This window comes from Gasterosteus aculeatus, chromosome 10, assembly GCF_964276395.1.
Source record: "Gasterosteus aculeatus chromosome 10, fGasAcu3.hap1.1, whole genome shotgun sequence".
NCBI lineage: Eukaryota > Metazoa > Chordata > Actinopteri > Perciformes > Gasterosteidae > Gasterosteus > Gasterosteus aculeatus.
This window is the reverse complement of record NC_135697.1, coordinates 15,288,343-15,344,260: the sequence shown is the minus strand read 5'-3', so window position 1 is coordinate 15,344,260 and position 55,918 is coordinate 15,288,343. Positions and strand designations below refer to the sequence as shown.

General features: G+C 49.1%; 3 protein-coding genes across 9 annotated transcripts in view; 2 read left to right on the top strand and 1 right to left on the bottom strand.

The window, feature by feature from the left end:
• The first annotated feature begins 11,974 nt into the window (after positions 1 to 11,974).
• Positions 11,975 to 18,040, top strand: myclb (MYCL proto-oncogene, bHLH transcription factor b). The gene is made up of 3 exons (XM_040189163.2): positions 11,975 to 12,322; positions 12,898 to 13,580; positions 14,920 to 18,040. The coding sequence occupies exons 2-3, from the start codon at positions 12,959 to 12,961 to the stop codon at positions 15,705 to 15,707; spliced, it is 1,410 nt and encodes a 469-aa protein (XP_040045097.2). The 5' UTR covers positions 11,975 to 12,322; positions 12,898 to 12,958; the 3' UTR covers positions 15,708 to 18,040.
• A 178-nt stretch (positions 18,041 to 18,218) lies between these two features.
• Positions 18,219 to 39,427, top strand: trit1 (tRNA isopentenyltransferase 1). 5 transcript variants are annotated; one of them, XM_078080943.1, is made up of 12 exons: positions 18,516 to 18,715; positions 25,677 to 25,844; positions 26,800 to 26,942; positions 28,607 to 28,703; positions 28,913 to 29,067; positions 29,669 to 29,811; positions 29,951 to 30,062; positions 32,201 to 32,313; positions 32,413 to 32,490; positions 36,592 to 36,701; positions 37,817 to 37,934; positions 38,707 to 39,427. In XM_078080943.1, exons 3-12 carry the CDS (start codon positions 26,869 to 26,871, stop codon positions 38,904 to 38,906), a joined length of 1,200 nt encoding a protein of 399 aa, XP_077937069.1. In that variant the 5' UTR covers positions 18,516 to 18,715; positions 25,677 to 25,844; positions 26,800 to 26,868; the 3' UTR covers positions 38,907 to 39,427. The 5 variants fall into 5 exon arrangements, with proteins under 5 accessions (XP_077937068.1, XP_077937067.1, XP_077937071.1 ...); XM_078080942.1 differs by lacking the exon at positions 25,677 to 25,844 and having other exon boundaries at positions 18,219 to 18,715; positions 28,916 to 29,067; XM_078080941.1 differs by lacking the exon at positions 25,677 to 25,844 and having other exon boundaries at positions 18,219 to 18,715.
• A 7,031-nt stretch (positions 39,428 to 46,458) lies between these two features.
• fam49al (family with sequence similarity 49 member A, like) overlaps positions 46,459 to 55,918 on the bottom strand; it is a 23,518-nt gene continuing 14,058 nt past the window's right edge. For 2 of the 3 annotated variants that reach the window (XM_040189562.2, XM_078080947.1), the window contains exons 4-12: positions 53,344 to 53,465; positions 52,256 to 52,361; positions 50,446 to 50,582; positions 50,291 to 50,368; positions 49,994 to 50,110; positions 49,640 to 49,719; positions 49,281 to 49,407; positions 48,438 to 48,508; positions 46,459 to 48,344 (exon numbers count right to left, since the gene is read on the bottom strand). In XM_040189562.2, the coding sequence (XP_040045496.1) occupies positions 48,281 to 48,344; positions 48,438 to 48,508; positions 49,281 to 49,407; positions 49,640 to 49,719; positions 49,994 to 50,110; positions 50,291 to 50,368; positions 50,446 to 50,582; positions 52,256 to 52,361; positions 53,344 to 53,465 (902 nt within the window). In that variant the 3' untranslated portion in view covers positions 46,459 to 48,280. Of the gene's footprint in view, positions 48,345 to 48,437; positions 48,509 to 49,280; positions 49,408 to 49,639; positions 49,720 to 49,993; positions 50,111 to 50,290; positions 50,369 to 50,445; positions 50,583 to 52,255; positions 52,362 to 53,343; positions 53,466 to 55,815; positions 55,899 to 55,918 lie in introns of those variants that run through there. The other variant, XM_078080948.1, reaches the window with a different exon arrangement.

The following is a 55,918-nucleotide window of genomic DNA, read 5'->3' as shown; positions in this document are numbered from 1 at the left end:
TAATAACCTTTGTAATCAATCACTCCTTTGAATATTTCTTGAATATTTTCGTGATTATTTTTTCATTATTTTTTGAATATTTCTTGAATATCTTCATGAATATTTTTTGTGAATCTTTTTGTGAATATTTTTTGTGAATATTTTCGTGAATATTTTCGTGAATATTTCTTCATTATTTTTTTGAATATTTTTTTTTGACCAACCATCATCCCACTGGTTCCCTATGAAGATTACTCATGTTGTTTTCCTCGCTTTATCTTAGAAAGCAAGATATGTGGCAAACACAGGTTTCCAGGAATCGGGAAACATTTATTGCCAAAATTTGTCAGACATACAAGGAATTTGTCTTGGCAGTTGGTGCGTGACAGTAGACAGTGTAACAATAGACAACAAGACAGCAGTGCACAAGTAATAAATTAAAGTAAAATGAAATGCTAATGCAATGAGTAAGTAGAATAAGGTTATGGGTTAGTATAAAACAAGAAAATAAAGTTAGAGTTAAAAATTTAAAATATTAACAAATTTAAAAAATATTAAGCGAACAAGTAACAAACAAGTAACAAACAAACAAGTAACAAAGTGACGAGTGACGGCAAAGTGACGAGTCTACTGTCACGCACCAACCACCAAGACAAATTCCTTGTATGTCTGACATATTTTGGCAATAAATGTTTCCTGATTCCTGATTCACGTAGTTGTGTACATTTCCCTCCATTTGGATTAAAAAAAACGGCCAAATGAACTGAAACCATCACCTTTCATCGGTATCCCTTATCTTTATGACCTGCTGTTCTCGTTAATGTTTCCTGCGCCCTCTGACCTCTGGAGAGCGCATCATGTGGCACATCAGTCACGGGTCGGTGTAATGGAGTCAACAAAGCCGATAAAACTGTCAGCAGTGGTCAACCTTCAACAGGGTTGTATGCCCTGTACGTCGGTGCCGCGGCCTGCATGCGGATTGATAAGAACAATGTGAAGGGCGGGAAGGGCCACTTCATAACTGTTTGTTTCACAGCTCCACCTCTCAGAGACTCTGAAAGTGAGAGCTCGCAGCGCCGGCCTGAAGCCGCAAGCTATGGTTCGAGATTGGACAAATATGTCCAGCAACAAGAATGTTGTGCAACACGTGGAAATTCTTTTCCTGGTAATCTGTGAGAATTTTTCACAATAGCACCTATAGGCGCCTGCGAGCATTTCAATCCTTAAACCTCTGCAGATAATTTTGCCTCACCGACTATGTCCATTGTTGGGGGACTGTGAAGTTTCCCTTTGGTCCCTGACACTTTATCTTTGTAGCTTTGCTGCCACCTGCTGGATCATTTGTAGAGATACAGACAACCGCTCTGCATCAAGATGCATTTCTAGAAATATCACATTCTGTTTCTACTCCATTTGTGTTTTTGAATCCAAAACAACAATGTGTACATTAAAGCTTTAATGCATTTTGCATTATTTACGCACAGTCAATGCTATTATGAGGTATCACACACAAGTTTATTTTCTGTTGGAGTTGACCCTGAGAGGTGTTTTGTATAGCTGCAGCTATTAGCTCATGTGGACATTTCCTGACTTTATCTTTACAAAGCAGGTCCAATGTATCACTTCTAGGTGAGTTGCATGTCGGTAGTCAGGCGTGTGTGTTTTCTTTTTAAAAGAAGTCATAAAAATGTGCTGCACCAAAAAATATTATCATATTTAAAAGGGACATATTGTCCTACATTTCAGGAACGAACATGTATTTGGGTTTTGCAGCCTGTCCAGCAGGGAGCAGCACAAGTCAATGTTCCCGCTGTGGTGGGAGGAGTCGCTCAAGTGTGCTGCAGATATTCTGGGAAACGTTCCTCCTTCAGCTGTAAATCCTCTTTTCGGACGGTTTGTCTCAAGTGGGATGACCCTCGACCCCCGACCTAAGGAGGAGTGTACTCTGCACATGAAGCAGTTAACAACACAGTTGGGCGCGGTGGGAATGAACCGGTAATCCCCACTCCTCTCTTCGGGGGACCCCTAGTCGTGCACGCAGTGTTCAGGGTCACGTTGGTCTTCTCCTTGAGCCCGTGCTGTGCCGAGGTAGAGCTTTAGTGAGAATATCAAGTATGCAAATTGGCTCATTTCTTTTCATGAGCCATGGAGTCGTCTCCACTCCACCTTCTTTATTGTCACCAAGTGAATGCAAGTCAATAGGATTACTTTGGGGGGGGGGGGGGGGGGGGCATTCTTTCTCTTTCATTTTCCTTTCCTGTTGTCCTCACTTAGCTGATCGCAGATCCTCAGTGTGCTTCTTTAAGGCGGAGTGTTGGATGACGGTGATGTCACACCTACCTGTCCGACTGAAGGAGTGATTGATCACCGGCGGGCCCTCGGACGGGGGAGTGTTGGAGGAGGGGAGGGGGGCAGGAATCAGATTGGAATGAGGAGGGGAGGGGGCAGGAGGCTGATCAATCACTGTGATTTACAGGCCCGATCTGAGGATGAACGACCCCTGGAGGATACCACGTCGCCGCAGGCAGACACTGGCGAGGGCGGGCGAACAAAACACCACGTAGCATCATCGCAAACACGTGCACGGAAAAAAAAATACAGCGGCCGCATTGCCGTGGCTGAAGAACGCGTCGCGTGGGTGAGAAACAGATCCAGACACCGGTCGGATAACAACCGCCTCGGCCGATGGACACACAAACAAACACACACACACACACACACACACACACACACAGGAGGGAATGTGATCGTCAGCATGTATTCGTGCTCATCACGGTCACCGTGTCTTGGAAGGAGGAGAGAGGAGTGAATGAAAACAGCGCAATATGTTGCCACGTCAAGATACAGACATCTCATATCTACAGGGAAAGTAAGCCCCCCATCCCCTCCTTGCTCTTTGCCCTTACATCATCCTTACACCCCCCCCCCCCCCCCCCCCCCCTGCTGCTGCAGTATCATCTGCTGATTAGCGGTGAATTGTTTCTGTTTCTTCACAGAGGGAGAGAGAGAGACATCTGTCAGTATCCGGGGGCCGACACATGGAGACCCCCGAGGCAAGAGTCCTCCACCTGAGGCCCCACGGCCCCCCCCCCCACCCCATCAGAGGCTTTCCCCTCAGGTCTGATCACTTCACCCCCCCCCCCCCCCCCCCACTTCCCCCCACATCTCTTTACATCACCATCACCGCCGCATTTAACCCCCATTACGGTGGCCTGTCTGCTCGTTCCTCAGATCTCCCTCATCTCCTTTGTCTTCTCCTCGACTGCTGCCTTTTGTTTTCCTGGATGCACAAAGGGTATTGAGATTGTAGAAACATTAGCATTTCACTGTCTTCATCCCACCCCCCGACCCCTTCTAACCCCCTCCAGCCTCGCCCTCCCCTGACCCCCCCCCCATCCCTTCCCCCAACGTGGTAGCATCACAATGGGGGTAGTGTGCCTTCCTCCCCACGGTTAAGATGTAACAAGATACTCCTCATTGATATCTGCTCCTGATTGGATCTGGCCAGTCTGAATGTCTGTGTGTGTGTGTGTGTGTGTGTGCGTGTGTGTGTGTGTGTCTGTGTGTGTGTGTGCAAAAGTCACGGTTCCACCCATAGAGAAATCCACGAGTTTTCTTTTGCACGGTGCAGAAGACACTCCACTTCTTTTGAAACCGCGCTTAAGAAATGTCAAACTTCTCGTCAAGGAGACGGGAAACGAAAGCGGCAAACAGCGAACTGTCCTGGTTTTGAAGAGCGATGAGGATGTGAGGAGAGACGTCGTCATCTTCTCTCGGAATAGGAAGCATAACGCTGCTCTTTAAGGATCTCAATGACGAAGCTGTTTATCTGCTTCTCCGGGATGTGGAGGGTAAAATTCTTCACTCACTACTGAAGAAAACTGAAATATAACGATGTTTACAAAAAAAAGAAGAGGGTTGCGACGCTTTCGGTAATCTCGATTCCATAAGTAAGAGAGCAAAAGCAAAAAAAGGAAAGCAGTACCAGCAATAGAAGTCAAAGTAAAGACAAATACACATGAAGAATACAATATTTCATCTGCACGCTGCGAGTGAATGTCTGCATATGACTGCATGGGGATTATCAGGTTCACAGAGTCTATTGTGGATTTATTGAAATGCATTCCAGCAAATGTGCGCTGTTTCTTTAGGTTTGCGCGCATGTGTGTGTGTGTGTGTGTGTGTGTGTGTGTGTGTGCTTTCAAGCGTGAGTGCCTCTCAGCTACGTTTCTTAGAAGAAGAACGGCGGCAGAAAGATGCCCAGAGTGACATGAATTCCTTTAGACTGTGACCTTCTGCCTGCAATGTCAGAAGGCCATATGCTCCTCAGAACACACACACTCACACGCACACACACACTCACACACACTCACACACACACACACACACACGCACTCACACAGTGGCTGCTTCAGTTTGGCAACATTTGAGGAGGAGCTGCAGGAGTTATTGTCAGAGTTCACCATTGTCTCCTCCTCAGCGGGAAGGAGGGAGACAATCGCTGAGTGTTTTTTTTGTGGTCGTGTTGGGAGGGGGCGGGGGGGGGCGAGGACCGTTTGGAGGACACAAAATGTGGACGACGAGGAGCTCCCGCGACTCATCGGGTCCTCCCTGGTCAGTCGCGGCACCACGTGACCTCGTTGCAGTCGCTCCAGCGTCCCCGTGGCTTTTAAGCACCGGCTTCTTGTTCCTGCTGGTAACTTTTCGTCGACTACTTTTTATTGGAAAAAATCTGTCACGCTGCGATCGAAATCACAAAAAGAAATAGAATCATTAAAACAGCACTTGCATTCCTCAGTTAACGCCAACGGCTTCTGTAATGTTTTGCTTTGTTTATTGACTCCAGGGTTTCGTGCTCATTCTCAGCGACGTATAAACATTAATGTAACGCATCACAATAGAAAACGGCCTCTCCCCTTTCTGGTAATTGTCTCCCTCACACTTCTAGTATTTAGTTTCTCAGTTGAGATGAATGTCCCCTTCTGTTTGAATAAAGCAGGCACTGTACTCTGAGATCCCGACGCTGACAGCCTGGTTTTGATTTGAATCATCCCCGTGTGGGAGATCCCACCCACGGGGCCCAGAGGAATCACCCCGGCTCTTCAAAAAGCAATTACTCTTAATCAGGAATAATCAGCAGGCGAGATGTTCTCTCCTGGTTCCTTTCATCTGCACTCATCCTCCTCGGCTGTAGGTCTGCAACAGGAGGGGTCGCAGATGCACCGCAAAACATGGATTCATCCTCTCATTTGCATTACGGGATTTTAAAAAGCTCTCAACGTGGAAAGTGGAGTTCGGAAGAGTCACAGCAGCAGTTATTTCACAGCAGTCCTGCTAAAGGATTCAGCCCTCACCAACTTTCTGGAATGCAGTCAAAAATGTTGCCTTGATGATAACGAATGGATCATCAATCGTGATTTTATTTAGTCACAGATCACAGAGACTCTCTCAGTTCTCGCTAGTTATCACTCTCATTATTTCTAAGCTTACGTAAATTCAGCTCGGACACGTGAAGAAAGGATTTATTCCAGAGAAACTCTGTATGTTGTCTGCACCCACATTTTATAGTCAGCCAAATCCACAAACACACTTTTATTCACAACAACGACCACAATGACTTGTTTATTTGAAGTAAAATCCACTTATTACGATTTAAAGTTCTCCTGCTTTTTCCTCTCTCCATCCGACACAGATGCCGCCGTCCATCAGTCTTCTCTGCTGACAGGCCAAAGCCACGCCCCCTCCTCTCATCTTCTTTTGTGTGTGTGTGTGTGTGTGTGCGCGCCCATCTGTGTCCGGGTAGTCCATCTGCAGGTTACCACACATCTCCCCCCCCGCCTCCCCTCCTGCCTCCAGGCAAGAAGACCAGTCAAGGACCAGCATTCATCAGTGGACGTTCTTCCCCTTCACAGTCATTATGTGTCGTTGTCATGTAGAAATGAGGCCTGACACATGTGGGCATGTACGACTCCGATGGGCTCAAAGGTCAGGTTGCTTCAGAAACAGCCACCTGAAGCGGGCCGCTTTGGAGGAACAGCCGACAGCGGAGAAAACAACGAACATGGCGTTAAAGTGAAGTTGCGAGCGCAGAGCCCAGATGCGTCTGTCGTGCGTCCCCCGGGAGACGCATCTGGCTCTTCCGAATGCTCCTCCGCGTTCCCCCTCGGCTGGTCCGCTGTTTGTTGCCGCGCAGGTGTGAACGCCAACAATGAGTTTCGCCGCAGCCCACAAAGAATAAACCTCTAAAGCGACGGGACAAACACAAACAGGGAAGCTCTGGGCTGTAAAAGGCAAAGAATGCGTTTGAAGCTAATATGCTACCTGGAGCTGCGGCACTGAATTCTTCAAACAACCCAATCACGTGTTGACATTTCCCCGTTTTGGAGTTTGGTTTTAAATGCTCACCTGCACAACTTTGGGTCCCGTGCAGACCATTGAGGCACCTGTGGATCGTGGCATTTAAAGTGCATTTTAAAGTGCTCATACTTTTAACTGTTGCAAGCTGTTGTTTTGACATCTGCTCTGCATTAAAGTGCTGTCTGCACACACACACACACACACACACACACAGACACACACACACACACACACACACACAGACACCGTTCGGTATCAGCCCGTCAAGGTTACAGCTTCACTGTGTTCAACAGCGCCAAGTGAAGTCTTCGTTCTCGTCCCCGGCAGAGAGCAGATTCAAGGACGGAAGGAAGAAGATCTTTGGACGTATTTGTGTGTAAATTCTTGGCAATGATAGAATTTATATTTGGCTGCTTTGAAAACCATTTGCCCCGTTGCGATCGGCTCCGTGCACGTCGCGAACATCAGGTGTAAAAACCCTTTGAGAATTTGAGTGCGTGACAATAAAAGAAAAAGGTTTAAACAGAGAATGGGCCTGCACGTCTCAGGGAATGTTCCCCGGCGCCGGATGTCTCTGCTAGACGTCTCCTCTCTGCTGCAGGATGAAGTCTGTGTCTGTGCTTCTGTTCAGGCGATGTATCCAGAAGCTGCGTTTTAATGTTACTTCGAGATGATGTAGTGGGTACGCAATTGTTTTCATCACTCTCCTCTTTCATTCGGGGATTTAAAACGGCACCGTGTCTGCAGGGTGTGTAGCTGTGCAATCTTTTTTGTTGTTTTTCATTAAATCTTTATTTAATCAGCCGGTGTCATTGAGATTAAGACCTGAGACGAGTCGCCAGAAAGCAATCTGCAAAAGCAGAAACAACACAACTACTCAAAGACAAATAAAGGAAAAACAATTACAAGAATCGCAACAAACAATTCTAACCAGGAGGCATCAGAGGCAGCGTGGGGGTGTGGTGGGCAGCGCTGACGCCTCGCAGCGAGATGGTCCCGGGTTCAAACCAGGACCAACGGTTTCGCGTGTAGATCACTGACTTTCAGACACACAGAATAAAGACGGGGACGAGAAAGGATGTGTGGCTCAGTTATTTTAGATATCGCCATGAATTACTCAGAGCATGAAAAAGAGAATGTGCAAAGTTATGTGAAGTGGTTTAAGCCTCCAGAGGAGCTTTAGATGAATAACATTGACCTCCATCAAACCGTGTGATCTGAGGAGCATTGATGAGAATGATACGCGTGGTGACGCGGAGGGGGTTAACGTGTTGATGGGTGCAGTGCAGAAGGTTTGGCTGAGGACGGACAATGAAGGTCGACAGAAATCCCTTCGTTCCGTTAAAAGTCCGGTTTGATTTTCAACTGTTTTGGGTCGAATGTTGAATCTTGAACGTCGAGTCTGATTCCTAAAAGAGAGCAAGAACAATGTGAGTGTCTTTTAAAGTTTTAACGGCAGGAAAGAGTCACCGGCGTCTTTAGAATGCCACCAAATGGGTCCAGGACAATCGACGCACGACAGCTTTATGAGGGGACAACGTGTCAATGTTGTGTTTACTGCCTGTTTTTACTGCTCCCAGTTGGTCAAATCACAAGTTCGGGCAGCTTGAGACGTTGTTCCTTCAGCATATAATCTGGGGACTGGAGTCTCCATCCACCAACACGAGGGAATGCGTTTGACCATCACCATCTGGACGCCGCGTGTGACCCACCCACCCACCAACGTCACGGGGAGGGGGTCCCGACGTCCGATGCTCAACGGGGAAACACCGGCGTCCCGGTGGAGCGCCTCTTCTTCAGAAAGGATTAAATGGCGAACTTCAACGTGACCGGAGACTCGGCCGGTCAACCTCCTTCCTGGTTTCCCTCTGCGGACGCGCTCCAAACAATCCCCTCAGCCAGTCACCGCACGAAGACACACACCGGTAACACTGGGAACACTGGGAACACTGGTTTGCATTTACGTTACATGGCCTAAATGCAAAACAGGCTAAATGTTATCGGGCTATTTGCTTGTATTTATTTAGGATGGTGTGTATTCATATATGTGGGATTATCTGTAGCCTGTGTAGACTGAAAGCGCGTGCGTGTGCGTGTGTGTGTGTGTGTGTGTGTGTGTGTGATGCTCAATAACGCTGCCCTGCCAAATATCAGTTATGTAATTGCGGCGTTTTCCTCACGTCTGTTCCTGCGAGCTGCTTCCTCTTCACCTCCCTAAATCTCCTTCATGCTGATGCTTTTTTGTTCTTCTCACCCGCTCCTGTCACCCCCCCCCCCCCCCCCCCCCACTCCCTATATAATACCCCCCTCCCCAGTTGTCTCTACATTCTTCACACCCCCCTCTTTCTTTCGTTCATTACGCTCTCCTCCTCCTGCACACACTGGTTATTCGCTTGCTTTTTGACACACACATGTACCCCGCTCTTTTTCACACTCACCCTCTCTCTCTCTGTCTCTCCCTTTCTCTCTCTCTCTGCAGGGAACAGTCTGTGCCGACAGCCTGTTCCTCCTGAATTGATTTCTGCACAGAATGCAGTAAAAGTCACTGAGGAAAGAAGAGAAGCAACTGAGTAACATCAGCTTGTCAATCACTGCCATTTGCATGCGTGTAATTTGGGTTTTCTATGCGCTCCACGCGCACACACACTCTCACATGCTCACACATGCACACGCGTGTACGCGGAGAGTTGATTTACCTGTCTAAACATAACAGAGACGGTGTGTTCTTCACATGCGAAAGGCTTTGAGGAATGCTCTCTCGCGGCCTTCAGCCTCCAACACGTGCCACAGATTTCCTGCCACTTTGATGTCTCTCCTATAACCTCTAATCATTAGCCGTGTTTCTGTCTGATTAAAATCCATTCCTCACTTGCTTACACAAACCTGTTGGCCCGTGGTTGGTGTGCAGAGCCGAGACGGAGCCATGCGTGCACATGATACCCCACGTTTGCAAAAAGGAAAGGGAAGTTCACAAAAAAAAAGCAAGTGTTGTGTGTGTGTGTGTGTGCGTGTGTGTGTGCCTGTGTGCAATGGCTCCACGCAATGAGCATCTGGCCTGGAAGACGATGCTCTCACTTTCTGTGTGTAGGGCTGTGTGTGTTGTGTGTGTGTGTGTGTGTGTGTGTGTGTGTGTGCGTGCGTGTCAGCACGAGGTCAGCCCCATCCAGGTGGTAGCAGCTGTCCCCTTTCCTCTCCTGTCGCCCAAATTACATGACCTGAAGCCGCGGCCGGGTGGGCGGCGCCCAGACGAGGCGTTCATTGATCCGTCTGGAAGGTCAGAGTCGGGCGGAGACGAGGCCGTTGGAGGAGTGGCGCGAAGGGTGACCCGGGAGGGGAGACCAGGGTGAGCTTCTGCACATGTTTCTATTTCTATGTGTTCAATCTGAGTGGCATGATGAGAGTAAGTGAATCTGATTAAAACACACACACACACACACACACACGCACACACACACAGGTTTATTCAAGCGAACCCGTCGACGTCGCTACTTCACTACTGTTCTATCTCTTTAAATAACAACAGCGACGTATTTATTATCATCTGCAAAACTCCGTATGATGGAGGCGTTCATCATAAACTGCACTTTGCTGCTGCTGCGACGGCCTCTGGGGATCGTTACGGCCTCGTCTAATCTCATCTAATGTAATGATTAGAAGCTCCATAATGAAACAATTCTATGCTCAGTAGGGAAGTGTGGGAGGAAAACAGCAACTATTGTATGTGAGCGGCTGAAACCTCTTTATTTAAGGATTATTTATTCAATACCTGTGCGCAGTGATTTATTTAAAAGGTCTTCAACTTATTACTCAGCTCAGTTTTAATGTGGGTAAAATAAATTGCTTTACTTGTTGATAGTAATATATAAATATAAATATATATTTTTTTGTTACTTGAACGCAGCCTAAATAGCTGTTTCCCCCTTTTTTCAGTCGTTGTGCTATGATAAGCTAACTGGCTGCTGGCTAGCTTCACATTTACAGCTTAACCTCAGCTGGAAAGAAAGTTAGTCCCTGGTCATGGTTTCAGTTATAGCGAAAAACACACTTAACTTTGAAGCCATTTATTAATAGCTTCTCCTTGGAGCAGATGTCACTTCATTGAGACATCGTGAATGGAAAGGTGTCACTAATAAGAGACTCTGCATGTCTGTTGTATTGAAAAACAGGGGAATGGATCAAAGGTTGATCGCGCCTCACAAGCCGGGCCCTCATCATTTGCATTTGAACGAGGATCCCTAATCTGTAGACTGCAGCTACACACATCCACGTAAGGATCTGCAACGGCGAGATCTCCAAAATCATATATTGGCATTTACAAAGGGGTGAGTGCATTCTTTTGTCAATTTTAATCATTTAAAAGCGCGAGGACGGTCCATGGGGGGCGGATCTCATTTGATCTGTGTATTTCAGATCCAAAAAGAACTTTTCTTTTCATTTGAAAGATCTGGTCCGAGCACCTTTGATGATTAATTCAAAGCGAGGAGGCAGATTAAGCATTTCAAAGTGTGTAACAAGGCCCAAGAGTTAGAGGGAGGAGATGAAAGCGGCGAGAAAAGAGGATCAGGAGCAGAAGGAGCTAAAGAGAGAGAAGCGATACAGATTGGGGAAAGATGCAGTCGGTTAGCTCTGTGTCTTCGCGGTGATCTCTCCCGGGACACGTCCCTCTGCTCTGCCTGTTTCATGTCGGGTCAAGATCTTTGTGATTAGGGTGAATGAGAATGGCAGCTCACAAGAGGGGGGCTGGGAGAGCGAGGAGGGAAGTAGGCCAAAAAACCGAGGAGAAGAAGAATAGAAGATGATTGACAGAAGATGGGTTTTGTTGGAGAGATGAAGGCGAGGAGGAGGCGTCTGAGTTTTGACGGGACGATGAGGTGGACAAACGAGATTTCCTGCTGTCTGCTTCTGAATCGAGCCGGAAGGTGGAGGGTGTGTCTGTGTGTGTCTGTGTGTGTGTGTGAAGGGGGGGGGGGGGTCCTTAGGGGAGCAGTTGTAAAAAAAGGATGTTTCTCAATCACCATCCTCAAGAGCAAGTGTGCGAAAGTTTAGTGAAGATCCAAAAGGAAAGAAGAAGAAGAAGAAGAAGAAGAAGAAAAAAATGGCAAGACCGAGAGGCAGTTTCGTTTGGTAAGAAAAACAAGAGTCAGCAGTCGTGTGTTTGTGTGTGTGCGTGTTGAGGGTTGCTTCCATAATAACTCCCTGAGGGGGGGTGGGGGGGGGGGGGGGTGGGGGGGGGGGGGGGGCAGGGAACATCACAAGCAAACATATTGATTACAGACTGTGATGATGCATGGGCGGCATCGGACACTGCAGCTGGATGAGACCAACTGTAACCGGACAGGATGCGCCCCCCCCCCCTCCCCTCCCTCTCCCCCGCTGCAGAAGATGCCCTCCTCTTTTTTTTTCTCTTTTGTGTGTGTGTGCATTACAACACGCATACACGTGTTAAATAGTTCGCGCTGATTAGCACAGAAGCATTGTGATCCCATTAAAAACCCAGCGCCTTGAAATCACCTCTGCAGAGCACCAGAAGCGCGGCTTTTTTTTTTTTCTTCTTTTTGAGCGTGCTGCGCCTTTAAGCCGCAGGGCGTGGCTCTCCCTACTACGCCCCGCCCTTTATGCATAACAGCCAGCGCTCCTTCCCGCGGACCGATTAGTGCGGTAGTCGGCAAAAGAAAGTGACCGCAGCCGAAGCCCATCCGGCCCCTCTGCGCGGCGGGACTGCGACCAAACCGACTCGTTTACCTCCCTCACTCCCTCCCCCCCCCCGCCCGCCCCTCCTCCCCTCGCAACACCCCGCCCTCCGCCCCCACAACACCGTTTACAACCTGAAGAAGACGCCCCGGTGGAAGCGCTCTCATTTAAGGGAGATCACACTTAAGGATTCATTGTGGCCGCTGCGCCCGGTATTTTTTTTTTTTTTTGGACACCGATATTGCGCACGGCGGATCTATGAGGACGCAGGCGGCTTTTTCACTCGCGACACCAGGTACAACTCGCTTCTATTCCACGCCGCCCTCTCTGGGGAAAGGGTGTTTTAACAGCACTACGTGGGGTTAAATGGTCCAAGGGAAGTTTGCGTCCTTCCTCGCGCGCCTGCTGCGCAATTAACTGATCAGCGCGGATGAATTTTTGATCCTGAGGAAGGAGTTGAACCGAGGAGGCGCGAAGTAAACCACCTTTGCATCCGACTACGCTGTCGCTGCAGGACCGGTACCTGTCTATCCAATTAATCTAGTTCTATCTAATTTAAGTGCGCAGAAAATAGACCCGCCGCCTCCTCTCTGTCCAGAATACTACTGAAGCCGCGTTATGTAACGAGACCCTGTTGCGAAACTTCTCCGAGTTGCTTAACTTTCTCGGTGACCTTAGAAGAACCCAGTAATTGGCACACCTTGGTTGATTGGCCGGAGGTGCCGCGTTTAACTGTTTGCCATCGGGGCTGATCCCCAGGACGGTGTTTAGCTGTAACAAACAGTATTTAATTAACCATTGTGCGCATGGGTGAATGTTTTTGGTGTATAAGCTGAATTCTGACAAAGCTGTTTGTCCATCTCTCCGCAGACAGAGGGAGCAGGGAGTGATCCACCCAACACCCCAGCACCCCACCCTGCCTGCAGCCCCCATGCCGGGCATTAGCACCACCGCGCCTCGTTATGAAAACTGGGACATGGAACAAATCGACCACTACCAACATTATTTCTACGACGACCACCACGACCCGGACGAGGATTTCTTCAAGTCCACGGCGCCCAGCGAGGACATATGGAAGAAATTCGAGCTGGTACCGACCCCGCCCATGAGCCCCATCCGGGCAGTGGAGGGGCCGGGCAGGGTCGGGCTGCTGTGCCCGTCGCTCGGGGACAAGCTGGAGTGGGTGTCTCAGTTCCTGGGGCAGGAGGACGAACAGCAGCAGGAGCTTCCCTGCAAGCTGAGCGCGTCCAGCGACTCCTTCGGCAACCTGAGCTCGATCATCATCCAGGACTGCATGTGGAGCGGCTTCTCCGCCGGACAGCAGCTGGAGAGGGTGGTGGGGGAGCGCTGCGCCGCCTGTCCCGGGACGGCGGGCGCCGCCAAAGCCGCGGCCGCCTCCCCGGGCAGGGCGCAGTGTCCCCCCGCAGACGCGTCGGTCGCCAGCGGACTGGCGGCGGACTGCGTGGACCCGGCCGCGGTGCTCACCTTCCCGTTGACCGGGGGCTGCAAGAAGCCCGTGTCCTCCGGTTCCGAGTCTCACACCGACTCATCAGGTCGGTAACGGTCCGAATGTGTAATGCGGTAAACGCCTTGTGTGTGTGTGTGTGAGAGATACTTTATTGGTGGTTTAAACACCACGACACGGTTTTTATATGGAAGCTTCCTCCTGGTGTTTTTAATAATTTTCCAAAAGCAAGATCTACTTTATTGTTTGAATGGAGCTTTGTGCGAGTTCCTCTGTTCTCCTAACAGAGTAAATATTTCGCTGTGATTGATCGTTGTCCCGCACATGACTGCATTGCGTTACCTGGGTGCATGCAACACATGCTTGAAGCTCCAAGCCGACACGCCCATTGAAACATCTGCTTGGCCGGCCTCCAGCAGACCAGCTGCTCCCTGTCTGTCTCCCAGTCTTATGATAACAATATCCTCTCTTCCACCCCCCCCTCACATTTGGGATGGATTCATGTTTGAACCTGATGTTGCATGGAAGGGAAGAATAATCAAGCCTGTTTTTAGTATAGTTAGTTGCCACATGACGACTCCAGAGCTTTTACTTTTGCCATTCCCGCTCCGTAAAGTGTGTGTGTGTGTGTGTGTGTGTGGAATGCCACAATGGGGAACTTGTTGCTGCATTCCGCCGCTCAACAGGCTGCAGCGCCAATTGTGCCAGTGGGTGGATCCGGGCCGGCCCGGGCTGTGAATGGAGCGGGATTAGCTGTTTAGGGAGGTCGGCTAGGCGTGCAGAATTCCTTGACGCAGGGTGTGAGGCGGCATTGTGCCCCATTACGGGGGGGATAATGCGCGCTCAAAGAAGAGGCGCTCGAGCAGTCATTGGAAACGCATGTGCGCCCTCGGCTCTAATATACGGCCACTTGAGGGAATCAATTCTGTGTGCCTTGTGATATGAGATTACATCTAGCTGTCTTATAATTGCTGTTGCACATAATAGGCGGGTGCCCCCCCCCCCCCCCCCCCCCCCCACACTTTGCTGTGTTATTCATACAGAGATGACTTCTTCTTCTGGAGCATTCAAGGCCTCAGGGGGGCAATTACTTTAAAAGTGGGTTTCCGTTGAGAGTACTGAAAAGTCAATAAGACCTTTCCTCATATTTAATACCTTGTTTCTGCTCCAGCGACTCGGGCAGCTAAATGGCTTCAGACGTGCGCAGAGTTAAACATCCGTGGTCTTATTGTGACATGTCGATTTGCACCCGGGGGCTTTACAGCCGATCACCTTTTGAAGGTGTGTGAGGCTTTGAGGATGTCAACAGTTCATCGGTTTAAGGGCGACTGGGTGTGTTTTTGGCTCCTCCCATTGAGCTTTATTTTTCCGCTTTCAGCCAAATTTTAAAAACGCGTCGTTTGATTGCTCCCCTCCTGTTCCTTCAGATGACGAGGATGACAAAGACGAGGACGAAGAAGAGATCGACGTGGTGACGGTGGAGCACAAGCGGCAGCGCAAACCGCGCCGACTGGTCAACGCTCGCACACCGGTGACCATAACGGTGCGGGCGGACCCGCTGGACCTCGGCATGAAGCGTTTCCACATCTCCATACACCAGCAGCAGCACAACTACGCCGCCCCCTCCCCGGACACGCTGCCGCCGCCACCGCCGGTCGAGCCGCCCCGGAAGAGGGTCCGGCAGGAGGCCTCCTCCCAGCCGCACCAGCACTCCCACCAGCCCCGGCCCGGCCACGCCCCTCTGAACTTAGACGGCCGGAAGTCCGCCGGGGTCCGGTCGGAGTCGCCAGACCTCGGCGCCTGCTCCCCTACCTCCTCCTCTGCGCCTTCGTCCCCTCCCTCCTCCTCCTCCTCCTCCTCATCTTCCTCCTCCTCAACCCTCTACTCCCACAGCTCCCCGTCGAAGCCCCACTCCTTCTCCCACCTCTCCAGCCCGCAGTCCTCGGACTGCGAGGACACGGACAAGCGCAAGGCGCACAACTTCCTGGAGCGCAAGCGGAGGAACGACCTGCGCTCGCGGTTCCTGTCGCTGCGGGACGAGATCCCGGGCCTGGCCAACTGCCCCAAGACGCCGAAGGTGGCGATCCTGACGCGAGCCACGGAGTACCTGCGGCAGCTGCACGCCGGCGAGAGGCAGAAGGCTCAGGAGAGGAAGCAGCTGAAGTCCAGGCAGCTGCAGCTGCTGCAGAGGCTGGCTCTGCTCAAGCGCTCCTGAGCGGCGGCGCCGCGGCACGCATGTGAACGCTGGACTGGACTACATGAAGGAGGAGAGACACTACTGTTCACTTTTGGTCACGTTGGAATAGTGCGGGTGGATTTATTGTGTTTGTTTGTTTGTTGTTTTTTTTGTTGGTTTGCACATTAGCTTCTGAGTGATTGACAAGGCCGCAAGCCGGGCCGGACAGGACAGTGAGCTCAGGACCGATTGTCCCGGGGCATCTTACGGGCAGATTAATATGTCCATGGCTATTCAGTGTAGATTTAGTCTAGAACTGTTCTATTTCCCCCCCCCCCCTTGCTGAAAACTGTCGCTTGTTGCGGGGAGGCTCGCTGGCAATGCGGCATCTTGGCGTCCAGCTGTCTGACCGCTGCATGTTCTGGTCAGATGTCTCCTGGCTGGAGGTGCGGTCGCACAGCGGAGACGTCTCCTCTTTCCGTCTGTCTTCAGGACACCGACGTTTCCCCTCGATGGTCTCCTTCGCTTTCCGTTTTTCTTCTGCAGTCTCTCGCTCCTTGGCGCTTGGCACACAGACAGCTTGCACATTTAGTTATGGAGTTGTGCCTAGTTTATCCTTTTTTTACTTTTTCATTTTCTAATTTTGTTTTCTCGACTCGCTTTTTCTGTTCTTCACTCTCTTCCTTTTTGAGGCTGCAGCTCCCCGGTCGTCACTTGGGGACAAAGAGGATTGAGCCATGCGTCAATGATGTTACAACAATACGTTCTGCGCCTCTGGAAAAGCTGCGGCCGGGTCCTAACTTCTGTGCCTGCTCAAGCGTTTCCTTCTTGCGTCGCACGCGTTTTAAACGGCAGCCCCGTGGCCACAGAGACGACGACGAGTTTTGTTGGATTATTTGGAAAAAATTTGGAAATGCACAAAGGCATTGTTTTGAGATTTGTCCTGTTTTCAATCAACATCTGCAAAAACACTGAAATTTTGTAATTGTTATTATTTTTGTGCCATGGAGACCAGCCAAAAGATGAATGTTGGATTTGAATGATCAACCAAAAGAAACTTCGCAAATGGCTTTGATTTAAATCTGTTTGTTTAAGCAACATCCAAAAATGCCAACTTTTGCTTTTGAGATGAAGCCCAATGAGGTCTGATTTGTAAATTGTTTTGCATTTGATGTAATGCCTTTAAAAGCCTTTCAACGTACGTAGACTAACCCTTACTGTACAGTCCCAACCAAAACCAGAGCTGTCTACTATACTCATCCTAGTTTTTGTTCGGCCCTAAACCTTACTGGCTTTTCAAAGAGAACTCGAAGCTTCTATTTTTGTTAATAAAATGATTATGAAAAAAGTCAAAATAAAACCTTTACGAAACATTGATCACACTAGACACTTTGTTTTTGGATTTGCTTTTGTTGCAATGCCTACTTGTCGTCTTTACCGTTCAGTACATTTTTTTTTTTTGTCACTGGGGTTTATTTTATTTGTACAAGTCAAGAGTTGACAAAAGTTTTATACTATATTTTCCTACAGAGTTGTGTTTCAGTGTGAGCTAATGACTGTTTTGGTTATTGCGCCTGGCAGGGCTCTATTGGTGGTTATGTGCTGAACATTGGCGTGTGCGGTCCGCTTTCGGGAAACACCTGAAATTCCTCAATCCAATCACTATAGCTGGTGGTGGGGGAGGGGGGACTTAAGAGGATCTACCGATTAAACTTCTGGCTGTGTGTAGCCTTTAGTGACGTTACTGCTTTTTTTGGTTGTTGCTGTCGCTGCTCCCTATTGTTCCCATAAGCCATGCGACTGAACACTGTAGCCCTTGAACTAGTACTGTAAATGACTCCGTCACAAGTAACATGCTCTGATCTTACCAGCACTCAGGAAACTCCCACGTAGCCTGTAGCTCTTGTGATTGGGCCATAAACTGTGCTTGAGAAAAACAGCCACCCACCCCCTCCACGCCGCTTTAATCTGCTGTATATGTAACACAAGCTGAGACCCACACACAGAAACACACCGTTGGATCAGGGGACTCAGGATATTGTCCTTAATGTCCCCTTAAATCTATAGTTTTCGCTAATTAATTCAGCACAGACCACCATTGGCCTACCCCCCCCCCCCCCCCCCCCCCCCCTCTTTAATAGTGTGCAACCACAGCATTGGTTTGCACAATTTTCAATTTTGTCTGACTTGTATCAGTCACTGGTCTCTGCTTGTTGTCACGGTAGCAGTGGATGTTTTCTTACTTTGAGAGATTAAAAATGGTGATTTTGGAGCCTTGTTTCAGCACTTTGTTTTTTTTCTGTACCTCCATAAGCCTCTATGTAAGAAGAGTAAGTCAGAAAAATAATAAATACATGGTTCGACATCAGAAATAACATGTGTGCCTTATATTTGTCTCTTTCCCGCCACAAGAATAATCTCCGTGTATGAGTGAACGCGCATCTCCCCATATGCAGTTTTCGCTGAGCGGTCTCCAAGGCAACTGATCCTGGCATCTTTGCCATGGCAACGGGCATCTACGCTCTCTGCTGCAGAGCCCCGGCAGTTTCCATAGAAACAAATATAAATATACTGCGATTCCTCCATGTAGAGGCATTTCATAAATGCAACCCAACAGGCTGCAGCAATAAAGCGAGATGCTTAATCTCCTAGAAGTTATTGACTGGAGGTTGTTAATCTCGTATTAATCAATTTCATTAGCATGCAAATAGCCCAGATTTACCAACGACTTTCAAATACGTTTATTAAGTCTCACGAGATGAAAACCCCATCAGTCGCCGTTGCCACAGTAACGGCTGCCTGTTGCCTAGTAACGCAGCCCACCTCGCATCTCTGCGCCCTCTGCGCGTGCGCGGTGCCGTCAGCTGGGCGCCGTGGATAGCGGCATCATGGCGGCGTCCGCTGGTAGCGTGCGGCGTGCCTTTCGGCCAGCGATGGTCCCGTCCTTGGTGGTGATTTTGGGAGCCACCGGCACCGGGAAGTCCAAGCTGGCGATCGAGATCGGCAGGCGGCTTCAGGGAGAAATAATCAGCGCCGACTCCATGCAGGTAGGAGGAAAGGAGGCGAGGAAACGAGGAGCCCTCGACACGGCGGCCACAATGCTTCGGATGACGCTAGAATAAGTCGAGTAAACCCGAATAAAGTCGCCTGCTGCCGAGTTTTAACCCGCCGGAGACCCGCGTACAATTGATCAGACGGTGGACTAACTGTGTGTTTCTGAATGAGGAGGTTTTATTCAGCGAAACGGTCTCCGAGCAAGACCGCAGCCTGTTAGCAACTTAGCTTTAGCAATTAGCAATTTAGCTAACAGGCTGTGTCACTATTATGCGACTATCGCTCTACGACGGAAAGGTCTGCAGCCACTCAACCTCACCTCAGACATGTATACATCATTTCTACAAATGAATCATGTCATTTAAAGCAAAGACAAACACATTTCGGTCGTTCAGACTGGAAAGAAAATAGAGACATGAAATACTCCATCCGATGGCGCTTTGCAGCTCAATATGTTTTGGCATTAAGTGAAACCTCTTAATAAGTAACTTCTTTATCATGCTTTATCAGCTATAATGTTCTATACTGCAAAAGCCAGACAGCATTGGTAATTACAAAGTGTATTGATGTGATCGGTCTTGGAAACATGAAATACAAAGACATATGTGAAGGTTATTGAATAGTGAGTATAAACAAAAATAATCCCCTTCTGAAAAAATGCCCTCTCAGATTTTCGTTGTCGGTAAAATGTAACTATTAATTATTTGTTTAGATACTGCAATATAAAAGGTTCTGGGCTATTTAAATCAAAGTATCAATGAACCATGAATAAAAGAAGCAAACATGACAGGAAGTAATTTAAGCATTTATATGACAATGAGGGAGATCTTAGAGATGTTGGCCAACGGGAAGCTTTATTGAAAATGTACAGTTTAAATTCCACTAGTGTGTGGGATTGTGTGTGTTTGTGCGTATGTGTGTTGTCAAAGCAGTGACATTTAAGAAATACTCAGGGATGCTCCTCTTTCCTCCCTTTAAGCTCCGCTCGCTCTCTTTTTTGGTTCTCAGGCTGCGTTGCCACAGCAACCCCAGGGCACGTGCACTAAAGAAAAGGTTGTGCACAGGTTTGACTTTGGGTCACACCCCTCTAGGGACACACACACACACACACACACACACCAAGTTCAAATCGGCCAGCGCTTATTCCTTTTGACGGTAGAATTCATCACATGGAGTTCGGGTCTTTCATCACCTTGCTCCTGTTTCCCCCCCATCTTTCTTCCCCCTCCTGCTTGTCGTCGTCGTCATGTGTGTGCGTGTGCGTGTGCGAGGGTCCCTGAGGGTGCGTCCGGCAGCGGAGCTGCTCTTCCAGCTGCCAACTGGGTAAACTGGGTTACACTAATAACATTTCAGCCCAGAATATCTCGCCGACTGGCAGCAGCGGCGCTGGCGGAGGGAACCGGTGGCCTACTTGTGGCACGGCAGCCCCGGTCCAATCCCCACAAATCCCCGCCGTTGTTGCCGCCCTCCCGCTGGTGTGTGTGACAGCGAGAGAGCGATGCAGACACATCGACTGCCCGTGTGAGAATGGGACTGTGTGTAGGCTAGGGCTGGCCTGTGTTGTCTTTGGGAGAGGAAACAGTCTGGTCTTGTTTGGGAGAAAGCAGCATTGTGCTGAGCTGGTGCATATTATTCAGCGCCGCGCTACGCCGGCCCTGCAGCTGATAGTGAATGGGCCCGTTGTGGCCACTGGGAAGTGGCCTATTGTCCCAGGGAGAATCGGTTCCCACACTCCCCAACACTCCTATTGTGTTATACCCCCCCCCCCCCCCCCCCCCCACACACACACACCCCTCCCCTTTGCCCCCCGCCCTGCCCCTGGCCAATGCCCTCAACCCCCAGTGCATTGGACATGGAGGGGGATATTATTATCCACTCATTAAATGAACATGCTATCTATGGCACACACACAAGAGCTCTGCTGTACTGTCAGTGAATGAGGCACTGCCAAGTAGTGTAAACCCGAGGTTCCCAAAGAAGGGGTCCAGGAACCAGCGGGGGGGGGGTTCCCCTTCAGAGGCTTCCAGAACAAAAACGTCACCATTTTCTCACACCCTAGAATTTGGAATTATGGGAAAATGTGTGCATGTATAGGAGAGCTGGGCAAACCTATCACGTTTTAAGTAATTGATATAATCTCTGTCACTGTGGGACAGAGCTCAGGACACGCGGGTGACGTGTGCAGGGTTCTACTACGAAAGGCTACGCAACTGTTTCAGCCAGAGCGGGCAACGTGACAAATGTATGTAAATAAATGCAATAATCCTGCAGACCAACGTTTACCCGCTTCATTTGGAGCAGCAGCCTTTTTAAATATTGACATTAACGGCAGTGAAGTTTCAGATAGTTTAGTTTTTTCAGGTTGGTTTTTAAGTTAATTTCATTGAGTAGATAAATTAATTGAAAGCAGCTGAAATTAGGAAATTAATTTAGTCATTAGCAGTGCAAAGTCTACTCAGATTATGAATAAATTGGCTAAAATCCCAAAACACCAGCAGCTTGAATTTGTTCACACTTGAGGAAACATTTGAATTATTCAACACGTTCATCCCTCCAAACAAGACGGTGCATGTTTCTTTGTCGTGCCCGAGCACATTTTCTCATCCTCACTCACTGTCACTGCCCAGCGCATTAACCAAACACATTGCCCTCCCCCCTCCCCCCACTGAATAGTTTCACAGCGGGGTGTAAAAAGGGGCGTGTCTGAGTTATGTGGAGGCGCGGCTGTGTGGTGTCACGCCGAAAGGACCATCCGAGGGTTAGGGTTAGGGTCACGCACACGTATGCACCGCCTCTACAGCCGGTGGGACTGCTGCGCCCATCGGTGCACGCCGACCCCCGTCCCCTTTTCTGCTCTTTTCGCCTCCGTGAAAGAAGGTGAAGAAAGGCGGACAATTTGTGTGGCGTGTGGTTTTGTGTTGAATGTGAGAAATTGGCCGACGCAGCAGGAAACCGGCCATGTGTCATCTCGACCCTCGACGGCGCCATAAAAGAGGAGGTCTTGTTGTAAAAGCACAAAAGGGGCCGATTTGCCTTTTAAGTCGTAAATTTGGAAATGGTGCAGCCGACTGATTTCACCGCTGCGGGGGAGGGAGGGGAGAGGGGAGGGGGGGAGTGTTCTTTTTCAAAGGTACTCTCATTGTCGGCCAGAGGTTGTTCCGCACCGACACCGACTGCTTATCTGCGTATTAAACACATCACATACTCTGCAGCTACGTGTTATATCCCGGTCACCCCCCCTCCCCCTCCCTCTCCCTCCCCCTCCTCCCCCCTCCCGGTGTCTCTGTGCGTGTCTGGTGTGGCTGTGACCTGTCTGGGCTTTGACGTATCTGTTAGTGCCGTTGCTCAGGCGTTGCCGTCTCCCACATCCGATCTGCGAGGCATCTTTTGAAGTAACGTAAGCCCGTGTGGGAGCGAGCCGGAGAGGCTCATTAACTCTTTATTTTCTCTCTGTGTGTGTGTAAATAGTCGTGGGTGCGGGTGTGGTGATGCGGTCACCACGGCTACAGTAGAGCAGCGAGGGAGAGGAGGATGGAAGAAGAGGAGGAGGAGGAGGAGGGGTGGAACAACGCCATGAATGATTTATTAGTCTGGCATTACTGGGCCGTTCCCCACAGGGAGAGCAGAGGGAGATGGAGGGATACATTGTTGAAGGATGGTGCCTTGAGGGCAAAGGATAGAAGGGGGTGAAATAAAAAGCAAACTAGCGGATAGGTGCTCTGTGCCGGGTGTAATCGAGAAAGCGATTCAGAGGGAAGGGTAAAAACAAAGCGTCGCAGCCTACAGCGTGTTGGTTGGATGTGTCCTCGGGTCAGAACAAGGACGAAGCAATTGTTTTTGATCCGACCTTTTCTCCAGCGGGTCCAATATCCTGTCGCCTCACGCAACCACCCGTGTCTCCGCAATGTTGTTTTTGGTGAGAACGGTATCGTACAGTAAATGGTACCATCATCGAGAATAAACACCATTGGAATGGAGTCTTCGTGAGTCCCAAACAATGAATGAAATGCTTCAGCACCTTCTGGGCCTCTTTATTGTGTGATGATTAAAGGGATGCCCTGATTCACCCTTCTCCATCCCGATGCTGAGCTCACTTGCTCTGGTAGTAGTCTGGAGGTTCCCGTCAAACGGGGTGATGACTCTGTGGCATGAGACGAGATCTCCTGCAAGGTTTCAGATATGGCAGCTGGACATGCTTTCTGATTTCAGTTACAAAGCAACTTATCTGACTTGGACCTTTCATGCATAAGCCCATCTTTGTGCTACAAACCATTAGCTTGAGGTAGCTTCATAAATAACGGCAAGTAAGTTTACTAGAATGTCTTTTGAGTAAACCGAGTGGATGTGAACACCGTATTTGTGTCAATACCAGGGTTGCAAAATTCCGGGAATATTCAAAGTTGGAAACTTTCCATGGGAATTAACGGGAAATTTCGGGGTAATTTAACTGTATTTATCTTTTCATAAGCAGACATGCATGCAAACATTTATAATACAACTTTTAAAAATGACATTTTGTGAGTAGAACTTTATTCTTTCATCGAACAACAAAAACATGAACGTTGAATTAAAAAATCACCACCCCCAACCCCAATTTTTTTTTGTGTTTTTCCCTGAATCCTTTCAGGTCTAAATGCTTTCTTCCTGGACCTTATCAATGTACTCCTCACTGTCCACATCCTCAACATCTGACTCGTCGTCATCTTCTGTTTTTGTGACGGTGACATGACGTCATACAAAATTGCCCCACCAGAAATTTCAGCCTAAAATCGCCACTGGTTTACGTGGATGTTTCTGGCAGACAATGTTCCCAACCAGCTTCATTCAGGGTCCAGCTAAGCCAGGCGTGCGTAGTCTTGTTCTCAACTACATTTAAGTTCCCTGTTATAGGCTTTTGCAAAAAAACGTTTTTTTCAAAATTCCCCAAATTCCCGAGCCAAAATTCCCGTGGAAACTTTCCGCCCCTTTGCAACCCTAGTCAATACGGATCATACAGCCGGATCATCGGCATTTGCATGCCTAAATAATTATCAGGGAAAACCAGCTCTTTTAGCCCGTTGGTGGTGTGGTCGGTTTTGGGCGTCTTGAGTGAGAAATCTCTGCATGTGAAATTCCAACGCTGGCGAAAGGACGCACTGAAAGATCTGCAGTGTCTCTTTGGCTTTCTCTGACCCTTATTTCTTGTCCCCACGAGTTTCTCTCTCTCGCTCACTCTCTCTTGCCCTCGTTCTTTCACCCCCCCTCCCTCCACACATCTCCTTATTTATGTGGCAGAGGAACAGCTGTCTCGTGCAGGGCAGAAGGTTGGCTGGCTGCAGGCGCCGCAGAGCTCCAACACTGAGCTCATTGTGTCTCTCTCTCACGCACACGCACACATGCACGCACCCCCTTACACAAGCCACATGGTCACATCCAGTCACGTCCATTTAAAGCGAGACAGGAAGGAGAAGGCAGCTGAAGCCACGCTTGATGGCCGTGAATTTTGACGGGTGAATTTGGGAAAAGCCGACCGGGGCGACGCGCTTCTCAGAAAAAAAAAAACGCCCCGGGAGTCGTCTTCATCGGCGATGAGATGAAACGGCACGATGAGATCGGAATCTTCTTCGATTCTGATGACTTGTTCCGTCCCTTTCCCAGTTAAAACACCTGACCGCCTCCTAGAAGGGAAGCGCTTTCTAGCTCAGAGGGCGTGAAATATGAGCGGCGTCAGAGAACGACGCGGCAGTAATCAATTCTCCCTTTGCTTTTGCTCCCAAGCCTTTGATGTGGGTAAGGCGTTCATCCTCTTTTACTGTGACATTTCCTTTTTAAGTTCCCTCCACGGGGCGCGTGTAAACGTGATTAGCTGGGTAGATTAGTTTATTCCTTCACGACTTCATCACTGCTGCATCGCTGAAAATCGCTGCGATCTGTAGCTCATTTCTGTTACAATTTCCACTCCGACAAGAGACGTCTCCCTTATTTCCTCTCAATTACAGCTCCACCTCAAAGCATATATCTTCCACCAAAGTGGCTCTTTTCATTCTTCTGATTTACCCTGCACGCTCTTGGTCGCGAGCGTTGGAGAAAGGGTGGAGAAAGGATGGAGAAAGGGTTTTAACAGCCATAAGTTCCTGTCGATTTTTGTCCCGGGTTTACTTCTCAAAGAACTGTAATTTCTACTGATGCAGATGGGACAACGTATGAAATGCAGAAGACGAGAAGGAAACTCCTCCTGCATCATTTAATGATCTTTTGCGTGTTTGGATGGTTATTTATTTGTGTTTTTAGCACGTAAAACGCCCCGGTTTACTTCAAATGATTTTTTCAAATGATTTTTCAAAAAGACCTCCCCTCGTCCTAAACCGATCACGAGTGGAGGTCTTGTTTTATGAATAAAGTCGAGGCAGCGGCGCCGTGGGTATTCGACCAATCAGCAGCGAGCGGCGTTCCCTGCAAACGGGGCCTTCGGTCGCTGTTCTGTAGCTTCCAGCCACATCACACGCTTCTGCACAGAAGAGTTCTGAGGCAAGACGGAAGAGAACGAAAAATAACTTGTGCTTTTTAAATAGAGCTTTTTGTCCCGTCGTCATGTGAGTGTCCTCAAAATGAGACACACACACACACGCAGATTAATCAGATACCAACCTCTTTCTCTCTGAGCGTCTCCATTTGTCTTGTTCTCGCCATCCTCCCGCTTCCCGTCCGTGAGGAGGGAGGGAGCGTAGTGATTGGAGGAGAAGGGGTTTTTGGGGGGATAAAATGTGCAAATTTGGCGGGGAGCATCCTGTCCTCTTGAACAAGCACCCGCCCCCCCTCTAGTCCTCTCGTCCTCTCCGGTGCTTTTTACAGAAATAATACAAAAAAGGTTCTCCAAAAAAAGACTCTTTCCAGGGATTCATTTCATCTCTTCTCCATCCAACCATACCCCCCCCCCCCCACCGTCTCCTCCCCCACCTCCCCTACCTTCCCTAGGCTGACAGTAGTGTCGTGCAGAGATGTCGTGAATAATTTATCCGGCTCGGTTCCCCCCGCCGTGCCCCCCTCCCCACCGCTGGCGAAGCACACGCAACCCACACGCCAACGCCTTCACCAGCGATGTGATCAATAACCCTCACGGCTGTATCGATCACCGCGGCGCACGTACGTTGGGTTAAACATTCTTTACTTTTTATTTCTTTAAAGGATGACAGGAAGCTGCTGTTACTCAGTTGTTGGGGGGTGGGGTGGGGGGGGGGGGGGGGGGGGGGGTCCAAGAGGATGTGGGCAGAACAGAAACGCTTCCACTCCTCATGCTGTGAACACTGACCACTTCCTTTTAGTCTGTTTTTTGTCTTCCCCTCTGCCCCGAAAATATGAAATAAATACAGGTTAGCTGGTCCAGAAGTGCTCAGGCAACACTTGCATTAAAACTGAAGCTGGCGATGAACATAAAAACCCCCCTAAAACATGCAGTTTACAGTGAATGAGTTTGAATTCCCATTGATTTTACAGTCTTTCAACTTTAGCTAAAACCATTTTATTTTATTTCCTGGCAAAAAATGGCAGCTGCTTGCAGGGTTGGTTGAAAACACTGCTGCCTTGTCCCAACATTAACGCTGCAGAGAGGACCTTTCATTTTGTGTTGATCTGGGAATGTGGAAAAAAGCAGCTCATTTTGCACAGACCTGTTTGTCCCGTTACACCCCCCCTCCCCCCCCTCTCCCCCATGGGCCCAGCATCACGTTATATACACGTTATAAAAGGACAGAAGAAGACCTCTACAAACCAGAGGTAGAACGTGTGTGTATGTGTGTGTGTGTGTGAGAGTGAATCTTGACAGACTCCTGTATGCGACACCCCGCTGTCAAATTCCACCCGGGAGCCGATGATAGAAACGGGCGTAGAACCGGCGCTCCTCGTCCTCCACAACAACCAGCTTCTTGCATGAATAAACGCACACATAAATCACCGCTTCCACACATTTTAATCTCCTGCCCAAGTTGCTTTCTGGCCGGTGGGATTCTCGCACCGACAATGAGAATCCGACACGAAATGCGTGTCCTTTTTTCTGGCGTGATTTCATTAAGCTGTCATTAACCCCCCCCCCTCCCTCCAGGTGTACCAGGGCCTCGACGTCATCACCAACAAGGTGCCGGCTGAGGAGCGCGCCCGCTGCAGACACCACATGATCGGCTTCGTGGACCCGCTGGTCAGCAGCTACTCGGTGGTGGACTTCAGGAACAAAGCGCTGGCTCTCATATCCTTCCCCTGGAAAGTTGGACTATCCCACGCCCCCCCCGACCCCCCCCGTCCCCCTTCCTCCCCCAGATTATTAAATGGAATTGAGTCACTAATTGACTTTCTCTCACACACACGGACTGATCTGCCATGTCCTCTTTTCGTCAGCGTGTCTCACTGCAGATGTTGCAGTAAAAATGAGAAGAGTGGCTGAGATATTTATAGAGGTTCTCTCTCTCTCTCTCTCTCTCTCTGCGGGCAGTCACACCATCCCGCTGACACCAGCCGTCATACAGATGTGGAGAGAGGAGGCGATGAGTAGAGACTGTATTAATAGATCTAGGAGGACACACACACACACACACCAGTGCGGCGAGGGGCTGCGGTAGCTCCAGGAATAGGCTCAGTGCGCCGCGAACTCGCCGGTGGGTCGAGGGAGGAATGGAAAGCGAGGAATCCAGATTAGTAGGAGGAGACGCGACGTGGAGGAGTGCGGACCAGGAAGGAGAGGAGGGGTGTGGGGGGGGGGGGGGGAGGAAAGAGGGAGAAGAATGCCGACAAGCTCGAGAAGTTCAGAGTCGCAGGACCTAATGACGCGTCCTCGGCTATCAATGCTTCACTCAACGTGCTATAAACTCCCTCCTCTCTTCCTCCTCCATTGCTCGCAGTCCTGCAGCCCGCTTTCGGTTTTCCCTCCCTCGAATTCTCCCCCATCTCCTCCGTGCCTCTCTGCAAACACAGTGATGCACCCCTCTCTGTTGTGTGTGTGTGTGTGTGTGTGTGTGTAAAGAGGGAGGGGGGTGAGGGATGATGCGGGCTGATGAGCCTCCACCTTGTTTGAGTGGTTATTTGATTATGTCTGAGCGGAGGAGGAGGGCGAGGAGGCAGGAAGGGAAGGTGCAGGGCGAGAGACGATGTGATTGAAGAGGGGAGATTAAGAGCACTAAGGTGGGACAGACGGGCAGGCAGACAGACAGACAGACAGGCAGACAGACAGGCTGTGTGAGCAGGGAGGTCGGGTTTCAATTCTATTTGTAGTTTTGATTTGTAACCAAACTGTTTGGTGTTAAAGAGTTGGTTTGTTTGTTTATGAACAAATCATCAATTATTAAAGCTTTTAGGTTGTAAAGAAGAACCATTAAACCTTTAAAATAATGTATTCAGCTCGCGTTCATCTCGTTCCCATGTTGCAATACGGCAATTTGAGCCTGAATTTATTAAAACTTTTAAATATTGATTTAAAATAGTGATGTATTTATAAGCAACCAGTTGCAGCCTTTAAAAGCTATAACAGAATAGTGGATAAAACACTGTGGGTCTTAATTTAAAGCATATCACTCTTCACTAACTTTCCTGAAATAATACAATGACATTTTTACATAAATGTTTTCCTCAATGAACAATTAAATATTAGAGCGACAGATCACATTTACCAATAACTAATCGATGACGGTGTACTTGACTTTTTGATTTTAATAATAAATCACCACCTCCAGCGTATCTTCATATCAGCCCCCTGATCCGTGTTCTTCATCCAGCGCTTTATGAGCTCATGGTTCGTCTTGAACGTCAACGCTTGTTTTAAACGCGTGTCCGGCGCGTTCCTGTAAATACTCGCTGGCGGGATCCGTGACGCGCGAAGCGTTCCCCCTCGCACCCGTCTGCTCCTTAACGGCCTCCCACATCGACGACATGCACGGCAGGAACAAGCTGCCGTTGGTCGTGGGCGGGACGAACTATTACATCGAGTCTCTGCTGTGGAGAGTCCTGCTGGACGCGGCGGTGAGTCCACCTGAAATAAACCCGTTTATGGCTTCATGTCTTTATTTTTCTTCACCGGAGCTGCTTTGTGGTATTTTAAAGTGTCACTTAAATGTGTCTTCTAAGTTCCAGCTTTAAAAGCAGAGCTCTTAACGCTTCAGCACCTTGAGAGTAGACAAACCGCGCCGGCCCTTAAAGAGGCTCTATGGAAATGCGCTTTGCTGCGGCAGGAGGTGGAGGAGCCAGGGGACGCCGGAGACGAGGCCCCGGACAGGAAGTTGGAGCTGGAGAAACTGGGAGGAGCCGAGTTACACGATCGTCTGGCCGAGGTCGACCCCGAGATGGCGGCCATGTTGCACCCCAATGACAAACGCAAGATAGCCAGGTGATTGACGGGTCGCCGCCACGGCAACGCCACCCTGAATGTTTGATCCTACAATTAATCATACAAATGCAGAATAACGCATTAAGGAATATTCTATGGAAACTGTGGAAACGCGATTGTGTAAATTGTTTGTTTCATTTGAGCGCGCGGCCTCCACACCGACATGCGCGCACACGCACGCACACGCTTGATGAGTAGCAGCCTGCTGTTCCGTGCGAGCGGGTCAGGTTACTCTGTCCTCCTGGATGACAGCAGACGACAGGAATCATCTTTTCCTCATCACCTCGAGGCGCCGCTGAAGGATTTGAATCTCGCCGAATGTCAACTGTGTGATTTTATTTACCGCTTGTTGTCTCGTCTTTGGTATTTACTGCTGCCGCCGTGTTAATCATTGAGACCACTGTCAAACTAGACGTTTAATTTACACTGGGTTTAATAGATGAGTGGATGCGTATCTCATCTCAGTTTACCCGTCAAAGCCCGGCGGGGGGGCGGGGGGGCGGGGGGGGGACTCGTAGTGTGCTGCAGATCAGAGAGGCCTTTGTGTTTGTCTGCTGGTTTCCGACATAATGTTTGATTTACCCGTCTCTGTTGTCCACAGGAGTCTTCAAATCCACGAGGAGACGGGCGTCTCCCACAGCCGCTGGCTGGAGGAGCAGAGGGGCCAGGAGGGAGGCGGCGGGCTGGGGGGGCCGCTGAGGTACCCGGACCCCTGCATCTTCTGGCTGCACGCCGACATGGACGGTGATTTTTTTCCCGACGTTGCCAGAGCGACACCAACCGTTGCCACGCAACCAAGCGTCTCACGTTCGTCCTTTTTCATTTTTGTTGATGTTTCCATCTCCCCCTGTCCCCTCACCCCCTCACCCACCCACCCCTGCAGCTCTAGACAAGCGCCTGGATGCCCGCGTCGATGAGATGTTGTCCGCTGGACTCGTAGAGGAGCTCAGAGACTTCCACGTCCGCTTCAACCTGCAGAGGGTCCAGGACAACAGGTGAGAAGTGAGAGAAAAAGAGACGTCCTACTCGTAGCTGAGCTAACGGCTAACGCTAACGAAGGTTACACTGACTGAACCCCCCCAGGATTGAGCTTCGGTTGAAATGTAACGTTATCCTGATGTGTTCAAATCTAATCGTATGTGTTCTTGGTGAGAATCTTTTTCAACAATATAAAATTCATCTCCTGTTTAGCGTCCTAATCTTAACTCTAAGCAGGTTATAATACGTAATGCTGAAGGTTTATTTAAATGGAAGCTGTGATGGAGGTTAACCACGTTAACTGCCTCTAAAATCGGGTGCTGGAAGCATCACCAACGCCAAACTGCTGGAACAATCTATGCAAATCTACTTCTGGTTATTAAAATGCGAGAACAACGGCAATGTATTCCCATTTGAATTGTGTGTTTTTATGCAAATAGCCACTACAGAGGACGATCACCATTTAGAATTTGTAACTTGGAGGGTTGAAGTAAAGAGCCTCGCTGTAGCCGACGGGTCCCCGAGAGAAAACGCGTCTCCGTTCACGCTCCCATCGTCCCTTTCCTAAACAGATCCGGCCTTTCGGTCCGTAACCACGGCGATTTCCCGGGTATTTATTCCTCCTCCGCCGGCTGGCTCTGTTCCAATGGCCGTCGCTTTTCCCCCCCCCGGCGGCCCGCGGACCGATTTTTAGAAGCCGCGCACACCGGAGCGAGTTCAGCTCGGGACTGGTACTTCTTCAGGACGTCCTGTGACTATTAATAACTGCAGAGATGAGAGCCCTCCGCAGGACCTCAAGCACCGGCGGGGGGAGTCTGGTGATCGGCGCTAACGACCTCGGAGCCTCTCGCATTGATGCATTGTTGGAACAGGTCCAAGGAAGCGGCCTCTAGTGTTCTCTAGTTTCGTCCCTCCTTCCTTTCCTCACCCCGTCCCACCTCTTGCACCATCCCCCCTCCTCTCTGTCTTCCTCCACTATTGCCCTCTCAGCAATCTGATCACCCAAGCACTTTACCCCCCCCCCGTCCCGCCTCCCCCCGTCCCGCCCTCCGTCTCCCTGTCTGACTCCTTTTACCCTCTCGTCTCCGTCCTGCAGCTGGCTGCTGCGGCCGGACGTCAAGGTCAAGCCTCTCCCTCCGTCGCTCCATCCTTCTCTCTCCTCCCTCCATCGACTCCACACTTCCTGTCCTCTGTTGCTCTTCTCACATTTCCAGACAGACATGGTTTCCAGTTCACTCGTTCAGTGGGATCTGTTAATATTATCCCAATAGGATTAATCTGCTGGAATGTGCGTCCAAATGATCCCTTTAAACGATGCCATTTTCTTTTGATTGAGGCCTACTGGATTATGGCTCTGAAATTGCAGTTTAATTGTGTTTTTAGCTTTTATTTATATTTAGTGCTGTTCAAACAGGGATATGAGCACATTTATTTCCCTGGTGTGTGATCTCCATTCATTAATCAATAATATATTCAGCCTTTCTCTTTTTGTTGTTGAAGTAATCCAGTAATGGTGCAGCAAACAGGACCTGCAAGTAGCCCCAACAGACCCAAAAGGCCTCGTTCTGCACAGTCTAAATATTCAGACCCTGTGGGGGTTCAGTTCGCTGTTGGTTAGTTTGGTAATCGGTTAAACAGGTGCAGGCTCGATCTGTCGTTCCTCAAGTCAAATGTTGGAAAGAAAACCTTTTCTTGTTGCAGTAGAAATAAAAATTGCTATTACTATAACCCATCGAGAACAAGCAGCGGGGATCAAATTAAAGCGATAGTCTTGACGAGGATTGAAATATTACGTTTTTATTGTCTGATGTCCGGCTGCTGCAGCCAAAGAGACTTGATTTTAGACTCCGTTAATGTTGCAAATTGAAAACTGCAAAACTACTTTGTCATGTTTCACACGTAGTGGAAAATGCACATTAGTTGTAGTGAACGTTTTGCAGACTGAGTCCGGACACCCGGGGGCTCCGCTGCAGTTTTTTGAATGTCATTGTGTCACTTTTTGTCGGCCTCACGTCTGCTCGGACTGATCCTTGTTCACCGATAGAGGAGGAAAAGGTGAAACGAGTCCCCGCCGCGTGTCTGGAAATATCCCGCTGGAGACGGAGACCTTTTTGGTTTTATTGATGGATAAAGTTTCATCCTCTCTCGTCTCCAGTCAGAACTACCAACACGGGATTTTCCAGTCGATCGGTTTCAAGGAGTTTCACGACTACCTGACTGCTCCTGAAAGCAGCACCCAGCAGGAGAAAGACGCTCTCCGAGACAAAGGTCAGCGGGACACTCAATCTACGTCCCGGGGACGGATTTAGATTCAGTTCAAGCAGAAGAATTCATTTAATAATCTACAACAGCCTCCTTTAACTGCAGGTATAGAAGCTTTGAAGATCGCCACGAGACGTTACGCCCGCAAACAGAACAAATGGGTCCGTAACCGCTTCCTTAAACGTGAGTACCCTTCAACCACGTGCCCGTGTGTGTGTGCGAGCATTTGGTATCGCTCTATATGTTTGAATGTGAGCTGCTGTGACATCACGGGTAATGTTTGTTGCACACAAGCCGCTCGAAATCTTTGCCGCCGTCCCTTCTCAGCCCCGCAGAGCGCAAAGCTGCCAAACAAACGCCAGGAGCCCAGACAATGTTTTAACATGCATGTGAAGGCTGAGCGTGTTTCTGCCCCGTATTAACCCGGCCTGCTAATCCCGTTAGGCCCAAGTGGCTTATGGGCCGCGCCGGCCCTAAACCCCCAATACCCCTCTTTTCTGACCGCACGCACCATCTGATCTTCCTCGCGTGCCTTGTGGCGGTGACCTGCGCTCCCACCCGGACGGAAACTATTTAGTTATGGTGGTTTTGTTTTCGCATTTCAAGCGAGTTCTCGAAGTTGTCGTGCGCGTGCTCTCAAGCCGCCGCTCATCCCGCCCTCCTGTCTGCGTCGTCCGTGTTCACCTCGCTCCCTCGCGGTGACCGCTGACCTCGTTTCTGTTTCGTCTGAGCCCTGTGCACACACACACACACACACACACACACACACACACACACACACACACACACACACACAGCCTCAGCTGAGCCGGCTAATCTCCTGAAGCATTACAGAGCTGCCGGGAATCCACCCCGACCACACAGACTCGGGACAAGGGGGTCACCGGGGTCACTGGGGGGGTCTACGAGGACCAACCCGAGCAGACGCAGGCCGGCGGGCCGGAAGGGGAGGAGGAGTCGGACGTGGCGGAGCGCCTCAGGTCTGGGTGGGAAAAAGATCCCCCGGAGCTGCTCGTAGATGTGCAGGAGGCCGACTCCCTGGAAAGCTCGCGCCTCACCTGGATTCGGGTTGCGGGGGTCGGGGGTGGGGGGGGTTCAGGCGGGCGTTTCGCTGTCTTAAATACTTTCCGGCAGGATGCCCGCGTTCTCCAACGGGCTCGACTGTGGCGGCTGCGGGGATTTAAGCAGCCAGAGCGAATTAAATCAAGCTTAATTGGTCTCGCCTCTGAGTGCATCTGTATGTGGGTCCAGGCTGAACAGACGCGCGTGTTTTTAAAGGGGAATGGTCAATTAGCAGATTTAATTACCCATTAAGAAAACGGTAATTTGAGGTTAAATTAATGTTAATAAGCACCACGTTGTAATGGCGAAAGGTGCCTGCGCCCTAAACGTCTTTCTTTAATTCCCCCAAAGGCCGGCACACACACACACACACACACATATGAACACCCTCCCTGTAACCAGGATGCCCAGGTGAGTGTGATGTATGTTTAGAGAGAGAGGGTGAAGGACGGAGGCAGACAGAAAACAACACATGGGGAGCTGTGAGGGGAATCTGACACGGCCGCCGGCAACAGGTGTGAGGCCAGTTTACACACCCGTGTGCCCTCTGCGGTGTCATACACACAAATGCAGCCTCCTCGCCGGGGATGGGGGGGGGCACAAAGACCTTTCTGTCACCTACACGGGTCGGAGGGCTGTAACAGAGAGGAATGACGCAGAGGGTTCGAGGAGATGCGGCGCCGGGTTCTTTGCCTTCATGCGTCGGAGTGGAAACAGGCAGCGAGTCCATGAGAAACCCCCCCAAAATTAATATTACTAAGAAAAGCAGCCACTTTTCATGTTGGGTTTTTATGATTAATTACTATAAAACTACAGAAGCCTTGTCGTCCCCCCCCTCTCTCTCAAACACACACACAAGCAACCCGCTCCTTCATCTCTCTAATTATCTTTGTCCAGAAGTCAATCATTATTGGCAAAAAGATTTACAAAATGAACGTCTTTTTGTTGGGGGATAAAACGAATCATCAAAACCTGGCGAAACGTCCTTCACATGTTTTTGACCCGCTGCCGAAATGTCAAACGCAAACAACACGGAACGAAGGAGACGACAAAAAGTGGAAGAGGAACTCCGCGGAAAAAGAGGAAGGAGGCCGTTCAAAGCGAGCGAAGGCAGCTGCTGAGCTGCAGCCGTGGGCGGCAGCCAGAGGAGCACAGCTGGGCGGCGCTCGGCCTTTTATAGCGGCGGCAAAAAAACGCCAGGAAGACACGACAAATGGCTGCCGGCCGCTTTGTTTCCGTTGCAACAGGTGGACGCCTGTTTCCGACACACACGCACACGCACACGCACACGCACACGCACGCACACACGCACGCACGCACGCACGCGCGCCGCTCTGGCCAGCAGCTGCCAGGCGACAGGAGATGCTCTCTCTGGTTGGCAAAGCGATCTCCCTCGTGTGCTTGAAAGGCGAGGCGATGTGTGCGTGTGTGCGTGTGTGTGTGTGTGTGTGTGCGTGTGCGTGTGTGTGCGCGTGTGTGTGTGTGTGTGTGTGTGTGCGCGCGTGCGTGTCACCCTGCTCTTTGTCCATTCTGTGTTGTTTTTATTTTATCGACCCTCGTTCACCACAGAGTGGATTAAAGGGGATCAATTTCACCAGATCCCCGTGCGGGAGAGGGAGGGGGTCCGTCCAGCATCTGGCAACCTACCACACAAGATCTCCCTTCTATTCACCGGCCGGTGGGGGGGCGGGAGGGGAGGGGGGGGCGCGCAATACGAAAGCGAGATCTCTCCATTTGTACGTCTGGTGAAGGTATGCCAGGTGAGGCTTGCCGCCGCCTGCCTGCTGTTGTGTCACAAACACAAAAGACACACACACACACACACAGACCGTGAACACACACGATAAACCCGAGGCTGTGATTAACAGTCAGTGATGTTTTTTAACAAAACACGCGGTCAACAAATTGACTGCGTGAACACAAATGCCGGACAGGTGTTTTCTGCGGATGAGTGGTTTCCACGGCGACGGCAGGGATGCAAAGCGGGGCAGGTGCTGGCGTGTGCGCAGGACGCGGCAGTAAGTAGCGCTCCGTGGCGCCCGGAGTCGGTCCCTCGCGGTTCAGCCTCTGTGTGGGGAGGATTAAGGCATAAAAGCCTGCCGGGTTAATGGGGTTCATTCACTCGGTACGTGTTCTCCACACCTTTTTATCGGAGGGGAAAAAAAAAACGCGTTCAGCTTTGTGCCTTTTTTAAAATGAGTTCCAGCAACGTCGGCGGCTCTTTCCGCCGCTGCGGATTTAAAGGTCACAGCAAATATTTGAAGGATTTACTAGATGTTTTTGGACGGGCATTCGGGGTCCCCACAGGATAAACCCTTCTCACTTTGGTCACAACCCGACTTTTCCTCAGGGCCATTTAATCAGTATTTCGCCAATTCTGGTACCACGAAATCCCTGCTTTAATGTTTAATGCCAAACAGCAAATGTTAGCATCCTGGCACGCTGCTCCTTTTTGTTGTGAATCTTGTGCTTTAATACACAGTTTTACATTTAAAAAGCACCCGCTTTATACAAAAACATCTCGCCTTCCAGATCATGTTTTCTTTAAATAATTTAGTCGAACCCTTGCAGGTACTCAAGGATAATTTTTGTTGTTTTGACATTTTTTTCTACAAGTTGCACACACCGATTTCCTGAGCATCTTTTCTTCAATCAATGCAGGGCAGTGGCTCTTCATGCAGACAGACAGACAGACAGGGACTGATGCAGCTCTTTTATTGTCCAGGTCTGACCTGGAGACTGCTGACCGGGGAAAATAGAAACACGGCAGGTGGAAGAGTTCGTGGGAGGAAGAGAGAGAGAGAGCGGGTGAAAGCTGAAGCCGGACTGACGGAGCGAGAGAGCGAGGGTGCACAAGAGATGAGAGGGGGAGGGAGGGAGGGAGAGACGTTATCGAGCCGGTGTGAGTCAGCGGGTTGACGGAGCTTCAGGGTGCGGCTCCGGGCACGTCGCTGCTCCTGTAAATGTCCCTCCCCGTCGCATCCATCCCGCAGTCGTCGTCGTCGTCGTCTGATGAAATGTTCGTTTGTTCCACGAGATGTGAAAACAATCCGCAGCTCCGCCCCTTCGATGAGCGTGATGGTGCGACACGTTAGAGGGGCGCCGAGAGGGATCAGCACGCCGACCTCACACATTGTAAAGGAAGTCGGGCGGCGTTGTGTTACGTGTATTTTCTGCTCGGCTTTGACCTTTTGTTTTCTGTGTGTGTGTGTGTGTGTGTAGGACCAGGAGACAGCGTGCCGGTGGTGTACGGCCTGGACGTGACGGACGCGTCGCGGTGGGAGGAGACTGTGCTGAACCCCGCACTGCAGATACTGGAGAGCCTCAGCAAGGTGGGGCCTCGATAGCTTCCTGTCCGTCAGCGGCACTCGTAGATCTTCCTCCTGCGCTGCTCTTTGTTCCTCCAGATTTCATCATATTCTCTCTTCTTTCCACCACCTTATTTGCCTCTTTTTACCACCGTTTGTTCCTTTCTTAATACCTCTAATTTGTACAATCAAATACTACTTGTCCTCCTTTTGTGTACTGAAACTTATTTTTAAAGTCTCCCAGCCTTCCTGCTCCGTTGGTATTCCTAGATATGCGAGCACAGCCTTGCATAAGCGCTCTATTAAAGGAGCCCTGCGGAGCCTTTGACCGTTTTGGCTGTTACTGTTTTGTTCGTTGGTGGCAGTAACGTGGCAACAGACGCAGCCAAACACCAGCCAAGGTCGCGCTGAAGAAGAGCCAACGCATGTGTAAACAATGTTTGAAATACGAGGACAGAAACGCGCTCAACGTGTTTGTCAAAGTTAAAAAGAAAAATATTAAGCATAAAGTGCAGTAACAAACAAGTAACAAAGTGACGAGTGACACCAAAGTGATAAATGACAGTTAAAGTGGCATGTGCAGTATGAGGGGGAGTGACCGGTGGAGTGTTATAGTCAGTCAGTGGGGGACCGGCTCTGTTGATGAGCCCGACTGCAGACGGGAAGAAACTGCTTGTGTGGCGGGAGGTCTTAGTCCTGATGGACCTCAGCCTCCTGCCAGATGGAAGGGGCACAAACAGGTTTTGTCTGGGGTGAGAGGGGTCGGCCGCGATCTTTTTAGCTCGCTTCCGAGACCTGGAAGCGAACAAGTCCTGCAGGGACGGCACATTGCAGCCGATCACCTCTCTGCAGAGCGGATGACACGCTGCAGCCTGCCCTTGTCCTTGGCTGTGGCTGCAGCGTACCAGACGGTGATGGAGGAGCAGAGGATGGACTCCATGATGGCCGTGTAGAAGTGGACCATCATCGTCTTTGGCAGGTTGAGTTTCTTCAGCTGCCTCAGGAAGAACAACCTCTGCTGAGGCTTCTTGGTGATGGAGCTGATGTTCAGCTCCCACTTGAGGTCCTGGGTGATGATGGAGTGCAGCTCCAGCCCTAAAAAAAAAATCCTAAAAATCCGACATTTTTGCTTCATTCAGAGCGAGGAGCCAGCTGTTCAGCCAATCAGAGCAGAGGGGGCGCAGCAGAGGAACAAGCGGAGCCGCCACGCGTGTGATCAGTGTGACAAAGTGATCATCGGGGACCTGGAGTGGACAGGTGAGGCTGTGCAACACCTGTATCATCGCTGTCATTTAAACACGTACTTGCATTCATTTTATGTGAATGATTGTTTATATACATATATACACAATATCATGTTGGAACATATTGATTTAGTTTAGTAAATGGTGTGTGTATATATATATATATATATATATATAATAAATAAATAAATAAATATAATGTATATGTGTATGTGCATCTATATATGAGGAATAATCTGTTTATTTGAGCAAAGTCATTTTCTATAAGTGTGTCGTTCCTAAACAAGCCGACACGTCAGCTTTCCCGCATACGCGGCTGCGGAGAAACATCATCGCCGCTGATGCCCAGCGGATGTCCCATATCGCTCGTCATTATATTACATGTGTGTCGACGGCGTGTTCGTTCTAAACAGATGTGTTCTTAGCGGGTTCTCTGTGATATCTACGCTTTAGATGCCTGTGGAATGCAGCATAAAATAAATGAGTGCCTCAGACCCTTAAAACCTCTCTCCGTAGCAGAGTGTGTTTTTAGTGACTCTGTAATGTGATGGCAGTAGTGACATTGCAGTTTTTGGAGGCCAGTGAGCCTTCTGCTTGTTATTCTATGTGGAGAGGCCACTCAAACCACTTCAGGCTTCTAGTTTCAGGGACAACAACAAAAAAACACATGTTGCAATCCTCCAGAGTGCACCTGATGAGTATCACTTCTTTATACTAGACTATATTTATATATATATATATATATATATATATATATATATATATATTTTTTTTTTTACTTGCAGCTCACCTGAAGTCCAAAAAGCATCGCCATCACGTGAGGAAGAAGTTGAAGTCCGATCCGGCCGCTGCCCCTCCGGCCTCTGCTGCAGGGACGGTGGGGGGCGACTCGGAGGACTCTGGCGGTACCGTTGCCCCGGGCTGCACGGAGGCGGCGTCTGGAGACGTCGGGACGTCTCAGGAGGACGTCCCTGTGACGTCGTAACAGTGGCGCGGACTCTGGACTTCGTACTTTCAGGTTTCCACCCGCTGACCTCTGCTCACCTCCCGGCCCTCTCAGGCCTACTTTCTGCTCCCAATGGAGTCCAATTTGAACTCCAGTGCCTCTATTGACCTTATTTGTGGGCTGAAATGGGCTGACCGACCTTCTACGTCCTGCAGGTTAAAGAATTGATAACACCAGATTATCAAAAAGACTACTTTTGGATGGATCCTTGGAGTTTCATTTTGAAGGAGATGTACTGTTTTTTCCCCCCCAAATATCTTTATTGCTTTTACTTTAAGATATAGCTTTATTTAAAAGAATACATCTCAAATTTGCTGCAGCCAGGAACTATAATTGCCAAATGCCCTTTTTTCCCCCTTACCGCCTGTTATTATAAAAGCTGTTTTTTGTGATGTTTTGTCTTCGTGAGCATTTCCTGGTTTGTTTCTTTGTCTTTAACTTGAACCATCATGCACTTTAAAAAACGTTTCTCAATAAACCAAAGAAGCTTCTCAACCGGAGGACGACCGCCGGTGTTCTGGTTTCACCTTCTCACCTGATCGCAGGTCACCTGACCGCAGAGAGAGAGAGTGTTTTTCACTGCGCTGTTTATCTGGCCGGGGTGTGCCTCCCATCCACGCCCTCCCTCCCCCCTCCGCTGCTGAACCGCATGCACAATACCTGGCATCGCTTGGCGCTCCCTTTCTATCTCCTCACCTGCCGCTTTTCCAAGAATCGGACAATGGTTCCACGGTCCCGGGCAGCACGCCGTCTTCTCTCTAAGGCTGAGACAAATTCTTTCACTCTGAGTCGCGTTCACAGGCTCCCGGCGCTTGACCTCGTCCACATGACTGGAAATATTTCCAGCCATATAATAGCTGGAAGTGTGTGTGTGTGTGTGTGTGTGTGTGTGTGTGTGTGTGTGTGTGTGTGTGTGTGTGTGTGTGTGTGTGTGTGTGTGTGTGTGTGTGTGTGTGTGTGTGTGTGTGTGTGTGTGTGTGTGTGTGTGTGTGTGTGCGTGTCCCACATTCTCTCTTTCCAAACTGGGTCAGGCCTCCAGCGTACTGAAGGGGTACCGTACAGTATGTGGTAACACGAGGGCAAAGGTCACCGTGTAACTGGTTCTGTGTTGTTGTTTTTTTATGACCTTTCACTGTGTTTTGATCCAGGTTTGTTTTTCTGTCCTTCTTTGTATTGTCTCTGGTGCAATGATGCACCTTTTTTTTTTTCTTTTTTTTTATCGAAGCCTCACGTTCTCTTCACCAACTAATCGTGGAATGTTCTTATCTGGACTTCCCGGCACCTCCAGGCGCTGCTGAATCACTCCACGTTTAGAAGGAGACGACACTGACATCAGGCCTCTTGGGCCGCGCAACAAGGGCAGCGTCCACGGTCACAAAGCCAATTAGGGATTTACGCGCCGAGACGCAGTAGATCATCTATGGACACACACACACACACACACACACACACACTCACGCACTGAGTGAACTCGTTAGCTCCAGACAGTGAGCACAAAGAATCAACACACTGGGCCTGTTTGAAATGGGAAACCTGCCACTGTGGCTTCCCACGCACACTCAAATAAAAGTATGTGTGTTTTTTTTAGATGTCTCAAATGTTTGATTATATTACTGCTGTTTTTTTATTTTGTTACTATTATTTTTTTTAATCAGTCGTACCAGCCGCTAGATAACTCACCCAGTTGTAGCGCCCCAGTCTCTCCCCTCTCTCCCTCTCTCTCCTCCCTATGGCGGCTGGCTGTGTGTGTCCACAGAGCACACTCTGTCCTATGGAGGGGGCCCACCGGAGGGGGAGGGGGGGGGGGCACAGGCTTCCTTATGTAAGGCAGCCTATAGACGCTTGTTGTCTGGCCTCTTTGCCGTCAGGGTTTCAGGGCCTCCGGTCACTGGCTTTACTGCACATACTGCATCCAGTGTAGTGATTCAGTAGTGAAATGTTAGGTTTTATTTAATAATCCTGAAAATACCTTTTTTTTAAAGCGTTGGTCTGTAAATTGAACCAATAATTTGAAGATGTGATTTTAGCTGAAGCGTCATTGCACTGCGGGTCGTTTTCTTTTAAATTCCTTGGTTACGGACCAAAAAATCTTCTTTAGAAACACGATTGATGTTTAAATTTGAAACCTAATCAAGAGATAATCCTGACAGAAATGAACGAGTTGCAGCCCTGAGAAGATTTGTTAAGACTTTTGGGGTTGGATAGGATGGTCAAATAATTCTCATTTGCATACGACAAACGCGTAGTCCGGTTTAGCATCACGGGCGGGCGGCTCGTGCTTTTCCTTTTTCTTTCTTTTGAAAAGCGTAATTAGACAAAAGGAGATGCATATCGTGTTAATTGCTTTAATTAAGAGGTGCCGCTAGGAGGATTTCACAGACTGAAGGCGTGCCAGCCTTTTCCTTCTGTTTACGCTCTTGCTATGCTAAGCTAAGTAGCTTTGTGCGAAGAGACTGATATCTGCCATTAGTGTATTTTTGTTTGTATCCCCTCGTACACAGTGTGTGTGCTGCTGACCTGCAGAGCCTCTCTGCTGTAGTTGTGTCATCCAGTGACTGTGCGTCTGGGTAATTTGGAGTGCACTTAATCCTAATCTCTAATCCCATTTGACTAAACATTCCCTGCCATCTGGCCTTGGCCAGACAAAAAGGGGGGAAAACACGCAACTACACACACGCAGACAGACATGCGAGCGGCTAATCAGATCGCGTCGCAGCTGCGGGTCGAAGACGCCGATGACTCGACCACGACGAGGGAGCTTTATTGCTGATCAACACGCTGCGGTCTGAACATGCTTACAGATAGTACAGAAGGACACATATTCGGGCGGAACACTAGACGCCACACGTTTTTTTTTTTTTGCAACCTCGGGCCGGGAGTGTGTGGAACGCGAAGGACTCTGTTAGAAATGTGTCGCTTTCGTCTCCGGTAAACACGGCGGCGAACAGCGAAAGGTCAGCGAGCGTCACGGCGAGCAGAGAACGCGCAGGCATCAGCTCCTCGTTTATGAGGAGGACACGGACGGTTCAGAGCGAGACGCTCAGGTGTGACCCAATCATACATACTTGGTTCCTTTATATATACTCATGTAATTGTTGTGTTTGTGGCTTTATAGATGAACGCACGCACGCACACACACACACACACACTGAGGGATGAGTGTGTGGCGGCTAAGAGACGGTGGTTTTGTGATGTTTCAATGCAATCCGATGTAGACTATGCATCCAGAGTGCACACCATCATTTATTGATGTGTGTGCGTGTGTGTGTGTGTCTCTATAGGGACGAGTGAGGTTCAGCGGGTTTATGCTGCTGCTCCTCCTCTTTTTGTCTCGCCGAGGAGGCCGCTGTTTACAAGGAGACGTGACAGAAGGACGTGGAGAGGAAGAGACGTGATTAGATGTGAATAGCCTTCAAGGAAAGTGTCATAGGTGCAGTGTGCCTACACCCCCCCCCCCCCCCCCCCCCCAAAGTCCACCCTCCACACACATTTCCTGCCGGGTTATGTAATGCGGGGGGCGCTCGGTAGTTTTTTCCCTTCGTCGTCTACCCTTCCCAGTCCAGAGCATAACACGCCTTCCTGTTTTTCCAACAACCCAATGAACCCTTTTCCCAACACAAGCACGCGCACACACACACACACACACACACACACACACACACACATACAGCATTGTCACCTTTTGTAAGTAATTTGCTTATTTTATTTAAAGCCGCTTACCATTGATGTATTGTGTCTAGTGGGCCATGATAATGTGTCTCACTCCTCTCACACTGTGTGTGTGTGTGTGTGTGTGTGTGTGTGTGTGTGTGTGTGTGTGTGTGTGTGTGTGTGTGTGTGTGTGTGTGTGTGTGTCATCAACTTCATATCAAAATCAATCCTCAGTCCATTTCCTCTTTAATCTATCTGTGTGTCCACTTAGGCGAGAAATGGGTGTGGCAGCCGATACATGACAAACAATACAAGTGTGTGTGTGTGCGTGTGCGCGTGCCCGCGCATTTGATTCCATCTGCGTGTGAAGAGCAACGCGCACTCCGCGGTGCATAATGTGGGAGACGCGCGTGCCCGTTGTCAGTGGGCTAAAGCGCTGGAGCATTTTCCCGCCAGTGCGGCGTTTTGTGGGAGGGGCTCCGGCTGGGCGCAGTAGCAACAAAGAGCCGGGGCTTCCCGCTCGATATGCAAATGAGGGGGCGGTGGGCGGGGCGTGGAGCCTCCCATTCTGCGGCGCTTAACGCTTTCACTGCCACGTCCGGCTCCTTCTGGTCACTCAGGTTTGTATACACTTTTTTTGACGTTAGTGTGAAAACATAGTGTTCTTTGTGCAGGTCAAAGGTTAAATGAGCTGCTGAACATTATTCACCCTCCGTTTGATTTTCCACTGTCTTTGCAATGTGTTACTTTACTGGAATATTACATGGTCCCAGATTACCAGTGTGGAAATGTGATTTACCATAAATTAAGTTAGTCATTTTTTAATGGAGGTTGTCCTTGAACTACATATTGTACCGTCAGGATCTATAAAGGTCATAAAATAAATAATTTGTTATTATACTGTACCTTGCAATTAGTTATTTTATAATACATTTATTCAGCACTATTCATTTAAATTGTCTACTCACTGTATTGTACAAAGCTACAATATGGATATTCTACATTTAGCACGTATTATAAAACAGATGTGTGTGTGTGTGTGTGTGTCTACTTTGAACTGCCCATGACATGCCCGTGTTGTAAGTGTGTTATGAAGCCAACGTAACATTAGACCAGTAGCAGCTGTCGCGCACATACATGTGCGCTCCACGCACATACTCATCCCCCTATTTCAAACAAAGGGCTCTTTTGTATGAACAAACCGTGTGCTTCGACACGCTAAGCAGGACTCCCACTCCCCTGTGCACTGATATTTCAGATATTCACTCACCGTTCTCTCCATTTGTGCATTTCTCTGATTCAAACTCTGATTCTTTGACAGGAGCTGCATGCTTATTCCTGTGACTTGTGTCTATAGAAACACGGTGTGATTCCAACAACACCACCTTGGTTACAGCTGGGTTGACACCCCCCCACCCCCCCCATGTTAACTATTTAGCGCTGTTAGCATCATTGTGAGTTTTGCCGGCTAAACTTCAGCCCTGTCCAGAGCCGTCTGGATGCAATAGAAATGCCCCTAAACCTCAAATGTAGCCAATTTCACCCAACAGCTGAATCTCAAAGACAAAAGTTTTAAATGTACCAAATAACTGCAGACTTTTTCCTTTTGAATGAGAGTCTTTGTCCTCACGCAGCTGCGGAAATGCACTCGCAGGCACACACACACACACCCATGAGGTGCAAGTTGAGTGCAGGGCATCGCCCGGTGTTTTACCTGCGAGGAGAGCGACCTTCTGCTGATACCAACCAGGTCAGGGCGGCGTGTGCATCAGATAGACGTGTGGGAGGCTGTTTGGGCGGACAGAGTTGAGTGAAAGGCGGGACGGGAGGCCGCTGTTGAACGGACCCACAGTTTGGCTGATAAACTGCCCCCCCCCCCCCCCCCCCCCCCTCTTCCCTCCCACAGGGCAGTTAACGGTTAATAGCTGGGACTTAAAGGCGCAAAGCCACAATGTAAGCGGGTAATTTGCAAAACATTTGCGGGGAACTTTAGGATTAACTGATGGCCTCGGGAATTCCCCGACTCGTGACCCCGTGTGACCTGCTCGCCGCTCAAAGCGCCTCCTGCACAACGACAACCGTCCAAACCCCACAACACTTTGCCTATTGTACTTCCTCGTTTCATTGTGGCATTTGTTGAATTACTTCTTTATTGGAAGGCCCAGTGTCCGCTGGTTGTGGGTTTTATATCCCATGCTGGTTAAATGGGGCCAAACCAGAGGAACTCTTATGACTCTTATGTAGGTCTTGGCTCAAAAGTAGAAAATCTACTCTTAATTTCCCTAAAACAATTATCTGCAGCGACTTCACTGCCTTCAGTGTCTGTCACTCAGTACACAGAGTTACAATGCATGACCTACCCATGTGATTTAGCGCTTGTTATCTTGTGCTCACGGCGTCTCCTGAAGGGCAGTAAATAATTAACATTTGTCAGTTGTAAGGTGGGTTTTTTGTATTTGAATGCATGCCATCGGGGAAGTAAAGTGAGACATTTGTTCCTTGTTTATTACACGACAGTTAGGGCACAAAGCCAAAGCCGCGGATGCGCTGCAACACACACACATGCACACACACCTGTCACATCCCGCTGCTGACCAAACCACCATTTGCCTACAATCTTCTTGTTCATTCCACTTCCAAATCCTCCCGTTTCTCCTGCAGCAGCTTGGTTCTGTCTGCGCTGGTTGCATTCCGCCTGGCGGGATGCTGCAGCATCTTCTTGCTGCTCTCTTTACCAGATATGACTGCTGGCAGGCCCCTCCTGTGTCCCCCGGCCCCACTTCACACCGTGCGGTGCAAAAAACCCTGTCGGGACCTGAATTCAGATGGCAGGAGTGATGGTGATGATGGTGTTGCGCTTAATGGATGTTTTAAAGGTGTTTTGATCCACTGTTACATATTCGGAAAAACAGATCAATGCCATCTTTCCTCTTTTTTGTAACATATTAAAGCATCGGAAGGTCTTTATTAAAGGGAAATAAGCCTCTTCTTTTTTGATCCGATTGTATTTTTTGCTCAGTCTTTCATTTTCTTATCCTTTGCTGCCTCCTTGTGGCCAGTACATAACTACATAACTGTCACAAGCAATCGATTCCCAATTCCAATCCAGCCCCGATCTCATTCTGGGTTGAGTGAGTTGTGGGAGAGCTTCCTCTTCAAGCTTGTTTCTGCACCTTGAAGAAGACGTCTTTGTTCACTTCGCACTATACGAGGAAGACGACTCGCGTGGGAACTGACGCTCACTGCCGGGCTGGAGGTCATGTGAGGATTTCAGTCTGGATCTAAACGAGAAATGTGTGCGTCTGTGTTTGATGTGTGTACACTAACGGTTCACACCCTTCCTGCGATGTCCTTCCTCGCGACTTCATCAAAGTGCTGTTCACATCGTCTCGACTGAATATTCTTGAGAGAAAATTAAAACTATGCAATATTACACTTTGCAGTGCTAAAATAGCCTCATGCATGACGTGATGGGTTTGTGCACATTCTATTTGAACGAATGTCGAAAGGCTTCCGCGCTGCTCTGAGGTGCTTTTTTGGACATTTCTCTCGTTTTATTTAACAGTAGCTTGATTTCACCTCTGCAGACGTTTTCTTACCGCCGGTTGTCAGGTGACCTTACTAAGAACAATAATAACTAATCCACACCTGCAGTTTAGGTTGAAGCAGGATTCATCATCCAGCACAGATGGTTAAGATGGTTTAGTGCATCGAAAATTGACCTTTTATTTCTTATAAGAGAAAATGTAGCTTCCTTCCTTAGATTCCTTGTGGAGCCGCGATGGCTCTTAAAAAGCTTTTCTGTTCATCAAATTAGCAACGGCGTTAAATGTGATCATGGATGGAGCTCTAAAGCTGTACGGACACACACCACGCGTTGTTGAATGTAATAAATGACAAGTTTATTGTTGCACAAAATGTACAAAATAACAAGCAAATGGACGGCTCCTACACCCCCCACCCTCCGGTTCACCTGCAGTAATGAAGCTGATTTTCTGAAACCTATGACTACGGCAAGTCCGATGGCCCAAGCCAAACGCATGGTACTTCTGAGAGACAACACATACCCAATTTCAGCGTCACTGAACAATTAAAAATGAATAAAAACACCTTATTTACACATTTCTGTCAGAACTTTTACAACATGCCATCTATATATGTATACAGACTATGCTTGTTCGCATACCCCTGTATAGAAAATATATTATAAGATCAAATTAAATTAGACTAAGGGCCTATAGACATCCAAAGTACAGCACTTCTTCCTCCGTTTGATTTTTTTTTTTTTTTGATTTTTATTTCCCGCTTCAATTATTTCGTTCTTTGACAACCTCATACTAAAAGAAATAACTCTTATCGATGCAGATTCCCACGTATGTTCTGTTCATCCCTTGAGGACCCAAGGCGACCGCACGGATGCCCGTTGAGAAAAGCCTCACATATTTACACCGGAGCGCTCAGAGATCTGCCTTTTGGAAATGTGAATCTGACGGCCTTATTTGTGAGTATCGTATCACATATTATGTCCTTGAAATAATGATCGGCTGATGTTTCACGGGACCGCAAGACCCCGTCTCCGCCCCTCCGCCCCTCCCAATCCTCAAACTTGGCTTCATGGTGGAAGAAAAGCAAAAACAGCTTTGGCACTGGGTGAAGAAGTAAGTGTGCTGTGGTTTCCTCGAAGGCTTTTTGAGGCCTTTTTGAGCACTAATGTAAGAAGCTTGAGGCAGATGTTCTCTGAACGTGAGCCTCAACGTATCCGTGCAAAGCCAAAAAGGGACGAAGTGACTGATATCTTACAAGATACAGCTGCGATATCTGGACCACATCGGCACCATGGAGATGGAGAGAGAGCGGCGTTGTTCAAGTAAAGCCGGAACAATCACATGATGTTTTGTGCTGGAACACATTGAGCTTCAGGGGACACAACGTTGGATCGAGCTTTTTGTTTACTTGGAAAAGCCACATGTCCCAAGGATGGATGGGTGAGGATAGGGGTGAGGGTGGTGGGAAATCAGGGAGAATAACGGAGGTGGTCCCAAAAAGACTTCTCGTCTCCTCGCCTCCTTTCCTTCAGCTGCACCGATGCAGAAAGTGGACAAAACAGGTGGAAGCAAATCTCCGGAGGGCCTCCATCACATTGCTTCATGGATCACCTGAAGGTGGAGATCAGTGCAGCTGACGGAGACAACCTCCACAGCCTAAAGCCTCCTGAGCGGGTGGGGGGGCCTCAGGGATTTGGACCCCTGCGGGCGGGGGGGCGGAGATGAAGTTGTTTGTGTGCAAAAATACTTGTCAGACTACAGCTGGAGCATGAACCCTTTTTCTTTTTTACATTTTCAGCTTGCCGCGGTTCTGACCTTACGTTTTTTGCAATATAGCTTAATCTTTAATTCTACTTCTTTTTCACCTGCTGCATGTGTTTCACTTATTTTTAATATATATCTATATTTCATTTTCTGGCTTTTTTTCTTCTCTTTTCTTACTTTACAAAATGAGAGACAGAATGATGGACAGCTGACAATATATATAATAGTTTTCCCTCTTATTCTCATCAGGTTTAAGCCCAGAGATGATTTCCTTTGTTCGTTGTAAACAAACGGGTTTATTGGCCACTCCTCCTCCTCCTCGCCTCCTTTTTCCGCCTCCTTCAAGTGCACTCCTTCTCCCCCCCCCCCCCCTCCTCCTCCTCAGGGCCCTCCTCATTGCAGCAGGGCCCTGATCTGTTTGGAGGTGCTGTCGTCATTTAGATGCCGTGTCGTGTACCTGAAGAGGAGAGACGTGTTTTAAAAAGGAGGATTTTCTCGTGGGTGTTTTTCTCTGTCGCGCACACACACACACACACGCGCACACACACACCTCAGTGCGTTCAGGAGTCCCTCCACACTGTTGGACGGCTGCTCTTTCAGCACCTTGATGCAGCCCTTCATCTGGCCGGAGCAAAGACAACGCGGCGGGTTAGAGGACGTCCTGCTGCTTGAGCGCCGTCTCAAAAAGCACACGTTTAGACAACGATACATGTTGAAATATTTGAAATAAAGCAAAGTCTGGTTGTTTTCACAGGTGAATTTTTGCACCTCGCGCTGTTGGACTCAAAAAGGTTAAAAATATTTAGTATTTTAAAGGGTAAAGCAAAAATATCTCATTATATATATATATATATTGATTTTCAGGGCAGCCAGTTTTTAATGCTGATTGTTAATCAGTCACTTTTTGTCTCAGAGGGAACAAATCCAACTCATTTCCAGCTTCCTACTTTCGGACGGTTTCTACTGAACATGTTCTCATGCTTTAATAAGAAAAACTGTCCGTACATACTGACCGAAACACTTTTAGTGTTTAGAGAATCTCCTTAAGTTCCCCTCCTGAAAAAAAGCCCCCAGATACGCAGAATTCATGTTCGCAAGAAGAAGGAAGTTTTTCATGACTTTTCTGTATTTAACGTCTGACAAAGCAATTCTTCTGAGGGCAGAACTTTGCAGCTTTTGCCAATGTTTTACTAGAAAATGTGTGTGTGTGCGCGCATTTTAGTTAATTAGCCAAACGACCTCATCGGGTGCAGGAACCAACCCGACCGCGGCTCTAAATGCCTTAAAAGCCTTTTAATGCGATCGCACAGACGTCTTAAAGGCTTCTGTCCGCCACAAAGACCCACGTTTCACAAGAAGACGTCTTAAACGCAGGTCACCGCTGCGCACTCACATCTATTTTGGAGGTCTTGGCGAAGGCCCCTACGGGGTGAACGTGGTCGTAGAGGATGATGACTCCCACCATCACCCTCATGCAGAACAGCATGGTGTCCGTGTTGGTGAAGCGACAGCGGTACTCCCTGCAACGTTGCACAAAAAGAGACACGATGAAATGATGTTACGTGAACTTTTCTATTCACATGAAGACATTCAGCATTTTAAATGCAGCATGAAAGACTCTGACTCGATCCAGTGTGCTGAATCAGCGGCTTACAGACGACCTTTTTTGTGTTCGCTCTGGAAAAAGGCTGGTTAATTAAAATCCGAGTGGGAGGCGAGCGGAGGAGGAGAGGAAGCGAGGAGAGCACTCACGGAGTCTCCAGCATGACGCGGCACACGCAGGCCATGGTGCTCAGACAGTCCGTGGTGTCCTCGATGGGCAAGGTCTTGTTCTGGAGGACGGGGACAAAAAATAGCCTCTCTGCATAAGGACGACATTGGTTTGAATGTTTGGAATTGAGACGGACGATCATCCGTTCCTGCGTGTGATTGAGCTGAGTGAACACAATGTTCTGCCACCAGGGGGAGACGGAGCACATCGTGAGCTCCAGACTTAGCAAAAAGAGAGGGAAAAGGTTTTGATCGTGTTTTTTCCAGGCCTGTTTCTCCTTAACCGGCGGCCACTGAGAACCGATCCAAAGATCCGATTTAGAATTGTAATCCTACCTCTGAAACAAACTTGGTGGTGGCGTTACTCAGAGTCTTCAGCATCGGTGTCGCTTCGGCGTAGAACAGAGACATCCGATTGGCCATCTCGTTGTTGACCTCGTTCTCCGCTTCCAGCTGTGGAGGCAAAAGCACAACGGGCATCTTTGACACGGCAGCGATCATCAGGTCCGATAACCGCGGAATGTAAAATGAAGGTGTCTCTGATTTGTGTAACTGGAAAACGGGTAAAAAGAAAAGCGCATGTTGTCGGGAGGAAGGGAGCGCGAAGAGAAAAGGAGGCCAGGAAGTCCTCACCTGCTGGTTGTTCAGCCTGTTCCTGCTTATAGTCCTCCTGTAGTAGCTGAAGTCGTTCTGAATGGCTGGATTGGTCATCTGGGAAGGTGATGGAGAGAGATTCATGCTATCGATCTGTCTCTGAGGGCCGGGAATAAAAAAAAGCCCCTCGTTACCTTGAGCTCATCGAAGCTGAGGGTGAAGTGAAGGATCTCGGCAAACTGTTTGGCCAGGGCCTGCTCTCTCTCCAGGTGCTGCATGGGAGCGTACGGCGGGCTGGTGAGCGCCTCCAGCAGGCTGCGCAGGGCGTTCTCTGCAGACACACTCGGGCGTCAGAAACCAACACCGAGCAGCACAGACTTCCTATCCGGCCGCCACCGTCTCCAATCTGCCCCAGATCCGAATTCTCCTCCACGGCCACACGGATTTCAGAACAGAAACACTGCGGCGGCGGGAAGATTTAAAGAGCTTCGGACGGCTGGATTTCACTGTTAGATGGGCTAACTGTTGGGCTGTTAGAGACGGACCCGGCACTTTTAGATCCCTTCTGAGGATCGGGCTCGGGTCCTCAAACAGCCCTTCAGCCTGAAATTAAACATTTACTGGGAACAGAAATTAAGTATTCGAGTCCTTGAGGCTTAAACGCAACACGGCTGGTTGACTGTAAAAGTGATTTTATGCTGACATTAAAATTACAGCTTTTAACTTCATGGATTATGAAATGTAGTCCGTTCATGTTCCCCTCAGTAATCCTCCCAATTACTCTGGTTACACTCCACTGATTTAACACTAAATTCCCCAAAATTGTAAATATTGATGCACAATATTTTATTCCCTGCATTTTTCTACCTGGTGAAAACATGGGGCCTATTTTACCCACGATGCACTTCGACGGCCAACAGTTTGTTCAGGTTAATTTGTGGTACCCTAACATAGAGACGAGAGGTCTCTACTAAATGTTTTGGATGATGTGGCACAGAGGTCACGCTGCTGCTGCCGTATCCGTGTCCATCCCCCGAGTCACATGTGCTACTGAACCTTTCTGCTCTGCTGCCTCCGTCAAATCGGACACCACCAGATCTGGACCTGGGGGGGGGCTCTGTGAAGTAGCAATGCCTCAGAAGCAAAGTCCTCCGAGGCCCCCTGCCTTCCTCCGCATTAAAAATGCACAAGGGCCTTCTATAAATACAGCGGTGGAGTGTTTCATCCGAAGGGCCCGGCCAGAAACCCACTCGCCCCCCTGCTGCTGTTAGCGCGGAGCAGATGCTCCATAACCGCCGATTCCTGAGGGTCTGCATGCTGACGGTTTGGATGGAGGGACCCTGCGGCTGTTTGTTTACTCTATGTGTGACCCCCCCTCCACCCCCCTCCGCTTGTTGTCCCCCTTTGGTCTAATAAACAACTCTCCAACTCGTTAATATTTGATCGCTTTCTCTCCGGTGGGAGGGCGACAAGAGATCCGTTGGACCATTACTCATGGACGCATTAGCGCGGATACATTATCATTACTTATTGGTCGTCCCTCCTTCGCCGGTAAACTGAGTACACAATGTCCCCGAGATCGAAGTAATATTATTGGAAGGGAGAGCAGAGGCGGGAGCCAGCCGACTCTCTCTCTCTCTCTCTCTCTCTCTCTCTCTCTCTTTGTGCTGGACCACCATGTACCACTGTTTCCGTAGCAACAGCTGCCTGGCTGCTAGGTCAGGATGCTGCAGAGATGCTTAAGAGGACATTGGTGTGTGTCTGTGTGTGTGTGTGTGTGTGTGTTAAGGAATTCTCCCGGACTAAAATTGCATGTAAACTCTCGACAGCATTGACGGCACAGGATGAGGCTGAATGAATTTCCTTTTCACACAAACCTTTTGTCACAAAAAGTGACAAGCGGAGACCAAAGGAAGGTTTTTCGCTTTGGGGCTCTTTGCGGCCTTTGCGGGAGTCTGAGTGTTATCGGGTGAAATCGCCGTGCAGTTCTGCAGCTCTGCTCACCCAGTCGGAGGGAAAACTCGTAGAAGCGCTTCAGCTTGGCCACCAGGGGGCAGACTGCGTTCCAGGCCTTCTCCTGCAGAGCGAGGTCGCCGGGGTTCTGGATGGCCTGCAGGCGAGGGAGGACGGGAAGATGCACAGATTCAGCTCTCTGAAAAAGCTCCCCTCTGTTGCTTAAAGTCACATTTCACTTCAGAAAAACCCGTCTAGCTTTGATCCATCTTATTTCAGCTCAGTTGGTAATTGACTTTCGTTACCAACAAAGCCTAATTTGGTTTTATTGACAGGGCACATATCAATTTATTATTTGGTTGTAGTGATAAATTATTCAACAAAATTGAGCAAACTATCGACCGGACGTGTTACAAATCTGAATGCAAAGAAAAAAAGACTTTGAGATGGTTTGATTTCTAACTCTTGACCACTTCTACCACTGCTCACATAAACATAGTTCCACCTGACAAGAGGCTCACTTACTGAGGCACTGAGGTTACATTGGAAACAGCATCTTTGGGGGACTATTTACAGTTGGGGATTAATGGGCATTTGGTAGCAGCAGCAGCGTGTCGGATTCAGGGATTTACTCACTGGATGTTTTTGGTAATGAAGGAAGATGTCAGCTTGTTGCGACTCGCATGCAACGGCTTAGAATTACGTTCACACACAACAGAAGTGCCGTGTCCATTGGAGGGACAGATTACTGCACTAATAACAATAATGAGGAGGAACTTATTAATTATTATTATTCATTTGCTGTCTTCTTTCCTGTGGTTTTTTGTTGGGTGCATGGTTTGACATTCATTAGTTAATCTAAAATAAAAGGCCCCCCATGTTAGGAAGCATTTGTTAATGAGGCGATCAAACCGCTGCAGAAGGCACCGGTTCGCAGGACGTGTCTCATTATCCGTGTTCACCGACGACAGATTTGTTAATGATGATGTTTGCGCCTCGGCCACAGCTCTGCCAACCAGGGAACCGCCGGCATATTGCGTGAAGTGTTTGTTTTTGAAGAAATACCTTCACAGGTTTTGTGCCTCGTGCATTCTGCACCGGTGCACAGACCACGTGAGTCGCACTCCGACTGAACTCACTTCTCGTATCTCCTGTCCCGCGCCGTTGTACGACTGCAGCTCGGCCAGGATCCCGTGAGCCTCCTCCAGCACGGCGCTGACCTGGTTCCACACGGCGGTCTCGGCCTCCGTGGGTTGAGCATCTGGGAGGATGGAAGGAAGGAAGGAAGGAAGCGGAGTGAAGAGGGAAGTGAAAGTGTGATGGGAGGGGTTTCGGTCGGAAACATTTATGTGAGATGGAAAGACGGGCCGGGGGGCGGGAAAGCGAGAAGAAGGGGGGAGAAGATTAGCGAGGCTTGAGGAGTTGTAAAGATGAAAAAAATGCAGCCGTCTACGTTGAAAGAAGCCGGGCGAGTAAACGAATAAGCCGAATTACCCGCCGTGGAGTTCTAATAGAGACCCGCGAGCCACGCTCTGTCACACAGGGTCGGTTTGAGCACAGTGTGGATACGAAAGGACCAGAAGATGACAGGTTGGGTTTCCCCTCTGGGGACTATTTGGACGAGGACGCAACTGTGAAAGCTGCTGGAGTCCTAAACCGCAGTCCACATTTACACGAGTAACACTCGTTAGATTAACGTGATTCTCGCTGCTTTTTGCCTCCGAGTCACACTTCTGCTCACGGGAGGGAGGTGTGCGACAGGGGACACGATTTTAGGATGTGGCCCCTTGAGTCATCGACGTGTTTCCTTTTCTAAATGTGTGACTCAGGTATGAAGCGAGAGTGGGAGTTTGCCCAACCAGCTCTCTGCAGCACGCGACAGCGCCAACTCTTCCTCGCCTCCCTGCAGAGAAACAGTAATTATGGAATATTTGCCGTCCAACGTGCGCCCTAGAGGATTTGGAAAAGCTGGGCTATTGCTTGGGATTAAACAAAAACTGTCCAGCTTTTAGGCTAAGCTAAGCTAAGCTAAGCTAAGCGACTCCTGTCTGCAGCTTTAAAGAAAAATTGAAAATGCAATATGAGGCAAACCAAATAATAAAAGCTTTAATTTATCACGTGAGAACGAGCGGTTGCTTCTCACGTGCGGCACGGCGGGAGAAGGAAACTCTAAATGAGAAGTTCCCCAAACGTTTAATTCAAAAGGTTTTAGCGCTGGATAATAATCAGCATTCAGCCATAAATAGTCCACTGAATTCTCAGAACACGGTTTGAAGCAAACTTTGGGCTGTGGGACAGAGTTGACAGTGTCTCTGGGTTGAGGAGAGCTCACAGATGGCACCGGGTTTGTTGAGGAGGGGGATGAGAACGGCGGTGGGTGAGGGGGGGGTGGGCACTTGTCGAAAGCTGCCATCCCTCAGTCTGACTCACTTCACTTGCTTTTGAAGTAAAGTGAATCACAGGCATGATAAATGAAGGGGAGATTCATCCCGTTGGACAGCTGACGTCTCTGGCCAGCGGTGAGCTCTCCCACTCTGACATCCAGTCATTGAGGAGGAGGAGGAGGAGGAGGAGGAGGAGGAGGAGGATGAGGAGGAGGAAGAGGAGGAGGAGGAGAGAGCCAGCTGGTTGGGGGGGCGGTCGAGGAGGAGCAGAAGACATTGCGGTACACTGCAAAACATCCCCATCTTAACAGTTCATTTCGTCTCATAATCTTACCTTTTTACTTTTTTGACAAAATGTCATTTTATCTGTATTTGTTAGCAAAGCTGCTAACACGCTAAACTAAGATGGTGAACATTATTACAGCGTGTCTGCCACACATACGTTCACATGCACGCTTCCCATTTGGAACAAGGGCAATAACCAACATACTTGGTGCACGTAGCCGCTGTGTGCGTGTTAGCATGCTGACGTTAGCGTTAATGGTTAAAGCCTCACACAGCTGCTTATGTGGTTGCAGACTTGACTTTTTTAACTATGAAATCTTCTATTCTACGTGTTGCACAACTATAGAAGACGCACAAAATGAAATGCTCAGACGGATTTTTTTCACACTGCAAAGTTTAGAATTCGCTGACTAAAGGAAATTGAGAAAAGGGGGAAGATCGAGGTGGTTTCCTTTAACGACCTCTTTCTCTCTGTCAGTTTCCCTTCATCGCTCGCTCACTCAACTTATTTGGAGGCACTCACACGCAGGCATCTCAAACATACAATCGGTCGCACAATAGGGGACGAGGAGATGAGGAGGCGGAGGGATGAAGATGGGCTTTTCGTTCAGCCATCGTCCTCCCCGAGCAACAAGAACCCGCACAGGACTGGCGTTCACCTTTTAGAGTCCGGGTTCAAAGCATTTGTTTGGTTTGTTGTTTGCCGTGTGAATGAGAATCTGGAGAAGGAAGCCAATGCCTTTTCTCAGATGCCAGTCCTCGGAGCAGAAATCGAAAAGACTCAACAATCGAGTGAGGAGAAGAGGAAGCCGAGGAGGGAGAACGGGGGGGGGGGGGGGTGGGGGGCGAGGTGGCCGGCTGACATCCACGAATGAGGAAAAGAAAGCGGAGGCAACGAAGACAAAGGGATAACTCATAAAAATAAGAAGCGGATGGTCTCACGTTCAAAGTCAAGGAAAACTATCGGGCCATGCTCAAGTTCGGCGCAAGCCAGCACTTTCAGGACGTTTTCCCCCCCCCCTGCAGCCCCCCTGGAACAGAGAGA

Coding starts and splice junctions, on each gene's coding strand:
- myclb (XM_040189163.2), top strand. CDS start 12,959: ATGCCGGGCATTAGCACCACCGCGCCTCGTTATGAAAACTGGGACATG. Junction 13,581..14,919: donor GTCTCACACCGACTCATCAG/GTCGGTAACGGT, acceptor CTGTTCCTTCAG/ATGACGAGGATGACAAAGAC.
- trit1 (XM_078080941.1), top strand. CDS start 18,557: ATGGCGGCGTCCGCTGGTAGCGTGCGGCGTGCCTTTCGGCCAGCGATG. Junction 28,704..28,912: donor GAGTCCTGCTGGACGCGGCG/GTGAGTCCACCT, acceptor TTGCTGCGGCAG/GAGGTGGAGGAGCCAGGGGA. Junction 36,702..37,816: donor TACTGGAGAGCCTCAGCAAG/GTGGGGCCTCGA, acceptor TGCTTCATTCAG/AGCGAGGAGCCAGCTGTTCA.